The sequence below is a fragment of the Octopus sinensis genome, linkage group LG9, assembly GCF_006345805.1.
Source record: "Octopus sinensis linkage group LG9, ASM634580v1, whole genome shotgun sequence".
NCBI lineage: Eukaryota > Metazoa > Mollusca > Cephalopoda > Octopoda > Octopodidae > Octopus > Octopus sinensis.
Genome location: NC_043005.1, coordinates 62,008,013 through 62,080,101, shown reverse-complemented (window position 1 = coordinate 62,080,101; position 72,089 = coordinate 62,008,013). Strand labels below are relative to the sequence as shown.

Here is a 72,089-nt window from a genome sequence, read left to right as displayed (position 1 = left end):
TAAATGGGAGAGGCTGTGTGTGTCTCTGAACCAATGAATACTGAAGGTTGGATAATAAAATTTCACATACGCAGCCTAAAATGGGGAACAAAATAAACAGCCATATATCCAGTACCATTCATAGCAGGCACATAGAAGCATGCTCACAACAAGCAGATTGAAACTGCCTGGGTCTGCTAAATTCAAACAAGGCAGACGAATGTGTTAGCATTGAAGTTGAAGGTTTTGTAACTAACAGGGACAGCAACTGAATATCACCTGAAGATATACAACTGGATCCCATTATACAGGTAAACCATTGCATAATCAAATTCCTGTAAATATGAGGAACTATGTTGTATGGAAATATGTGTATTGTTTAAAAAATAACTGTTCAACAGTACTCCTTGTTGTTGATTCTATCTTATTTAATTATATATATATATATACACACACACATATATACACATATATATATATATATATACACATATTTATACATATATAGATACACACACACGCACATATATATATATATATATATATATATATATACCTGGCTTTCGTTGACATAGAGAAAGCCTTTGACAGGGTCCCCCCCAATCCCTTATCTGGTGGTCAATGAGGAAACTAGGGATAGATGAATGGTTAGTGAGAGCTGTGCAAGCCATGTACAGCAACGCTTGTCAGTAAGTTGAATGTTGGCAACGAATACAGTGAAGAATTCCAGGTAGAGGTAGGGGGGTCCACCAAGGCTCAGTCCTCAGCCCCCTCCTATTTATCATAGTCCTCCAGGCAATAACAGAGGAATTCAAGACAGGATGCCCCTGGGAGCTCCTCTATGCTGATGCCCTTGCTCTAATTGCTGAGTCACTATCAGAACTAGAAGAGAAGTTTCAGGTGTGGAAGCAAGGATTAGAATCGAAGGGCCTTAGAGTCAACCTAGCTAAAACTAAGATCCTAATAAGTAAGAAGGCAGACTAACTAAAAAATCCCTACAGGTAGATGGCCCTGCTTGATCTGTAGAAAAGGCATAGGTAGAAACTCTATAAGATGTACCCAGTGTAAGCTATGGACAGGCTAACTGGGAAGAGAGTTTTTGCATGTGGCAGATGCTCAGGAGCAATAACCACTGAAAATGTGAAGAGAACAACTTCTGCCACATTTCAGGGAGAAAAACTAAAAGTAGCTGATAGTTTCCATTACCTAAGTGACCAAGTCAGTAGTGCGGGTGGCTGCACTAAAAGTGTAGCTGCTAGAATAAGAATAGCCTGGGCAAAGTTCTGAGAGCTCTTACCTCTGCTGGTGACAAAGGGCTTCTCGCTCAGAGTAAAAGGTAGACTGTATGACGTATGTGTATGCACAGCCATGCTACATGGTAGTGAAACATGAGCCATGATTGCTGAGGACATGTCTAAGCTTGCAAGGAATGAAGCCAGTATGCTCCGATGGATGTGTAATGTCAGTGTGATACTCGACAGAGTATGCACACTGACGTTACACATTTGAGAGAAAAGTTGGACCTAAGAAGCATCAGATGTGTTGTGCAAGAGAAATGACTGTGCTGGTATGGTCATGTGGCAAGAATGGATGAGGATAGCTGTATGAAAAGTGCCACACCCTAGCAGTTGAGGGAACCTGTGGAAGAGGTAGACCCAAGAAGACCTGGGATGAGGTGGTGAAGTACAACCTTCGAACATTAGGCCTCACCAAGGCAATGACTAGTGACCGAGACCTTTGGAAATATGCTCTGCTTGAGAAGACCCGGCAAGCTAAGTGAGACCATAACCCGTGGCCTATGCCAGGGGTGTAACCAGCCCATTTATGCATACCTTTCCTTCATTAGACACTAAACTCTGCTTTCGAAGACCTGTTGAGGCAAGTGAAATCGAAATCGCAATCAAATTCAATGACTGGCATCCGTGCTAGTGGAGCACTAAGAACACCATCCGAGCATGATTGTTGCCAGAGCAGCTGACTGACTTCCATGCCAGTGGCACATAAAAAGCACCATTCAAGCATGATCGTTACCTGTGTCGCCTTACTGGCACTTGTGCCGGTGGCATGTGAAAAAATATTCGAGCGAGGTCTTTGCAAGTGCTGCTGGACTGGCTTGTATGCAGGTGGCACGTAAAAAACACCATTTGAGCATGGCCGTTGCCAGTACCACCTGACAAGCCCTCATGTCGGTGGCATGCAAAAATCACTCACTATACTCTCGGAGTGGTTAGTGTTAGGAAGGGCATCCAGCTGTAGAAAGTCTGCCAGATCAGATTGGAGCCTGGTACAGCCATCTGGTTCGCCAGTCCTCAATCAAATTGTCCAACCCATGCTAGCATGGAAAGCAGATGTTAAATGATGATCATGGTGATAAAATTCTTACAGATTGCAGTTTGCAATGTTTTACCAGGGTGCGGGGAATAAATTGTCATCTAAATTATGCAAAAATGAAAAGAACACTGACATCTCATTTTAACAGATATATTTACCTAAATTACATAAAAATATCTTGAAATACTAAAGAGTAAATTCATTCAATAAAATCACCATTGGCTTCAACAACAGCCTCCAGATGACTTCAGACTCTCCTGCAACTCTTCTGGATGGTCTCCTTGTTTAAGTTGGTGGATGCTGCCATAATCCTTGCCTTCAGTTCATCTTTGTTGTTACGAGTTTTGCTGGTCTCTCGCTCAACTGAGCCTCACACATAAATAACCAAGGGGCTTGCAGTCTAGAGAGTTAGGTGGCCAGATGTTAGGGGTGATGTGGTTCAGAAATTGTCTGACATCAATGATTGGGTTCCCCAGCTTGTGTGGCATGGTGCAGAGTCCTGTTGCCAGACGTACGGTCTTCCAGCAGTCACCCTGTTGACCTAGGACAGCACTACCTCCTCCAGGCACGTGATCTAGGCCTCTATGTTGAGACTGAGGCGATGTGGGAAGATAAGTGGAGGCATAACATCGTCATCACTAGTGATCACTCCAAACACCATGATGTTGACTGGATGTTTGATTTTCTATTACTCTTGGCACATGTTTTGGGTATACAGCAAGCCAAAGGTTGCTCTGTGTGTTCACCATCTGATCCTGGCAGAAACTTTTCTTGTCTGAGAAAAACTAAAGCATGTTCAGTTGGAGGGGATGCTTGAGTTTGTTTAAAAGCTTCGTTGCACGGTCTTCCCTCTTGTCCTTCATGGCTTGAGATAAAAATTGGTCCTTTCTCATCTTGTGTGAGGAATATCAAATGTCTTCATGCACTACCTGCTTGATAAGAAACTCAAACACTCCCGTGTCCCTGGCGATGGACTGGATTGACTTGAAGGGATTATTGTCAATTACGGTCTCAATCTCACCAACAAATTCAGGAGTTCTTTTCCTATCAGAACGATCAGAGTGAGTTTTCCAAGCTGCCATATCTTCATAATCACCATTAGATTCATCCAATTCTTTCCAAATCCTCTGCATTATCCTCGCATTGACACTCAAACACTCTAAAATGTTCATATTGGAGCTTCCGACATGAATGCCAAGGAATACAGCATATCATTTTCAAATTTCTGGCAGAGTGAATTGTCTTATGGTGCTGTTTTTCTCACTGATGGTACCCAACTGACGCTACTATACTGTGTGGTCAACAAAATCAAAAACAAGCAATGTACATGCACGAAATTAAAAATATAAGATGGTGACAATTTACCCATCACATCCTGTATATAGGTCATCATCATCATTTAACATATATTGTCCATGTTGGCATGGGTTGGATGGCTTGACCAGGGCTGGCAAGCTGAAAGGCTGTACCAGACTCTAGTCTGAGTTGGCATGGTTTCTACGGCTGGATGCAAGAAATCATTTTCATCAGATGAATTCATGATCTTCAAACATAAAGGACACTTCAACTAATTTAACATAGTTAACAAATTCACTGAGTAAAAATATTTACACTGATCCTGCTACTATTCAGTTGGCATAATGAACAATACTAGGTCGCTTGGGTCAGTTATCTCCTCACACTACTATAAACTCTAATAATCTCTAAATTCTTCTTTGTTCTGACCAAATATACATTCTTCTGATATGTTCATTCTGCCAACTGAATGGTAAGAGGATTAATGTAAATATCTTTACCTGACAAATTTGTTAACTACGTTAAATAAGTTGATCTGTGCTTTAAGTTTGAAGAACATTAATTTATCTGACAAAAATGATTCCTTTGCAATGATGTAATGTTCTCATTAATCAATTAAAGGAGTCATTAGAAACGGTCATAATGAATTGACACCTGCACCTCTTTGCTACTCACTTATATTTTATTCACCTACACTGGAATCTACGCTTTGTAAATATTACAGACAGTATTTTTGATATAAAGTACACATCTGAATAGCTAAGAGCAGACTTCTGCACTCTGCTGGGTCTTATTATCTGCATACATTGCAAGAATATTACATGGCAGCACTTATGCACCAAGTCTGATATCCATTTAATATTGTTGAGTATGCCTGTTACTCAGACCTAACAAGGTGCTTCTATATAAGTACTTAATTCAAATGAATCTTAGTTGTGTGTGTGTATATATATATATAAATTAACAGAATGAGATAAAAATCCAAGGCTGTGAAAGATTTCAGAACATTTATAAAGAGAAGGTCTTACCTTACCACAGTTTCCGGGATATTTTATATATCCCTTCATCGGAGACAGTGTGAGAAAATGGTTAAGCAATAGTTATTCTAGAGAAGATGTGAAATAGAGAGTGAAGTGGAAGAATGAAAACAGATGTGAGATGTGCAGGGATATTGTATCTGCAGTTCCATTATTTAGGCAGAATGGTATACATATGTTTCCTGTACCTTGTGTGTAAGTTCCAATAGTATTTAAAATTGGTCATTCCAAGCATAGAGTTTGTAAGCCATGTTAATGGATCAAGGAACTGCAGATACAATATCCCTGCATATCTCACATCTGTTTTCATTCCTCCACTTTACTCTCTATTTCATATCATTTTCTCACATAGTTTCCAATGAAGGGATATTTAAAATATCCCAGAAACAGCTGTAAGACCTTCTCTTTATAAATGTTCTGAAATTTTTCACAACTTTGGATTTTTATCTCATTCTGCTAATTTTTTATATATATGCATGCTAATATATGACCTATGTTGGACTCCTCTTTCGCATAACCACCAAACCTGTAGCTTAACTGTAGTCTGTCCATAGCACTTACTCAGCATTACCTGACACCTTTGGGTCTTCTTGACACCAGTACTTCTCATACCCTCTATATATATAAAACACTTACTTGGAAAAGTATGTGTGGCATTCGAACATATAATAATATAAATAATAATATATATATATATATGACTTTTAAAAAAAAACCCTCGATTCAATAACAGTGTTTACAAACTCTGTGCTTGGAATGACCAATTTTAAATACTATTGGAACTTACTCACAAGGAACAGGAATCTTATATATATATACCGTTCTGCCTAAATAATGGAACTACAGATACAATATCCCTCCATATCTCACATCTATTTTCATTCCTCCACTTCACTCTATATTTCCTATCTTATCTAGAATAACTATTTCTCGACCATTTTCGCACACCATCTTGGATGAAAGGATATATAAAATATCCTGGAAACAGCTGTAAGACCTTCTATTTATAAATGTTCTGAAATCTTTTACAGCCTTGGATTTTTATCTCATTCTGTTAATTTTTTTCATATATACATATACATACATATATGCAACATACATACATGTGTACATACATACATACATACACACACACACACACACACACAATTTGATATTTATATTATTTTCTGCTGCAATTTGTCTACGTAACCTACCTGTTTATATTTAGATAACTTAAAATCTTGATTTATTAAACACTACAAACTCTAGGCCATTACCTTTTACTTTACTTGATTGAATATACATTACAAATCTTCTTTTCACCTTTTTCCTTCACTTATTGTATAGGCGCTATGAATATAATATGTATGATACTAAATACATCCATCTTCTTTGTTCATCTTATGTTACATTTTTTTTTGTGTGTGTATGTGTGAATGTTTAATATAGCATTTTAATATCTTTTTAGCTGATTATATTTTTTCCATCATAACTGTTAATTTAAATACAGATTTTTTTGTTTTTTGTTATATTTTTTTTCCTCACCTGAATGATATCAAGATAAAATCACTGTTTCTTATTGATTAAATATGTACTAAGCTTAAACATATGTATTACAAAGTAAATGTTATTTATTTTGATATAACATACAAATTTAGAAAGAAGCATATATCATTATAAAAATGACATTTAATTTTTTTATATATTTACTTACTTTTGACCTCAGAAGAGTTAAGAACATTAGAATAATTCATGTTATATATACTGTAGAGTAATATATACACACACACGCAACTACATCACATTCTGTTTCATTCAATATATATTTCATATAGCAGAAAGCTGGAATTTCACCAAGATGACAGAATAAAGTGTATTTTACTGAAGGAATGGAAGCCTAATCAGTAGTATTTCAGACAGCAAACTACAATTTGATAAATCACACCCTAATGGTTATGTTATATGTCCATGACCAAAGCACATATCTTCATAAGGGCTGAGTCATACCAGCTCTTAGCTGTGGCAGTTGTTGCTGTTTAGTCCTGGGCTAACACTGATTGAGCAGACTTATAATCAAATTCTTGCAACCAATGACTATCCCATTATTTATTTTTGCAGACATAACCTGCAGACAAGTCTTAGTGTTTGAGAAATTCACTTTGCAACAATATAATTTTGGTTTCAGTCCCACTATGCAGCACCTTCGGAAAATGTCTTCTACTATAGCCCTGGGCAAACCAATGACTTGTGAGAGTAAATTTGGTAGACAGACACTGTGTGGAAGACCATCATGTGTGTGTGTGTGTGTATGTATATATGTGTGTGAGTGTATGTGTGAGGAAGTGTTTGTCTCCCACCTCTACTGCTTGACAACAAAAGAAAACCAAAACTATTTCCACACGCAGCACTCACAAAGGACTGAAATTACATTATTTCTTCTTTGTTTAGCTCTTTATATTAGGGACAGCCCACAGTTGAAATTGAAAATATTGATGTCTTACATTTGGACAGGCAGAAATTTATTAATTAAAGAATAAGTACAAATGACAAAATTCAGAACAGTACTTATCTGAGCTCTAAGCTTATGTAGAAAAAATTCTTTTAAGAATTAGTAAAAAAAATAAACCCACACTTTTTACATCAGATTGAAAGGTAGAGGTCAGGAATAGCTGTTTCTTAAAGTATCATCACCATCATCAATATTCAAAATTCATTTTTCATGCTGACATGGGTTGGACGGCTTGATAGGAACTGGCAAGGCCAAGGGCTGAACCAGGTTCCATAGTCTGTTTTGATTTGGTTCCTACAGCTGGATGTCCTACCTAACACCAACCACTTTACAGAGTTTACAGGGTGCTTTTTATGTGGCATCATCACCAATGCTTTTTGCATGGCACCAGTACCAGTGTTTTTTACATGACACCTTGGTTTTAGGGTCTCAATTCTGTTGTGGTGGACAGGTCTTCTTGAGTATAGCAATGTACCACATATCTCGGTTCTCAGTCATCTCCTTCATAAGGCTCAATGTTTTGAGATTGTCCTTCAATATTTTGTCCCATGTCTTCCTAGGTTTCCCTCTTCAACAACTTCACTTTAAGTATGGGAAATGAAAAAGGGAGCCTATTCAACACATTCATCTGGATTTTGCTGAATAGTGTCAATATTTTCCCTTTTATTTTCTGATCATAAAACAAAAGAATACATAATAACATAGTCCCTAGACAGCTGCACAAAGACAGAATGGTCACAGATGTAATGCTTTTGATGACAGGCCTGCAGGATCAGGAACAACATGAAGCTAAACAACAACTTTAAGCAAGCGTTTCTCAATGTTTCTTCAGGTCAGGCCAAGTTTCGTTTCAGATGGATTGTAGCTGTGATTCAAAGACTTCTTGCATATAGTACTACTGATTCTATCTGAATATCACTTTTAATGTACAGATGTGGTAGCATGGTAAGAAGTTTGCTTCTCAACCCCATGGTTCTAGGTTCATCCCCCTGCATGGCATCTTGAGCAAGTGACTTTTACTTATAGCCTTCAGCTGCCCAAAGCCTTGTAAGTAAATTTGGTAGACATGAACTGAAAGGAGTCCCTTTTTTTTCTTCATGATAAACAAATATCCATTTTATCTTTAGTTTATTTCATAAAATAATCAGACTTTCAATATTCCTATAGAATTGGAATTTATCTAGACGACCCAAATCTGTTATTTCATTTGGTGTTTATTTTAAACATCATAGATTAGATATTTCTCAAATTTTTTTGCAATTTTTCAATCTTTAAATTTTTTTCTTTTTATTATTGACTTTTATGCTTTTGAGTATCCCACACTATGATTCTTGGAAAAATTTCAAATTTTTTCATGTTTTTTATCCCTTCCCCACTTTACCATGACTTGTTAATTTTTGAATTTATAAAACAATTTTCTGATTTACATTTTTCTTTATATATAAATTGGTGATTACAATTTTGCTAAAAAATGTAATTTTCACAAATTCAATTATTTGGCAAACTTTCATTTCAAAATATTTTTATTTATAATTATAATTTTTAATTCAATCATATATATATATTGTTGACTTGGAGAAAGCCTTTGACAGGTCCCCTAATCCCTTATCTGGTGGTCAATGCAGAAACTAGGGACAGACAAGTGGTTGGAGCAAGCTGTACAAGCCATGTACAGAAACGCTACCAGTAAGGTGAGGGTTGGCAACAAGTACAGTGAAGAATTCAGGGTACAAGTAAGTGTTCACCAAGGATCAGTCCTCAGCCCTCTCTTGTTCATCACAGTTCTCCAGGCAATGACAGAGGAATTTAAGACAGGATGCCCCTGGGAGCTCCTCTATGCTGATGAACTTGTTCTAATTGCTGAGTCACTATCAGAACTAGAGAAGTTTCAGGTGTGGAAACAAGGATTAGAATTGAAGGGCCTTAGAGTCAACCTAGCTAAAACCAAAGTCCTAATAAGTAGGAAGGCAGACAAACCACAAACCCCTTCAGGTAGATGGCCCTGCTCCATCTGTAGAAAAGGCATAGGTAGAAACTCCATAAAATGTACCCAGTGTAAGCTATGGAGACATAAGAAGTGCAGCAATATCAGATGAAGGTTAACAGGAAAAATAGCTTTTAGGTAAAATAAACATAAAAAATGTACAGAAAATAGACTCCATCAACTGCCAATGGGGTAAGCTAGAGGTAGTAGATATCTTTCCTTATCTAGATGATCAAGTTTGTAGCAGAGGTGGATGCTGCAAGAGCATAGCTGTTAGAATAAGATTAGGGTGGGCAAAGTTGAGAGAGCTCCTACTTCTGCTGGAAACAAAGGCCTCTCCCTCAAAATGACAGGCAGATTGTATGATGCCTGCATGTGAACAGCTATGCAATCATAGCAGATACTGGTGTCATGCAAATGACACCCATTACACTCTCAGAGTCATTGGCATTAGGAAGGACATCAAGTGATAAAAATCATGCCAAATCAGACTGGAGTCTGGTGCAGCCTTCCCGTTTGCCAGCCCTGGTCCAACTGTTCAACCAATGCCAGCATGGACAATGGATGTTAAATGATAATGTATATATATATATATATATATATATATAGGTATATATACACAACAGGCTTCTTTCAGTTTCTGTCTACCACATCCAGTCCCAAGGCTTTGGTTGGCCCAGGGCTACAGTAGAAGACACTTGCCCTAGGTACCACACAGTAGAACTGAACATGAAAGTATGTTGTTGGGAAGCAAATATGTTTTCACGCAGTAAACTTATTTGTTGTTAATTTCAATGAAAAATTATTGTCATTTTGCAGTTTTGCAAAATGCCATTTAAAAATATGCATTTTATGAAGAAATAAAAATCAGGTTGGAGAAAAAAATGATCATAAAAATGATCATAAAATGATCATAAGAAGAATGATATTTATATGAATATAATCGTGATTTCCAGGAAGTTATGAGGAAACAAAAGGAAAGTAAAGGAGGGGCACCAAACTAGTTATGCCATGCAAACCTTACAACCAGTGTGTGTGTGTGTGTGTGTGTTTGAGAGAAGCCTTTCTTTTTCTCCATCTTTCTTTCTGTCTCTCACTCTCTTTCTCTCAGACATACATTCTGTAAATACATAGACGTACACAACAGTAACAACAAATGCCTTCCTTTCCCTTTCGGTTGGCATAAAGTTTCTTTTGTGAGCTTTATTATATGTACAAGGTTCAAAATATCACCAATGATACAAAATCTAGTATTTTAAATCATTCTAATAAAACAATTCTATTTAGTGATGATGATGATGATGAATTCTCTTCTATGTTTATTATGGATACATGTATTGACTTAAATTTGAATACAAAAATATACCCTTCAGGGACTAAATTACCCTTTTATTTTAAATCACTATGTTCAAAATTTTTGGTTCAGATGGTATCTTACAATTCACAAAGTTGCATAGCCTATATTCTTTTTCCTTTAGTATTTTGTAGATTTCCATCAGTGTGGAAGGTTGGCAAGATTAGTCTCAGTACATAAAAAGAGAAATTGAACTAAGTACAGATGTGGCTGTGTAGTAAGAAGTTTGCTTCCCAGCCACATGATTCGGGGTTCAGTCCCACTGTGTGGCACCTTGGGTATCTATCTTCTACTATAGCCTTGGGCCAACCAAAGCCTCGTGAGATGGAAACTGAAAGAAGCCCCTTGTATATATGTATATATATGTTTAGTTCTGTGTCCATGTTTGTCCCCCCACTACCAGTACGTGACAACCAGTGATGGTGTGTTTACATCACTGTAACTTAGCAGTTCAGCAACAGAGACCAATAGAATAAGTACCAGGCTAAAAATTCTTCAAGGTGGGTGCCCCAGCATGGCCACAGTCTAATGACTAAAACAAGTGAAATATAATAGACCAATCAGTTTATTAAATACATGTAACAAACCAATTTGAATCCATTTTAAGAAAGATAAAATATTCCTAATCATTTAATTCAAAACAAACATTTATCAGCTAAGTAACATGGCTTTCTGCTTAATCACTATACAATTACTCAAATACTCTTTTGTCTAGACACTTGAACAAAACAAACCAACAATAACAACATTGTAGATATTATCTACATTGCTATCATTAAAATTGTGATAGTATTTGATTCTTTTGATCACAAATACAAATAATGCAATGTTGTGATTTTAACACTCAAGTACAGGTACACTACCAATTTTCCAGTATGCTGATTCCAAAATTTTGATGAATTAACCATTTTGCCAGACCATCCATTATCACAGGATAATAACAATTCATTCACAAACCTCTCAACTTCAAATTATACACATTTAATGCATCTAAAGAACCATGAACTGCTAAAAACATGAATTGTACAAAAACAGGACATTAAATATGAATTTGATGAATGATATAAAGGTAGTTATGCATTAAATTAGTTCATTTAACTCCTATACTTACAAAGCTGCAACATTATTATTCCCAAGGTGATAAATTTTAGAATTTTTAATGATTAAATCACTAAGGCCTGGAAGTTGATGAAGCTGTCTGTTTTGTAGTTAATCCTTTCAGCTTGTATATCAGATATTGCAAGAGGGACTTCAGCAGTGATTGAAGCTGAAGCTATAGGGGTCACATTCTGCTTGGATATCTCTTTAAACGTTCTATCTTATTCTATCTTAACAAAATTTCTTCAAATTTAATAGAATAGTTCTAATTTATCTTGGTTGAATAAAGGGTAAAGACCCCCCACCCCCTTCAGTCATGCATGACCATGGAATTGCACCTAGAAAGTTCCCCTCCAAAGCACAAGTTCAGGCAAGGTGTTTTTAAAGAAAACCAGCAGTCATCCATGCAGCCTCCCATCTGCACGCCATCGATGTTGTCCAAGGGAAAGGCAAAGGCTGATACAGCTTCGCATCAGTGATGTTGCAACTCATTTCTACAGCTGAGTGAACTGGAGCAACATGAAATAAAGTGTCTTGTTCAAAAACACAACACACAGCCCAGTCTGAGAATCAAGCTCACTTCCTTATGACTGTGAACTCAATGTTCTAACCATAAGGATTGGTATTTGCATTTGACAGTACCCCTAATGCCCTCAGTTCTCATATATTAGTAGCTCTAGCTAACGGTAACTTTAAGCTTAAATAAGCAGCATTGCCACTTATATATGCAGTGTAAATAATGCATGTAAACACACAGAACACACAACACCAACCTGAAATCTATCCCCCTCAAAATTAATCCTGGTTAAAGGAGGTGCCAAACCATCAGTTGCCAGAAAATTGGTGGTGTACCTGTAATAGTAAGTGTCAAAGAAAATCTATCCAATTTGGTCATATCTAAGATAGTTCTCTCCAGTTCTTTCTGCTGAAAGAGCTGTTCTTCAAGGCTGTTAATTTGCACCCAGTGCTCATTAGATCAACCTCATTAAGATGAAACGAAGATAATGCTAAATTATATATTTTTAGTCCTACACATGCAATGAATAATTATTTTAAAAATGACTTTAAAAGTATGTGTAAATTCAATGTGACTTTAAACTGCTATACCGTGAATGTAATTACATTTGAAGTGTGACAATACCCCAAAACAATTTGAACTTGATTTTGAAGTAATTTCCCTAGTATCTACAATTAAGGATTTACGAATAATTGATTTTAATTATGTATTGCAGGTCTAAAAATTACAATCTCTTCCATTATCTGCTGGATTGATAGCAAAATTCCCTTGCCATCTCTTGTTTTCTTTCATTCATTGTGGAAATTTTCATTAGATTTTTATTATATTTCTATGTTACATAACATTTTTATTTTCTTTCATTAATATGTTTCAGAGGTTTTAGACTTTCCTATGCAGTATCCAATTTCCATCAAATATTCTCCAGTGACAATGTTGTGCATACTATTTACAAAAATCACATTCATGTTAGACGCAAGTTAACAGATTAAATGTCGCAAACTTCTGAATTTTGTGCTACACTTAGTGTAGCAACAAAACTTCCATATTTTCTCGATCATCTCTATCCTATAGAAAATATACTTATTTGTGCCGTTTGCTAGGATCATGTACCATCAAATTTGTTTTCTTTTTGCTGATCCCATGTTGATAGATATGAAAAGATGGTCTTGCAGCATGGTCATGTAAACACAAGCAATAGCCAGTGCATTCTGGGTAGCTGAGCAATGTGGGTGGTCACTGGGATGCATCTTTGCTGTACAATCATGCTGGTGCCACGTAAAATGCACCCAGTACACTCTGAAGTAGTTGGCATTAGGAAGGACAACTAGCCATAGAAACTCTGCCAGAGCAGACAATGAAGCCTGATGCATCCTCCTGGCCTTACCAGCCCCAGTCAAACCATCCAATCCATGCCAGCATGGAAAACAGATGCTAAATGATGATGATGATGATGATAATTATAATCAGAATCTTCAACGAATTGTCAATCCATGTTATCACAGATCAATCCGTGATAAGTGTAACATAGTCCACAATTAGCGTACTGTGTTATTCCAGATCAACGACAAATGAATCAGTGATAAATGAGGCTATGTGTATCATGGATTTCGTTTGGCAGATGGCAAAATTATTTGTTTTGGGAGAGGTTGGTTTTGAGGATATCCTTGAATTATACTTTTTTCTTTCAGTATTTTTTCCTGCTTTCAATTCTTTGACAATTTGACTTTTTGTAATCAATTAAATAGAAAGATATATACATAAATATATATATATCAAGTAACTTTACTTTAAGAAGTGGAAAGCACTATTTCCTGTAAGTTAGACTTCCACATGATCCCAGCAGACAAAATGGAGAAGGTGTTGCCCCAGAGGATGGCAAGGAAGATACATTGGAACAGCCATTCTGACTCACACTTGCAGACACTCATCTCCACCCCAATAGCGGTGATCAGGGATATAGTCAGGGAGCTGAGAAAACCAGCTGGGGAACTACCACCCACTCTGGGAACCATTGGTGTAGATTATGATTATATCAGAATCTGATATGAAAGGGGAAAAAATGGTTGGCTCACATACATACTAACATGCATCACAATTTTTTTTCAGAATCTCAAGTTTCATTTTATGATATGTGCCATTATGTGTGTGGAAGCCCACCAATTTTTTTTTTACCATATCAAATTCCAATATAATCATAATATACAACAACTGAAAGGTATTTATAGAAAATTTCGTTAAAAAATATCCACTTTTCTGATAGTTATTAGGAAACAAAGCCAGCTAGTGTGAATTTTCAGAAACTCCTCTCTCCACTCTTGGAAAACCCTTTTCTCAACATATTCCAATATAATTGGAATCTACACCATTTGAAACACAATCATAGAAAATTTCATTAAAAAATATCTATTTTTATGGAAGTTATGAGGAAACAAATCCGGGGAGGTACACATTTCATATGATTTTTTCATTTCTTTTTTTTTTTGCTTTTATTTTGTTTTAATGCATGTTCATCTCTGTACAATTTCCTTTTCTAAATATTACAAGAAATATCTATTTTAGTAATAGCAAAATGTGTCTTGAATTTTTAATCATTCAAATAAATTCTGGCTTTGACTGATGAAGATTAAAAGGATATGTAAAAGAGGAGAAAAAATACAGCACATTTTTTCCTTGACCTTCCTTTTATTTAAAACTGCTATAATTTATATAACAATATTTTGTTATGTATTTTCATCTTGGTTGAAAATAATTTTGTCACGTAATATAACTACAGAATGCAATAACAGCACTTGGGTAATTCTCCAAGAATATTTCTTCTCAGAGTAAATTAAATATTGATTGTGTAATGACTTGAAGAAATGACAAGTTTAGTAAGTCAGCACTGTAACAAGTAATATGACAAGAATGATACATTTGGGCTGACAACTTTGAAACGCAATTCGTTTTCAATAAAAACAGAAAGTAACTGAAACTTTTAAATTGTAAATTACGCACTGGCTGCTTGTGAATGTCGGATAGTTAACAAGCAACATTGATGAATTGAAGCTGTGAATCATGATCAATTTTTGAGTCTTTTTGACTCACTTCATGGATATGTTGGTGTTTAATTCAAGCTTTGCAAAATAAAAAAAAAATGGAAATAGAAAATAAGTTTGTTAATTGCTCTACACATGTAGTGGTTTTTGGCTTCAGGTAAGTATAACTGGGACTCATAATAAATATACAAAAAATAGACTCAGCATCTTGATTGGATCTTTTTTTTTTGGTGGTGGTAGGCAGGTGGGGGTGTTCTTTATCACTCCCATGAAAGGTCACCACTCCCCCCATCTTGTTTTTAATAATGTTTAGTTTTGTGAGATAGCACTAAACAAATATTTTTTTAATATTTTCCAAGATCGTCATGGTTGGAATGCTTAAAAAAAAAGACAAGTATTTAAAAAAGTGACAATGTTTAAAACATTCAATGTTATGAAAAGGCATCAAAAAGTTATCAATGTTATATTTTTAAAAAATAATTTAAAAACGAAAATTATTAAAGAATACCATTAAAATAAATAAAATTTAAGGTTATTATTATAATTCATCATCATCTTAACCCTACATGTTAGTATATTTCATGTACATATGGACAGACAGGCACTGTCACATGATTAAGATAATCATTTACAATCAAGATACTCTGGGTCAGATTCCATCGCATAGCAAATTAATGTGTGTAGCAGATCTCTGCCTCAATTTTAAGATTGACAGTTTTCCTTGGATATATAGCATGTGTAAACAATGAACAGGATCTTTCAAACTGTGTGATGACATCAGCAAAAATCCTGTCAGTCAAATTGTAAGAAACATAACCTGGATTTTTGAGTGATGATGTCACTACAGATATGGGATAAGAACAGAGACTAAATCCAAAGATAAAGTAGAGAATTTGACTGGCAGGTGGTGTGTCAGGAGCTTGACATCATGAGCAACAAAGCATGGCAGCAAGGAAATTCTCTATCTTGTCAGTAACCATAATTAAGACTGTCAAAATACTGGACTGTAAAAAGAACTCTCACTCTAACGCTTAAGTAATCACCACTTCCACAAATATGTTTTTAGCTTCTCTCAGAACACACAATTTTCTACAATGAACAGTACTCGTCAACATAACTTGATTTCTTTTCCTGGAACAGTAGTGTTCCTTGTAAATTCATAACAATGAAACAGCACTTAACATCATTCACTTCTTTATTTTTACATGTTTCTTTCAAACATAGACTTAGATTCACTGAAATCATGTGAGTGGAAATGGTAGACAGAAACTGTAGGAAGTTCGTGTGTGTGTGCATGCATTCATGTCTGTATGTGTATGTATATGAATGCATCATTCTCTTGCCTTGACATCTGCATGCTGACAGATAGAAATAAACATTCATAAAACAGTGCTTACAATAAGTCACAAAACCTTGATGATCATTCAGTTTTTCCTTGTTCAAATGACTATGAGAAATAAAACCTTACTTGGAAACAATTGATGGTTGGCAGCCAAGAAGCATACCTGACCACAGAAAATCTGCCTCGACAAATTCATCTGATTCATGCAAGCATTAAAATTATAACTTAAAATAGTTATGAGGATGGTGAAAATATATATATATATTTTATTCTTTTATTTATTTCAGTCATTTGACTGCAGCCATGCTGGAGCACCACCTTTAGTCAAGCATCTCAACACCAGGACTTATTCTTTCTAAGCCTAGTACTTATTCTATCGGTCTATTTTGCTGAACTGCTAAGTTACGAGGTTGTAAACACACCAGCATTGGTTGTCGAGTGATGTTGATAGGCATCTTTCAGTTTCCAACAACCAAATCCACTCACAAGGCTTTGGTTGGCCTGAAGCTATAGACACTTGCCCAAGGTGCCACGCAGTGGGACTGAACCTGGAACAATGTGGTTGTTAAGCAAGCTACTTACCACACAGCCACTCCTGTGCCTTATCTGAAATATATAGTATTATATATCCATCACAGCTGATCTTACCAATCAGTTTCATGCAAGGAATACAATGGAGTGTTTGATAACAATCTGACTATATAACCTTACACTCATCAGGGTAAGCTGATATGGAAGGGAATATGGTGACTCCTCTTTATTATCAGAGGTGGATTAACACAACCAGTCAGCTGTTGCAGTGAAAATGAGTGGTGATATGAAAATGTGCCAGGGGATTAAGTTAGGAGTTGTGCCCTTTGGTTGGGTATGCTGTGAGGCCATTAAGAGTTATCTTAAAGCATTTTGTCAGGGAGGTGTGTGTTATTAAGTGTGGTGCTCTTATGTGGATGTGGTGTCATGTGCATAATTTTTTCTGGGGTTGTGGGTATATATATAGGAGTGTTCGTTGGTCTGTTTTCTTTCTGTAAGGGATAAGGTCGTGTGATGGGGGGGGGTATCTCAGTGTGTGAGAGAACAATGTGTGTGAAAGGGGTATATGCTGGGGGTGATGGGAGACAGTCTATAGTGCGCAGTGTCTGCCTAATAGGGGTGTGCGTGTGTATGGGTGCATTGTGTGCTTTAGTCAAACTCTTTGCCGGATTTGAGGGCATTTGTGGAAGGTCAAAGGGATCTGTTGTTGCTGTCATGGTGGGGCATGCAGGTACAATAAGATGTACTTCCTTTCATATGGGCAGGGATTAAATGCCTCACTCCTGCTTTTCAGGTAAACATCCAGGCATTGGATACACTTTAATATTGCTCTCTTTTCAGCCATGCATAACCTGCACTTCCTGCTGCTATTGAAGTATGGCTTGCATTTTTTCCAGGATCTTCCACTTTATGCTGTACTTTGTGACACTTTCTTTCAAAGACCAAATGTGCTGGACTAGAGTTCTGGCATTACGTCTCTCTGGGATGTTGCAAGAGGACTTGTGGTTGTTAAAGCAGGTTCTGAAGAGGCTTTCCATTGCCCCCATATACTTCTGCAAGCCCAATTGTCCATTTGGTCCTGTGGCTGTTACCTCTGCCTCATATACTACTGTCTCCATGTTGCAGCAGCTGTTCAGCAGACAAGTTGTGCTACCCCTGCTTGAGCATCCTGCCTCTGCCTTGGGTGCAGGCCTACCTACTAAAATGTTTTTTACATTAGATGCACAGCCAAAGAAAAGTCTCAGGGCATACAGAGGAAGTGCCTATCAACTAAACTAAGGAAAATCTTACCTACAATGGTCTTAATGTTTAAAGAGAAGAGCAGCATGAACCACAGCACTTTCCAGCAGTGCTTTCTCTTGATGGGGCTAGGGTCTGGCATGTAACTAATGCTATCCTTGAAACCACTTGCAGCCAGAGCCCAGTTGTAGCACGGGGTGGCAGATTCCAGGTCAAGGGTCACATCAAGGAAATCTACCATTTTCAGGTTGGTTTCTATCATGACCTTCAGTCCAAAGGAGTTCACCATGCCTGTGAGGTCCTTTCTGAGCCTATCTAGCATGTGGCCATTGACCCCTCTTGATATTGCCAGCACGTCATGTCTGTAGAGGCCAAAGTTAGTTGAAGGGAATTTCTTTTTAAGTGTATCTAGGATGAAGAGACCGACTAGGTCACATATGTCAGCACTGTTGAATGCACCCATTACCACGTCAAAGACACCCTCTGGTTCAGTGTGTTGGGCCCAGTCTGACCCCTTACTGAAGAGTAGGGTTCTTCTGGCATGCATGATAATGCATATGTCTTCATCACTGACTTCAGTGTGGGCCTTGGTGAATTCCAGTGCCTTAACAAGAGCTCCTTTGATATAGATGAGTAAAAATCTACTATATCAAATTTGGGTAAGATAAGCTCTACCCTTACCCTATTTGCCTTAAACCATGTAATGACCTTGATGGTGTTGCACCATAGTGTGATCTCAGTTTGAATTTCTAACCATAAGTGCTCAATTATTCAATAAACTATACAATGATGTCAGTTCAAGTAGCATGTGTGTTGGTGAGTATTCCACAAACACATGTAATCTTAGTTTAATTTTCAGAAGGAATCAGCACGATACAGTGTGACTGGGTTGGATCTTTGAATTACAGATACAATCCATACAACAGACTTCTACACAATTTTCATCTTACCACAAGGTAAGAGAAAAACCTGTGGTTACAAGAAATAACACTTGCCCATGATGCTCTTTTACTTGTTTCAGTCATTTGATTGTGGCCATGCTGAAGCACCGCCTTTAGTCGAGTAAATCAACCCCATGACTTATTCTTTGTAAGCCGAGTACTTATTCTATCAGACTCTTTTGCCGAACCACTAAGTTATGGGGATGTAAACACACCAGCATCGGTTGTCAAGCGATGTTGGGGTGACAAACACAGACATACAAACATATACTCACACACACACACACACATATATATATATATATATATACAAACTGAGATAGGGGTTGTAAATGCAACCCTCCATGGGATAACATATATCCAATATACTGCTAGTGAAGTACCCAACAAAGTTAATACATAAATGTTAAGGATTGCGATGCAATCAATTCATTTACTGTATTATATGGGCAAAGGTAAAATGATTTACCACAAATTACTATACTTATATTTATAATTACTTATATTTATATTCTCTTTTTTATATATATTCTATTTATTATACAACATTATTCTTTTATGTACACTTTTTTATGTACATTCCTTTATGTACGCTGATTTGTTCTGCTTTTTTATGTTTAACCCTACAGTCTCTTATGTGGTGGTTTAATAAAGTATGTGATTGAGTATTATTTGGTAATTGATATTTGATTTAGATGTATTTCTCCATTTTCTTATCTTGTGTGTATATATATATATATACACACGATGGTCTTCTTTCAGTTTCCGTCTACCAAATCCACTCACAAGGCTTTGATTGGCCCGAGGCTATAGTAGAAGACACTTGCTCAAGGTACCACGCAGTGGGACTGAACCCAGAACCATGTGGTTTGTAAGCAAGCTACTTACCACACAGCCACTCCCACTATGCTAAGCTGCAGAATTGAAACTAGGACCTCATAGTAACAGTGCAAACTTAGTTATTGTATGTGTGGGTGGGTGGGTGTCTCAAATACATATTTGATGATATTTAACCTCTTTTGAATTCATAGCAGAATCAATATTTTGAGTATAAACATTACTGTTCACATTGCAGTGGCTCCTTGGATAAGAAGCCTCTATGTGGTCATTAGAACTATTAAAGGCAGCAGCCAAATCTTCCACAAATGACACCCTACTATCTTAAATTAAAAACAAAGTACCCACTATATAACATAATCACAGATATATTATGTCTGTAAATAAAGTGTTCATAGTTGGAACATCTTTGGTCAGAGTTCTAATCAATCAGAGTAAACCTGGAATTAAACAAAAGCAATTACAAACAAAATTTCCTATGTTGTAAATTCATAGAAAATGCTAAATGATTTTGACCCCAACTTCACAATCAAATTCTATGCTTGGACAATCCTTTTACATGCCCTTTCCGTTTGTTACTCAGAGTAATGTGTTAATCAGCAAAGAAGAGACAATACATCTTTAATTGCAGTTCACATAACTAATTTCTTAATGCTCTGAAGTTAATAAGACATGATGATGGAGATCATTCACATCCCTTCTTCTCCCCCACCCCCACCCACCCCCTAGCAATATTCTGTTATAGTACAGTTGTTAAATAAGTTACTTTTCTCATTCACATGGATTAGTTACAGTTAATGACCTGAAGGAATGCTTTAGCGACTATTATTCTTAATCACATTGATTTACAACGTTTTGTAAGTATGCTGGACATGTGATAGCAGGAATCTCACCATGAATAGTGTTCTCAAATAGATATCATCTTGGCTTGAGTCTAACATAACAATAATAATACATTGGGACTCCATTAGCTGCAGCACTTTGTAATATTGTTCTTCTAAGATGAATTTCTTTCAGCTTCATTCAATCTGGAATCAACATATTCTAATTTTCCTTGTCCATGCACAGAATTTGAAATAGGAAAATAAATAGATGGTGGTAGTAGTAGTAGTAGTAGTAGTAGTAGTAGTAGTAGTAGTAGTAGTAGTGGTGGTGGTGGTAGTAGTAATGATGTTTAACGAAACTCATCTTTCTTTTCTAGTCTCTCATTTAGTTTCCATGTAATAACATGGAGAAAGGACAGGAAGAAATTTAAATCACTTTCTGTGCAAAAATAGCCATCGTAATAAATAAATAAATAAATAAATAAATAAATAAACAAATAAATAAAAAATAAATAAATAAACAAATAAATAAAAAAATATACTGTGCCTTATGAAATGTTACCAGTTTTTTTCTTTGTTTGTTTGTTTGTTTGCTTTTATACAATATTTTATTTTCATAAAGGAAATAGTTTGTAATCAATAACATTCTTTTGTTTCGTTGCTTCATTTTCCTTGCGACCAAAACATGGTTATCACTGTCTAAAGGGAAAAATCCATATTCTTCAGTTGTCAAGCATTCGTTAAAAACAAAGTCACATCTACATTAGACATATGTTAAGACTCTTAGTAGTAATGGAATTGTATTAGTGTATTTCCCTTTTGTCTTTTTTTTTCTTTATTCTTTTACCAAATTCTTGTTAATGTATTTCAATTGGAAATGATTTGAATGTAATGAGGCATTCTTTTATTTTTCATTTTTTATCTTATTTTTTTTGTATGTATGTGCATTTGTGTGTATGTGTGTGTTTGTCAACAAGTGTCTTCCAGTTGCTAAGAGCTGCAGATACCTAACTTGACAGAGCACCAGCTGAACATTTGCAAGCAATTTAGTGATTCACATCTGGTTACTAATAACCAGGTACTATAGTTAATTACTGTTCAACACTATAAATATCAGGATTGTTGTAAAATTGAAAACAAAGTATCAGTAGCTTCTCTGTATTAAGTTCAAGTTCGTAACTCACTTGGTTCAGGCTGGGGACTGCTTGTAACTATTTACATCAAAGCAAATAAGTAAACTCCCCCATGATGTCTCAAATTTCTAAAAGTAGTGGTCAATTTCCCTTCATATCATTATTGTCTTGTATGATGTGGTCCAAGATAAATTGTGGCTGAAAAAAGAACTGTTTCATCTGGAAAGTCTCAAGGATGGTCTAGTTCAGCGGTGATCTTGCTCAGGGTTGATGTAGCTCATGATTGATCTAGCTTGAGGTTGATATAGCTCAAGGCTGATCTAACTCAGGGTTGAACTAGCTCAGGGCTGATCTAGCTCAGGGCTGATCTAGCTCAGGGTTGATATTGCTCAGGGTTGATATTGCTCAGGACTGATCTAGCTCAGGGTTGATATTGCTCAGGACTGATCTAGCTCAGGGCTGATCTAGCTCAGGGTTGATCTAGCTCAGGGCTGATATTGCTCAGGGCTGATCTAGCTCAGGTTTGATATTGCTCAGCACTAATATTGCCCAGGGTACATCTAGCTCAGAGCTGATGTAGCTAAGAGTTCATCTAGTTCAAAGTTCATTTAACTCAGACCAAGCTCAGAGCTGATCTAGCTGAGAGCTAATCTAGACTAGGGCTTATCAAGCTCAGGCCTGATTCTTTTTGAGTTTTAATAAATATAAATCATCATCATTGTAATCATCATGTTTACATTTGCTTTTCCATGATGTTATGAAGTAAACTGAACATTTTGAGGGTTCAATCCCACAGTGTGACACCTGGAACAAGCATGTTCTTCTATAGACCTAGGCTGACCAAACCTTGTGAGCAGATTTGTACACAGAAACTGAAAGAAACCTGATGTATGTATATATGTAGGCATGTATGCATGCATGCATTATGTATGTACATACGTACATATGTACATATGTATGTATGTATGCACGTATGTATGTACATATGTATATGTGCATATGTGACTGTTTCTTTGCCTTAACATCATGTGATAGTTGTAAGCAAGTAACACTGTCCTTACAAGTGGTGTTTCCAATCTTGCATGGAAATGTATCTGGTCATGTGAGAAACATCACCTTATTTGGATACAGGTATGGGTTAGTGACAAGAGGGGTATCTGATCATAGAAAGTCTGTCTTAATGAATACTGTTTGACCCAAGCCGGTATGGGAAAGTACGTATTAAAACAATGATGATGTGCATGCACAAGCATATTTCTTTCTTTCTTTCTTTTACTTGTTTCAGTCATTTGACTGCGGCCATGCTGGAGCACCACCTTTTAGTACTTATTCTATCGGTCTCTTTTTGCCGAACCGCTAAGTGACGGGGACCTAAACACACCAGCATCGGTTGTCAAGCAATGCTAGGGGGACAAACACAGACACACAAACACACACACATATACATATATATACATATATACGACAGGCTTCTTTCAGTTTCCGTCTACCAAATCCACTCACAAGGCATTGGTCGGCCTTATATATATATATTTAGGGACTAGCTGAGATTTGAAACTGAGTCTACATCTTTATTGATTGTCAAATAAATTTCTGGCCTTTTGTTTTCTCCTCTCTGCACTTCATGATTTTAGTTGCCAAACTTTATATACACTCAGAGGGGATTATGTTCAGACCACTTTGGTTACTGCCATCTGCCCAACAAACATCTCAGTTGAATGGAAAAGAGGGACAACTCAGTTTTTACTTTGTTTATTCTTTTATTTGCTTTATCATTTGACTGCAGCCATGCTGGAGCACTGCCTTTAGTCAAACAAATTGACCCCAGGACTTATTCTCTGTAAGCCTAGTACTTATTCTACCGGTCTCCTTTTGCCAAACTGCTAAGTTATGGGGATGTAAACACACCAACATCAGTTGTCAAGTGATGGTGGGGGGGACAAACAAAGACACACAAACATATACACACAGATTATTTATTTATATATATATATATATATACACACACACATACACACACACACACACACACGCACACAAACAATTGCAGCATGGAAGGTGTTAATAAGCCATTTAAAAACACACAAAAACTGTTAGATTCACTTCAACATTTAAATTTAATTTGCCAAAATATTTTTGTCGCTTTGAGACCGAGATCCTGATTAGACAAAATTCCATGCTGTACGGAATTTTGCCAGTGATCAGATTGCGGTCTCAAACTGATGAAAATATTTTGGCAAATTAAATTAAAAGGTTGAAGTGAATCTAACAGTTTTTGTGTGTTTTTAAATGGCTTATAAACACCTTCCACTCTGTAACTGCTTCAGCACACAATCTCAGATCAGCTCACTCGCTATGCAAGTACATCTCTGTAAGATATATATATATATATATATATATATATAATTTATAGACAAAACCTCTAAGTAATTCAATTGATAGTGAAAGATATTATCTATAATAAATCATATAGAAAGAATTTAAATATATAATAAACATTCTAAAAATCACTAAATTAAATAAACATTAAATTGACTACGGGCATTTCATGACTATATAAATCGATAATATTAAAAGTTAATATTAATTCAATTTAAAATTAAGATTTAAAAATATATAGCCACTCGTCAGGTCAAAAATAATATAAAATAAATGAAGATATAATAATTAAACAATATATTTCCTACTATTAATTATATATATATAAACATATATATATAAATTTATGAATAAGGATAATATCGATATTTAAATATCGATCTTATCAAGTGGCCAACATGGGAATAAATTCCATACAAAGGTAATATTTTTTTTAAAACTATAAATTAAGGTATCTGAGAGATACCACTATGCTGAAATAGCAGTCAAAACCTTGACCCTAAAGCCACTTTAAATGTTAGCACTTTGGAGCTGTTTGGCAGGCAACTTAAGCTGCCCTTGTACATACGTGCATATATATGTATGTATGAGCATTCGTATATGTAAGTATAACGTATGTTCTGTGTGTGTGTGTGTATATATATATATATATATATATATATATCATCATCATCATCATCATCGTTTAACGTCCGCTTTCCATGCTAGCATGGGTTGGACGGTTCAACTGGGGTCTGGGAAGCCCGAAGGCTGCACCAGGCCAGTCAGATGTGGCAGTGTTTCTACAGCTGGATGCCCTTCCTAACGCCAACCACTCCGAGAGTGTAGTGGGTGATTTTATGTGCCACCGACATAGGTGCCAGACGAGGCTGGCAGACGGCCACGCTCGGATGGTGTTTTTTATGTGCCACCGACACAGGTGCCAGACGAGGCTGGCAGACGGCCACGCTCGGATGGTGTTTTCTTATGTGTCACCGACACAGGTGCTAGACGAGGCTGGCGGACGGCCACGCTCGGATGGTATATATATATATATCTGTATTTATGTGCTTATCTGGTATATTCAACTGAAGAAGGCAGAGCTTCTCTGAGGCAAAGCCAGAAATACAGGATCTTGAATTATCCAGAAAAATCTTTTTTTGCTAGTTTATTTTGTCTCTGTTTTCTCTCCTAATGCTATATGAACATTCAAAGTGGCTTTAGGGTCAGGGTTTTGACTGCTATTTCAGCATGGTGGTATCTCTCAGATACCCTAGTTTATAGTTATATATATATATATATACGATGGGCTTCTTTTAGTTTCTGTCTACCAAATCCACTCACAAGGCTTTGGTTGGCCCAAAGCTATAGTGAAGACACTTGCCCAAAGTGCCACACAATGGGACTGAACCTGGAACCATGTGGTTGGTAAGCAAGCTACTGACCATGCAACCATGCCTGATAATACAAATCTCATTCTTTTTTTTTTTCCTCTCTAGCAACTGACAATTGAGCTAGCTCCCACACATAAAGAATCCATGGAATCTGAAAAAATTTTACTGCAACAACCCACCATCATGTATATACATGAACAAACAATGCAACAACATCGTTTTTATTTTATACTGTAACAAAATTATAACCAACTAAATAAATGGCCATCTTCATAACTAATTGCTCTTCACTCATTCATTTTTACGATGTATCATCTTCATTCAAACTTCACATTATATTTGATTTTTCCCTTTTGCAATAATATTTTGGTTACACATGTGTACTTAATAAGCTTGCAGCTTCAGTCTAACAAATACCCTCACAAGGAACAGGGCAGCATAGCACAGAGCTATAGTAAAACGACACTCAGCCAAAGTGCCATGCATTGAAGCTAAAACCAAATCATTGCTGTAAAGAAGCAAACTTTTAACTACACAACTACGTTTGCACCTATAACTGTATGCACACACATACATACACACACACATGTGTGCGTGCAAACACATACGTATTTGGATGTATGAACTTCACAAAGAGAATACAAGAGTAATGTTGTGAAAAATCAGCAAATTCTTTATTTGCTTGGTAGTATTCTTTTAATTTTTGATGAGAGTCTTATAGCAGAAGGTAAGATCCATTTCCATCTAAAGCGATTTATGCCATTAGTACCAGTGAAAATGTCATGGATTTCATAGCTTTCCAGTTCTCTCATCCTAAGAATAAAAGCAGTTGTGACTATTCTACAAGAAAACCAATATTCTCTCCATTTTACACTTGCATTGTGGAATGGCAGGATGGATGGATGGATGGATGGATAAATGGATGGATGGATGGATTATACATGAATGTATGCCTGTATGTTCTCATCTATTTTTAATTATTTGAAATCTTCCTGTGAGGAAGAAACTGGTTAACAAAGATGCAAAGCTCCATCATTGGAATATGGATAACAAAAGCAAATTCATATTTTAAATTTGAGGAAAGTCTTGCATATCTTTTACTGTATCACTTACAGATGGTGTGTGTGTGTGTTTGTTCCTTACCACCATACTTGCCAACTAGTGCTGGTTTATTTACATCCCTTTAAATTTAGCAGTTCTGAAAGATTGATAGAACAAGTACCAGGTTTTTAAAAAAATAAGTGCTGGCATTGATTTATTTGACAGAACCCTTGATGGTAGGGTCCAAAGCATGACTGCAATCCAATGACTGAAACAAGTAAAAGATAAAAGATAAGGGATTTTTTTGCTTTTATATGAGGGATGCTGGATTCAAAACCAAAGTCTCCGCAGCCAAGGTCGGCATCAGGGGATTTGTAGGCTCATCTGCTTACAGCCTCATGAAACAGCTGTCCATCTCTGGAAGAAGCAGGACTAGAATACTGAAGGCCATGGGAGAAGCGGTGGAGAAGGCCTCAAGTTGGATCTGGTCTAGGAAGAACAAAGGCCAAATTCATAAAGCTTTAATTTGCCCCAATTCAAGCGAGCACCAGATTGGCATAGTTGTGTAGGCCTGCGCCTCTGGAGCCAGTGATCCAGGTTTGAATGCGTGAGTTTCTTTCCACTTAGAGTGATAATAACTTAGAGTGGGCCATGACATATATTTGAACACATGGACAAATACAGGTATACCAAATACCTTACAACAGAAGTTCTTGATTTAAAAAAAAAAATAATCTCCACATCTAGAGGATGTATTATAATTACCAAATGCCAATTATGAACATCTCCACTATATGAAGTGGAGTTAATATCCATATTCAAGAATTCTCCCAAGTTTACATGGCATCAAGGAAAAGGATAGACTTATTGTCTGGAGGTAAGTCATCAGCACATATTTCTGGTTCAAAAGCCATCGTCAGCACAGCAGTTGTCCAACCTTATCTCCTGTAACCACACACACAAACACACACATGTTCACATATGTACATACAGTATATACATATGCTGTATACACATACATATACAATGTATCATAACATATTAACTCCTTTATTAAAGTTTCTTCATAATGAAGATGTGCTGCGTTTTCATATATATTTTAGAATTAATCATAAAAACAAAAAACAAACAGTAATGAAATATAAACAAAGAGCAGCTACTCTTATCCATTCCTGAAGTATTTTCAACTGATTTTCTATATACATTGCTTATTTTTCTATAGATTTGTTAAGCTTGAGTCATGCTGTTTGGAAATTATTACGTATTGATAAATCAGGTTCTGTTGAGGATTAATTAAGCATATGTTCCTAGTAATCTATTTATTTTTGTTTCATTTTTCTTTAGTGCTATTTTTAGATAGACTTTGTTTGCAGCAAATCTCTGGAAGAATTCTCATAACAAAACCAAAAACATGACCATTGTTTGGAAACAACAAGACAAAACAAAGCGAAAATACAGCCATTTTAAAATGTACCACGTATTTCATTTACTTTGTCAAAAGTTTGGAACATAAGAATATGTACAAATTCTGCTTCACTCATCTTTCATCTTTTACTTGTATTAGTTATTGAACTGTGGCCTTGCTGGAGCACTGTCTTCAATGGTTTTTAGCCAAACAAACCAACTCCAGTACTTCATCATCATCAACATTGAACATCCGTTTCCCATGCTGGCATTGTTTGGGCAGCTTGAAGGGAACTGGCAAGGTCAGGAACTACACCAGGTTCCATAGTCTGTTTTGACTTGGTTTCTCTGGCTGGATGCCCTTCCTAATGCAAAACACTTTACAGAATGCACTGGGTGCTTTTGATGTGGTACCAGTACCCACACCAATGCTTTTTATGTGGCACAGCCCACCACAACAGAATTGAGTACTTATTCTTTTAAAGTCTTGTACTTATTTTATTAGTCTCTATTGCCAAATCACTTAGTAAAGGAGTCATAAACAAACCAACACTGGTTGTTAAGTGGTGTGGAAAGGACAAACACAAAGACACACACACGAACATAGTTCTCAGAGAGATTCTTCGGTATGACACAGAATGTGACAAGCTGGCTTTTTAAAATACTGGTACAGCACATTTTTGCCAGCTGAGTGAACTGGAGAATTGTGAAGTAAAGTGTTTTTCTCAAGGATACAACGCATCACTGACCATCAAACTCACAATCTTACAGTCACAAGCTGAATAACCTAACCACTAGGCCACGTGCCTTCATCATATGAGGTCAAGACAAGCACACACACACACACACACACACACACAAATACACTACACTTACACTTGCACATATACAACAGGCTTCTTTCTGTTTCCATCTACCAAGTTTACTTGCAAGGTTTTGGTTAGCCTGGATGTATAGCAGAAGGCATTTGCCCAGAGTGCCACATAGTAGAACTGAACCTGTAACCACTTAGTTGAGAAGATAGTTTCTTAACCACACAGCTACACTTGCACATATGCATTTTGGTCATTTCAGAAGGATAAGACTGAGACAGAATATAATTGGAAAATAATAGTTATTAGGTTGTTCTGAAAATAATAGCTGCTCTAAGTGTTGTGTTTTGAAACACACTTTTATCATAGTATTTTAATTATATTTTTGGTGAATTTTGACATACTTAATAATTGATGTATGTTCTTTAATAATTTTCTACTTAATTCAGACAGAAAACATTCTTGAAGCATAGGCACCCTTAATTATAAACATGACAAAAAAAGACCGCTTACTTTTCTTTCAGGAGTTCAAGCTTGGGCACAATGCCTCCCAAACTGCTGCCAATATCAACAGAGCATGGGGAGAAGGGTCCACAAGTGATCACACAGTACGAAAGTGGTGTCAGAAATTCCATAGTGGTGATGAGAGCCTTGATGATGAAGAAGATAGAGGATGGTCATGCAGTCTTGACAATGAACAATTGAAAGCAATTGTTACACAAAACCCATGTCAAAGTATTAGAGAAATGTCTCAGGCACTTGGTGTCAGTATCGAAATGGTCTCATGCAATCTGCAGAAGATTAGTAAGGTGAAAAAGCTCAATAAATGGGTACTGCATGAGCTCAAAGAAAATCAAAAAGTTTGGCTTTCTGAAGTGTACTCAATGCTCTTTCTGTGAAACATCAACGATCCTTTTCTTGACAGAATAGTCACTTGTGGTGAAAAGTGGATCCTTTATGATAACTGTAAATGATCTGTTCAATGGCTTGATTGTGATGAGTCCCCCAAACATTTCTCAAAGCCAAAGTTGCATCAGCAAATGATTATGGTGACTGTCTGGTGGTCTGCAATTGGTGTTGTCCATTACAGCTTTCTGGAAGCCAATCAGAGCACTACAGAATTACTGCAATCAATTCACTGAAATGCATGCTCACTTTCAAAAAATGAAGCCTGCATTGGTGAATCAGTGTGGCCCAATTCTGCTTCACGATAATGTAAAGCCACATGTTGCAAGAATGATGCTGCAGAAACTCACAGACTTGGGATTCGAGACTTTACTACATCTTCCATATTCTCCTAATATTTCACCACTGATTACCATTTTTTAAAGCATTTAAACACGTTTTTAAGTGATAAAACTTTCAGGTCCAAACCAGAGGTGGAATCATCTTTCAAAGATTTCTTAGCATCAAAACCAATAAGTTTTCATCAATGAGGCATAAATAATCTCGTTGATTGATGGCAGAGATGTATAGATGTTCATGGCTCATACTTTGACTAATCAAAACATATCTATTGTTAATTTCTCCAGAATAAAATTGTTTCTGGAATCAGCTATTATTTTCGGAACAACCTAATAACACAGAACCAGAAGGTAACTGTAGTTCACCCTACAGAGTGACTGCTGTTTGTGTGATCTTTTATCTTTTATTTGTTTCTGTTATTTGACTACAGCCATGCAGGGGCACCACTTTTAAAAATTTTAGTCAAGCAAACTGACTCCAGGACTTATTTTATCTTTTTAAACCTGGTACTTATTCTATTAGTCACTTTCACCACACTGCTAAGTTACAGGGACATAAACACGCTAACATTGGTTGTCAAGCAGTGATGAGGGACAAACACAGACACAAAAAAACGCAAACATATATATATATATATATATATATATAGTTAATCCAAACACGAAAACACAACAACACGAGGACGTGGAACAAATATAGTGTTATTGGACGCTCAAGAAAGGAAGGAAAGAAAGAAGGAGGATTTAACGTTTCAAGCGGAGCTCTTCATCAGAAACATAGGAAAAGGAAAGATCAAAGGAAGGGAAGACAGAGGAAAACAAATCGCCAACGATACACACGTGGTCACATATACACATACACAATGAGCTTCTTTCAGTTTCCATCTACCAAATCCATTCACAAGGCTTTTGTCAGCCCAAGGCCATAGAAGATATTTACCCAAGGTGCCATGTAGTGAGACTGAACCTGGATTCATGTGCTTAAGAAGCAAGCTTTTTACCCCATAGCCATGCCTACATTTATTGTAATTGGGTTAGAGTCTGAAATGTTTAATGAGTGACCTCTGTGTCAATCATTTGGAACATCTTTTGTTTTGCATGCAGCCTAAGATATTTGTTTGTGTAACAGCAGCAAAGTCCCAGATGTCGGAGCCAAAACACAATTATTTTTATTGTTAATTTATTTTGTTTGCTTTTCAATGTTTTTACAAAAAAAAAATTGTTTTTTTTATTGATTGTTATTTCTCTCTACAGTTGCATGACCGAGATAATGATTTTATTGAAACAATTGATTTTACAGTTAAATGAGCAACCACACTACCACCACCATCCTAATGCCAACCACTCAAACTTTTTTGCGGGGTTTTTCTTTTTCTGTTTTCCCTTCTTTCATTCAAGAAAACTAGAGGTATATGCATGTCTTTTCTCAAGGGAAGGGATGAAGCTTTAACAAAATATCTTAAAATTAAGATTTAAACTTATAACACCAAGTCAGTAGTTCAACACCTTAACCTTACCACAACAATTGTGCCTTAATCTTTCTACTGAGAGATTAATTTCAAAAGATTAATCAAAAATTATCAAATTAATTTTTAAAAACACAAGAAAATATTATCAACTATAACAAGATTAGAAAGTTGATTTTATATTTTTTGTTTACTATCAGATCAGACCAGATCAAACAAATCTATAATGAAAGACATTTCAGCTGTGACCATCTCATCACATTTTTCTTTTTATTTATTTATTTATTTATTTATTTATTTATTTAATTCAGTGGTGTGAGTGTCTCTAGAACTACATGGTTCAATGTGTATTTTCATTTTTTTAAAGAAAGTATTTATTGATAAGGGTGTAATTTGAATGTTATTTGGCTGCTGATTCTAGTAGATCGATTGACTGTATAAGAATTCTCTCTCTCTCTCTCTGTTGCCTTTCCCTATTAGCTTGAGCAGTTTTATTGCTTCACTGTTTCACATGAATGGTTATTGGCCTTGTTTGTTTTAGTTCAGTCCAACCCACACCAACTATATTTATGAATCAGGACTGACTCATAGGTCAATCCTGAGTGAACACACCTATGATCAAAGACATTCCACTCTATGACCACCCCATCAAACCTGGGACCACATCATTCAACATGTTCTGTTCTGAGATAGCAGAGTGTTATTTGAAACAATTTTTGGTTGCTGTTTCTAGCAATATCCATTTGGCACTCAGGTGCTTTTAGCAGGGTCCATGCAGTTGCAAGTATCCAAGACCAGGTCTATCATCTGAACATACCTTCCCCTTCCCTTTCACAGTTTCAGAAGCCTTTAAAACAATCACAAGCACTTGCTCTGCATCCTTACTAAACGGTAAAAAAGAAAGACTTTGAAAAAGCCAAGCAACCACAAAGAGGCCCCATCTCTGTCTTCTGGTGGAGGGGTTAAGGGCTGATGTGAGGGTCAATTACCAGAAACTTGGTATTTTGATTTGCTTGTGTTATAATTTAAACAATAGTATTTGCTGTTTAATCATTTCAGAAATGCTTCAAATAATTTTTAAGGACCTTCTTACTGATTTAGGTGGGACAAAATATCATGCCCTTTACTTTTGTTGTTTGGGTTTAACCCTGAGTCAGTCTTGACTGAGTAGATCTTTGATCAAAACCATTCCAGCCGTGACTATCATATCATTATTCCTGACCATCATGGTGCTGGTGCTACATAAAAAAGAAAAAAATAACCCAGTGTAAGCTGTAAAGTGGTTGGCATTAGGAATAGCATTGAGCTGTAGAAATCATGCCAAAACAGACAGTAGAGCTTGGCTCAGTCCTCCAGCTCACTAGCTACTGTCAAACCATCTGACCCATGCCAGCATGGAAAGCAGAAGTTAAATAATGAAGATGATGATGATCATCATCATTATCATCAAATAACAATAATAATAATTCTTTCTACTGTAGGCACAAAGCTTGAAATTTGAGGGAGGGGACAGTTGATTACATCGACCCCAGTGCTCCACAGGTACTTATTCTATTGACCCCAAAAGGATGAAAGGCAAAGTCAACCTTAGCAGAATTCGAACTCAGAACATATGGATGGATGAAATGCTGCTCAGCATTTTTCCCAGTGTGCTAACAATTCTGCCAGCTTGCTGCCTTAATGATGATAATAATGATAGTAATGATGATTTCAAATTTTAGCACAATGTCAGTAATTTCAGGGGAGGGTGGAAGTAAGTCGGTTACATAAACCCCAGCATTCAACTGGTACTTATTTCATCAACCCCAAAAGGATGAAAGGAAAAGTCAACCTTGACAACTTTTGAACTCAGAATGTAAATATGGATGAAATACCACTAAGTATTTTGCCCAGCAATACGAGATCTTGTGGGACATGACCATCCAGTATGACCATTTTATTCATCATCATCATTGTTTAACGTCCGCTTTCCATGCTAGCATGGGTTGGATGATTTGACTGAGGACTGGCAAACCAAATGGCTGCACCAGGCTCCAGTCTTCATCTGGCAGAGTTTCTACAGCTGGATGCCCTTGTGGATAGAAAACCTGACATTGTTGTTGTAGAAAAGATGAAGAACAAAGCAATTATTGTGGATATTGCTTCACCGTGGGACCACAGGATGAATGAGAAGGAAAATGAAAAAGTGGAGATATATCAGTTGAAATAGGAAATCAGGAAACTATGGAGAATCAGGCATGTAGAAGTGGTACTGATTGTGGTTGGCACACTGGGGGAAGCTGGTTAAAGGTTGGATGCATGACTTGAGAAGCTAAGAATTACCATCAGAATGGGGATGTTGCAGAAAACAGCCTTGTTAGGAGCAGTAAAGATTCTACGGAGGGTGTTAGAAAGTTGAAGGAGAAGGAATGACCCAAAGGGCTTTTGGCCATTTGATATGGCTTTGGTGTATTGTTGGTATAACATCTACCAGAACAAAAGGGTTTATAAAAACAAAGCAATAAGTGTGTTAATTTGAGAGAAGAATATATTGGATTAAATCATAATTAATTGATCCTCTTGTATTTTTTTTACCCAAAGCCAGGAACTTTTCAGCACTGCCTTGTACATACACTAATCTCTTCACACACATGCATGCACGAATGCACACACACACACACCCTTACACATCTTCATGGTCATGCATGCTCACCTTCACATATCCACTCTCCACAAACACATACGTACTGCCATTCACCCACTAGCTCATCTCCCTAAAGATTTCTTTCCCTTTTAACTTTTTTTATCCACACCTACCCACATGCTCTTAATACACCTACACCATTTCTACATACACAAGCCCCTCCTTCCCAGAATTCTCAGGACTTTCGCTTTCACCTTTCTTCCATTATAAATGCTTAAAACTCCATCATATGCTTACGCATCTATTGGTTTTCTAAAGATTTTCAATTATCACCTCCTCATCATATTATGGACATTTCTATCTTCCAGGACTTTGCACCGGTAGCATATCCCCATGAACTTTCACCAGCATTATGTTTGATATATATTTAATTTATCGGTGATTTATTGAAATAATTTTTCTCCACTTTTCCTTCAATTTTTTTCATCATTTCTCTTCTCTCCCAGAACTCGCTTGTTAAATTTTATCATTTTTTTTTTAGATTTACTCTCTTTTTTTTCATTCTTCCTTCTCCCTTTCATTTATATGCTTCACATTCACCTCTGTAACATCAAGAAATATATTTACTGGGTATGGCATATAACTGGATACGCACACACACTCACATATAATCACAGTAGAAATAGAATGTCCTTGGTACAGTAGTAAATATTCGAAAAGAATAAATAAAATTTATATATATATATATACATATACATATTTATATATATACATATATATAAATATAGATATATATATACATGTATATATATATTGATATACACACATATTTATATATATATATATATATAAATTCATATATACATACATATACACACATATGTGTGTGTATATATATATATAATGTCTAAAGTAAAAACATGATGTTCATAGCTAGAACAACATTTATCATGGGTCCACTTGATTAGGGCTACCTTGGAGCTGCTCAACAACAAAATTCATAGAATGATATACATACATACATGCATACACACACGTTTTGTTTATATATATATATATATATATATATATATATATATATGATATGGATTGTTTGTTAAAGTGTTGCTTTGACCCATTATTATTATTATTATCATTATTATTATTTCCTTGTATCTGTGTTCCATGTCAGCTACTTCAAACAATCACTTAAGACATAAACAGCTGCAGATCCTAACTGCATTAATATGTCAATCTGTTCAAAAGAATCTGTAAGCTGATAATGTCACAAATGGTTAATAACCTCTCCTTCTTTACTCACCACATTACTCTCTCTCTCTCCTCCCGTCTTCTTACTCTTCCTCTATCACTATCTCTGTATTTCTATAGCTTCTGTCCTTTTCTTTCACTTGCTCGTGTTGTAATGTTAAGGAAATGCAAAACAAAGAACAGAATTTTCTTTTTTTTTGTCTTTGTAAATTAAGAAACCTACAGAAGAATAGCTAAACAGAAGAATAGCTAGATTGAAATGGTGTACTTTAATAACTTCCCACATGTTGATGTTGTTATCACACACAAACAAGCAAAAATTAAACCCAAGCATATTCTATATTAAAATCAATCAATAAATAAATATATCAAATGGCGTTTCACATGATGAAATACCCTATTGCCCAAGACTTACTCTGAAAATAGTAAATTAGTATAATTAATGCCAAATCTGGCAAGAATTCTCCCAATTCCTTCAAGCCTCATATTATTCTCATATCCTTATTTATGAGAGGATCAAAAAGCTGGTTGGATTATATGTCATCATGGTCATCACAGTATGGAAATCAGAGCTAGCTAAGGAAGTCTATTCCTTGATATACCGTTTGTAGCTCATTGCCAATGATGCTTTGATCCCCTGGTCCACAGTTCCTCTCATATATTGCCTGTTGGCTTTCAAATTATTCAGCTGATGGCAAGGCAACAGACTCTGTTGGATTCTCCTTTGATCTGTTGTTTGTTTTTGTAGTTTAATCATTGATCAATCATGACTTAGCTGATCTATAATCAAATGTATTTTTGCCATGATAATCTTTCTTCATACTGGCAATGCATATCTAAGACTATATTATCTAATATGTCCCTTGCTTTTTTTCAGATGGTGGGACAAAGTGAAATTTGATGGATATTTGGCTGTTATTTCAAGCAAGCTGAGCAACCAAATACAGGATTACTCATTTGCTTGTCTTCTAGTTTCATTAAGTTCAGCGGTGATAAAAATCTTCCCAATGTAAAGTAGAGCAATCACTTAATCTCCAAACGGCAATGTCTCACATACACAAACCAAGGAGCATGAGACAGAGATCTATACAAACCAAGGGAAAAGGAAATATATATATATATATATATATATATATATCAAAATCAAAATCAAATCAAATCAAATCAAAACAAATCAAAATAGATGAACATCAATGGAATTTGTATCCTTGTGGTACCAGTGCCGGTGGCACACAAGAAAACCATCCGAACGTGGCCGTAGCCAGTAACACATCGACTGGCCTCCGTGCTGTGGGCACGTAACAAACACCATCCGATCATGGCCGTTCGCCAGCCTCATCTGGCACATAAAAACACCATCCGAGCGTGGCCGTCTGCCAGCCTCGTCTGGCACCTGTGTCGGTGGCACATGAAAAAAAACACCATCCGAGCATGGCCGTTCACCAGCCTCGTCTGGCACCTGTGTCGGTGGCACATAAAATCACCCACTACACTCTCGGAGTGGTTGGCGTTAGGAAGGGCATCCAGCTGTAGAAACACTGCCAGATCTGACTGGCCTGGTGCAGCCTTCGGGCTCCCCAGACCCCAGTTGAACCGTCCAACCCATGCTAGCATGGAAAGCGAACGTTAAATGATGATGATGATGATATATATCATCATCATCATCATCATCATTTAGCGTCCGTTTTCCATGCTAGCATGGGTTGGACGGTTCTACTGGGGCCTGTGAAGCCAGAAGGCTTCATCAGGCCCAGTCAAATCTGGCAGTGTTTCTACGGCTGGATGCCCTTCCTAACACCAACCACTCCGTGAGTGTAGTGGGTGCTTTTTACGTGCCACCCGCACTGGTGCCAGACAGAGCTGGCAAACGGCCACGAACGGATGGTGCTTTTTATGTGCCACCGGCACGAGGGCCAGGCGAGGCTGGCAACGGACACGAAACGGGGCGGTGCTGGCAACGGTCGCGAAACGGAAAGTTCTCTTACATGCCACCGGCACTGGTAACACATCTGCAATTTCCATTGATCGATTTCCATTGATCGATTTCGATTCTGATCCTCACTTGCCTCAATGGGTCTTCACAAGCAGAGTTTCGACATGCCACCGGCACTGGTAGCACATCCGCAATTTCCATTGATCGATTTCGATTCTGATCCTCACTTGCCTCAACACGTCTTCACAAGTAGAGTTTTGTGTCCCAAGAAGGGAAGGTATGCATACGTAGGCTGGCTCCATCCCATGTAGAAGGCCACGGGTTGTGGACTCACTTGTCCTGCCGGGTCTTCTCGCGCACAGCACACTTCCAGAGGTCTCGGTCTCTAGTCATTTCCTCAGTGAGACCTAAAGTTCGAAGGTCGTGCTTCACCACCTCGTCCCAGGTTTTCCTGGGTCTGCCTCTTCCACAGGTTCCCTCAACCGCTAGGGTGTGGCACTTTTTCACACAACTATCTTCATCCATTCTCGCCACATGACCATACCAGCGCAAACGTCTCTCTTGCACACCACAACTGATGCTTCTTAGGTCCAGCTTTTCTCTCAAGGTACTTACACTCTGCCGAGTGTGAGTACCGGCATTACACATCCATCGGAGCATACTGGCTTCATTTCTAGCGAGCTTACGCATATCCTCAGCAGTCACGGCCCATGTTTCACTGCCATGTAGCATGGCTGTTCGTACACACGCATCATACAGTCTGCCTTTCACTCTGTGCGAGAGGCCTTTTGTCACCAGCATATATATATATATATATATATATATATATATATATGGTTAATTCAAACATGAAAACACAAAGAGAAAACACAACAATGCGAGGACGTGGAACAAGTATAGTGCTATAGGATGCTCAGGAAAGGAAAGAAAGAAGGAGGATTTAACGTTTTAAATGTCAGAAACATAGGAAAAGGAAAGATCCAAGGAAGGGAAGACGGAGGAAAAAAAAAAAATCGCTAACGATACACACGCGGTCACATTTTGAAAATATATATATACACACACACACACATACATACAAAGAGAGAGAGAGAAGTACATGCTCAGCTGTAGGCTTGAAAAGTTTGCTTCCCAACTGCAAGGTTTTGGGTTAGCACACTGTATGGCACCTTGAATACATGTTTCTTACCATAGTCCTAGGCTGGATAAAGCTTCATCAGTAGATTTCATGAACAGAAACTGGAAGAACCCCTTTATATATATATATATATATATATATATATATATATATACATGCGTATAATTGGACATCCAATATGCTAGAAGAAGATCATCTACGATTTAAATTCTGTATTTTGTATAACCAGATTTGAATGGAGAGCATGAAGGGAAATGACTAAATACTCCAAGGCTTTTTGTCAATCACTCTATTGATTCTGCTATCCATAGTTCTCTCTTTCACCTCTGTTTATCTGTCTGTCACACTCCCTTCTCTCTCTCTCTCGCTCTCTCTCTCCATAAGAGTGATTCAATTCTTTCAACAAGAAAGTTCATTGAGATGTTGAATAGCAATTTTTAAATATCCAGTAAATCCTTCATTTTATTACAGTTATGTCATCAATGATATTATGACACAGCATTTATGGTGAACAGGCTGCAGCTGCAGATGGCTGAGTCAGCATAGTGTCAAATCGCAGTGTTCAATGTAATATAAAGAAATTATTTTATTCTATGAAGTAACAACTTTCAAGTAATTCCAATTATGATTTTTCATCTGTCTTACCCGCTTTTGTTCTGGTGTTTGCTGAATTTCTCTAGAGAACATTCTTTTCTTTGTAGTTAGATCGTAGATGATCTTCTTCTAGCATATTGGATGTCCACTTAGTGGTCATCTCTTATTATACGCATTTTATTATATGCATGTATTACAATTTTTCTGAATTTTCAGATTTTTCTATATGCTAGGCTACTGGTTTTAAATTGAATGTTAATTAAATTAAGTTAATATTCAATATATCACCATCATTATTTATATTTATATTTATATATATATATATATATATATATGTATATATAAACACACACACACAATAAGTTTTTATTCTGAGATGAAACTAATCAGTCACTGAAAAGAATTCTATCTTCAATTCCCTAAATCATAAATATATGCTCTATACTTCTATACATGTATTGAGTCTCCTCCCCTTTGTTCTTCTTACAACGCCAATGTTGCTAACGATAACATACTTCTGCTAATTTTCTAACATTTGTTCAACCCTTTAGCATCCAAACCGTCTATTTCAGGTCCAGATATTCTACATGCTTTGTGTTCAAACTGACTAAATCAAGCTTTTCACAACTACTCTGCAATGTCATTCTAAAATTAAATAAATGCATCATCAAAATCTCAAAGCTACAAAATAGGAGCACTCTGTCGGTTACGACGACGAGAGTCCCAGCTGATACGATCAACGGAACAGCCTACTCATGAAATTAACGTACAAGGGACTGAGCAATCTACAGACACGTAGTTCTCAGGGAGATTCAGCGTGACACAAAGTGTGACATGGCCGGCCCTTTGAAATACAGGTACAAACTCATTTTTACCAGCTGAGTGAACTGGAGCAACATGAAATAAAGTGTCTTGCTCAAGGACACGTGTCGCCGGGATTCGAACTCACGACCTTACAATCGTGAGCCGAATGTCCTAACCACTAAGCCACGCACCTTCAAAGCTACGAGATAATGTATGATTAATTGAAAACAATATGAATAAATAAGCAGAATAATCTGAGTGTCAAGAAGCAGAATCAAACCTAGAACCGTACAGTTTCAAAGTGAATATTTCAACCTCCCAGCCAGTACTGTACTCAGCTATTTGAATCAATCCTCATTATATTACTGATATTTATAACATAAAGTCTAAAACAGTGAATAGTAAAATTAAACCTGGCAGAACATAGGTCAAGATTAACTGCTGGAAGGCATTTAGACTGAAGCGTTTACCATAACTACCAAACCACCCAACTCTCTAAAAGTAATAAATTTCTAGCATAGACACACAAAGCCACAATTTTGTGGGAGAGGGGAAGCATTCAATTAAATGGCACCTAATTAATTTTATCAACTCTGGAAGTAAGAAAGTCAAAGTTGAATTTAACCAGATTTGAACGGAGAGCATGAAGGGAAATGACTAAATACTCCAAGGCTTTTTGTCAATCACTCTATTGATTCTGCTATCCATAGTTCTCTCTTTCACCTCTGTTTATCTGTCTGTCACACTCCCTTCTCTCTCTCTCTCGCTCTCTCTCTCCATAAGAGTGATTCATTCATTCAGTATATGACCACTCAATTCTTTCAACAAGAAAGTTCATTGAGATGTTGAATAGCAATTTTTAAATATCCAGTAAATCCTTCATTTTATTACAGTTATATCATCAATGATATTATGACACAGCATTTATGGTGAACAGGCTGCAGCTGCAGATGGCTGAGTCAGCATAGTGTCAAATCGCAGTGTTCAATGTAATATAAAGCAATTATTTTATTCTATGAAGTTACAACTTTCAAGTAATTCCAATTATGATGTCATGCTTCAATAATGATGGTCGATTGGCAGAATTGTTAAAGACTCAAACAAAATGTCTTGTTGTATTTGTGCCAGCATTTTATGTTCTGAATTCAAATCTCAACAAGGTCACTTTAACCTTTCATCCTGCCAATATCAATGATGAGAGAAAGCAAACAGCGGTGAGCTGGCAGAATTGTTAGCAAACCAGGTAAAATACTTGGAGCAGCACTTCATCCATCTTCACATTCTGAGTTCAAATTCTGCCAAGGTCGACTTTGCCTTTCATCTTCTAGGAGTCAATAATATGAGTACCAATCAAGCACTGCTATTGATGTAATTGGCTTTCTTCCTACCCCAAACTTGTTGGCCTTGTGCCAAAAAATTTGAAACCAATATCAAAAAGATAAAGTATAAACCCTGGCAGAATTTCTAATGCACTGGACAAAATAATCTGATGCGCCAGCGCCGCGTCGACTGGCTTCCATATCGGTGGCACGTAAAATGCACCAATCCGACCGTGGCCAATGCCAGTGCCGCCTCGACTGGCTTCCGTGCAGGTGGCACGTAAAATGCACCAATCCGACCGTGGCCGATGCCAGCCTCGCCTGGCACCAGTGCAGGTGGCACGTAAAAAGCACCCACTACACTCACGGAGTGGTTGGCGTTAGGAAGGGCATCCAGCTGTAGAAACATTGCCAGATAAGACCGGAGCCTGGTGCAGCCTTCTGGCTTCCCAGATCCCCGGTCGAACCGTCCAACCCATGCTAGCATGGAGAACGGACGTTAAACGATGATGATGATGACGATGATGATTTATTCTAGCTCTTTACATTCTGAGTTCAAATCCTACCAAGGTCAACTTAGCATTTCATTCTTCTGGGATTAATAAAATAACACAAAAGTCACGGGTGGTGAAATTAATTGAATTTCTAGTTTTACATTCTGAATTTGCTTGTAACATTTGTACTAAGCTGTATAAGTCTTTACTTTTCCCTTAGACAATGCCAATAGCATTCAATATTGCTGAACAACCTGCTTTCTTGCTAAATGACCTGTGCAAAGGATTTTGTTATAGTGATCAAATGCTTGTGCTGTACATTAGCTCACTCTCTCCATCAAACTGACATTGTCAGAACAGGTGCACAATGTACCACACATCAGAAGTAGAAGTGATTGCAGGACAATGAGATGAAATGTTTTGCTCTAGCAAATGCACTACCTGGTCTGGTTCCTCCCTAAAGTCCAACCCCTCTTCAAAGCGGTAGGGTGGTGTAACCGGGCAGTATCAGAACTATGCCGTCGGGAACTTCGGTTCCTGGTAGGGCCACCCAAGGTGGATTGGTCTGGCACCGAGCAGTATTAGGGCCGCAGCCTGGCCAACGGGGCACTGGTGAAAAATCCCAAGAGGTGTCTGATCGGCAACCAGTGGCTTCGTTCTGTCCCTGCATCTGTGGACACTCCGCGGTAAACAGGGCGTCCCGTCACTCGGGATATGCATGCGGGATGTCGGGAACCGCTTGTGAATTCAATATTTCCACGAAACTTCTTCTATGAATCCTACTGCTACTGGTTCGTGATGCCATCAGGACCAGAGAAGAAGCCGGCTCAACCCGCCCTGGATGAATACCATCACAAGTACAAGTACGTACCTGGTCTGGGAATTGAAACCATGATCTCATGATCATGAGTACATTGCCATAACCACTAGGCCATGTGCCCTCACACTGTCAAATTAACAGTACTGAGTTAAAGACTACTGATAGAATAGGATAAGCCAGTGGGAAACCATTCCAGTGACTTCTCTACATTCTATAAATACTTTATCATTAGAGTTTATCTTCCACATGAAAGACATTCAATTTCTCCAACAATGGTTGTATTAAAATGTGTATATAGCCATTGTACAGATGTCATTATATCACCACATAAGGATTGAAGGAGTATATATCTTCAATAATATTTAAAATATAATAATCAATGATTATTATGATGATGAATATAACACGCACACACACAGTCAGTTGTCCATAAGTTCGAAAAATATTTTGAGCAGTTGTACTTTTATGCAGTTAAATAGTATATTTTTTGTGATGGTTGGTTATGTCATATAGTCATTCACAAAGTCACCATTGGTTTTGTGTCTACTATTGCTCTTGGCAATATAGACAACTCATCAGATATGTTGGCCAGAAGCATATATATATATAGCCCCTGAATATTTGATATTAAGGGACTATATTACAGTCCCTTAATATTTGATATTCAATATTTCATCTATTCAATAAAACAATACTTCATTCCATTTTACTATATATACTATTTATACTATATATTCTATACTCTACATTAATATGATAAAGAATATAAATAAAACATTAAAGAAAATAGACAGAGTTGGAATTCCTTTGAATAATATATATATATATATTACACATACACATATATATATATTTGTATTTTTGTTCATAAACGTAAGGCTTAGAGAAATTATATAATATAATAGAATATAAAAGTGAATACATCAGTTTCTATGAGAATCAAAATTGAAATAGAATCAATTTGATTTTTGTTATATACATATGCTACATAGAGGCTCAGCCTTGAGGGATTTGTAAACTTGATGTCAGCAATATTGATAGCATATCGTACACATTTTAAAATGTATTGCTTAGATTTGTGCTTACAAAAAAAGTGCTCAGCATATGAATTAAAGCTTGTTTAATTTATTTGAAGTTAAAGGGTCCTAAGTTGTAACAATTACATTCATGTTTCAGATTATTCCAACCATTATATTAGGGAAACAGTGTGACAATATATAAGTAATTCATAAACACATCAAAATATCATAAATCATTGAGATTTGAATGGTTGTCAACAAACATTTCGGAATGTAACACACATTCATCAATTCAATTATCATATGCAGAACCCATAATGTATACATCCACTCACATTCAAAGATATGTAAATATTGTCATGTCTTCTATATATAGGTATCATGCTCATCAGTCAGAGTGGTAAGGATCATTTAGTCATCCTTGACAATGACTCATAACTTATGTGGTGGCTTTTTTTTTTTTTTTTAACTGAGGAAGAGTTGTACACTGTCAGTTTCACTCCTTCATGTATGATCATATTCAATCCAGTGGCCAGACCTGATGAAAATAACAATGGATGGAGACAAATACAGTAGATGACCAAAATGGCTTACTTGCTTCATTTGGCTCCCTGCACTCCAGAATGAATTGCTGCAGCCTCCTCTCCCTCCATTGAATCATGAAAGTTTCTTTTGCAGAGACCACCATATCCAGCCTTTACATGCATAAGTAGGTAGGTAAGCCTGAAAAAGATACATCACCATCTAAATATATTGAGAGGTTAAAAGGTAGTGATATGAACAATTATAAAACTGATAAAACACATGTCCCTCTATATTAATGGCTGTAATATTTATCTCACAGAAAAGTACAACATCTGATGAGAATTTTCACAATTTGGATAAAATAGCATATTTATTCTATTCTGTGAATTTGGATATACTCTGAAAGACGGTCATATGGAAACATTATTCAATTACTTTTCATTAACAACAAGCACCTTGCTGCTTTTATGTGTTTTACACATATAATACTGAACACATGGAATACCAGTTTTTTGGCACGTAAACATGAGTGCATGAGTGTGTGTGTAAAGTGTTTTGGATATGATGCTTGAATAGATGAATGTGTGGTGTATTTTCAAATGTTTTTTTTTAGCAACCAATCAAATCTCAGAGTCATCAAGTTTTGATGTGTCTACAAATATTTTTGCTCATAAATCTTGCTGCTGCCTTACTTTAATCATCTGAATGTCCAGTAATGTAAAATTCAGTTATAATTCAATAAGCTTTACCTTCTAATTGTGTGTGTGTGTGTGTGTGTGCATGTATTAGTGAAAAGCTTCTGCATAGTTTCCACCTACCAAATTCCACTCGCTAGGCATTGTCCATGATAAAAGTCATTTGCCTAAAGTGCTCCACACATTGGGTTCAATGTATAGAGTTTTACTTACTCCTTTTCCCAACATCATGTATGGCCATTTTCCTGAAGGTACCAAGATCTTGTCTTCTTTCTTACCTACAGCCCTCACAAACTATTTGTTTACACCTAGCTTCCTCGGTGATTATCTAATTATTGAGTGTAGTACTGTGCCAAACAACTCCAAATCAATGAAAACCAGGAAGAGCAATTTATTCTTAGCCAAGCATTTCTCCCACAGTTGTCTCACTAGAAAGATTGCATCTGTAGTGCTTCTTCTGGGGATAAAGTCAAACTGCATTTCATCTATCTCTACTTTGTCACAGACTAGTTCTGCTAATACTTTCTCTGTGATCTTCATAACTTGAACAAACAGTTTGATTTCTCTATAGTTGCTTCTCTCATAGGCACTGCCTTTGATTTTGTAACAGTTTATGATAATTCTGCTATGTTTAGCCCCTTGTGGGTAGTAAAGAAATAGATAATTCTGCTGTACTAGTCATTGGATATGATACCTTCCTATATCATCATCATCATCATCATCGTTTAACGTCCGTTCTCCATGCTAGCATGGGTTGGACGGTTCGACTGGGGATCTGGGAAGCCAGAAGGCTGCACCAGGCTCCAGTCTTATCTGGCAATGTTTCTACAGCTGGATGCCCTTCCTAACGCCAACCACTCCGTGAGTGTAGTGGGTGCTTTTTACGTGCTACCTGCACAGGTGCCAGGTGAGGCTGACAACGGCCACGGTCGGATTGGTGTATTTTATGTGCCACCGGCATGGAAGCCAGTCGAGGCGGCGCTGGCATCGGCCACGAGTCGGATAGTGCTTTTTACGCACCACCAGACCAGTGATCCTGGCTGGTTCAATTCGATTTCGCTTTCGCTTGCCCCAACATATGACTTAATTAAATCAACTCTACAGATTGTAATCATGCATCCTACTTCAACAGATATTTTGAGTGTTTCTGCAACTATCTTTGATCGACTCACAACTTTCTTTCTTCATTCCTTTTATCACTTTAATTACCATGCTACTCCCTCTGTAAGGTCAGCATGCAGTAACCCCTGTTTATCCCATACATTCTTCCACATTTGGCAGCCTCTCACAATAGCACTTTCATGCTACTTTCTTTCCTTCCGTATCAGTGGTGAGTACCAACACATTTATAACTAACTTATACTTTTGACTGACTTTCAAATATATGTGTTGATTTGTTTGAGAGACAAAACAATATTTTAATAATTGCTTCCACATATTGGAAGCTATACATTACTGCTAATGTCTGTTAGTAACTGCATATAGAGAGTAATGCAATGTTGATTTGTTTGAGAGAGAGAAAAGATATTTCTATAATCTCTCTCTCTCACAGCTGAAGCTTTGCTTGACAAATGCACTTGCTAATATCTGTTAGTATCTGCATCTACTAAGGGAAGTACTACAAATATACTATATATGTAGCCTTATTTATGTTACAATATCTCTAATATCCTGGATATAGGAATCTCACTTCAGTTTTCTTTATTTTATTTTCTGTTTTTTCCCCCATATTTTTCTAGAAATCTAACACGTCTGTGCATAAATATTTTTCACAAAAGACATACATACACAGGTTTTAATTATGACTTTGGATATACTCTGAAAGACGGTCATATGGAAACATTATTCAATTACTTTTCATTAACAACAAGCACCTTGCTGCTTTTATGTGTTTTACACATATAATACTGAACACATGGAATATCAGTTTTTTGGCATGTAAACATGAGTGCATGAGTGTGTGTGTGTGTGTGTGTGTAAAGTGTTTTGGATATGATACTTGAATAGATGAATGTGTGGTGCATTTTCAAATGGTCTTTTTAGCAACCAATCAAATCTCAGAGTCATCAAGTTTTGATGTGTCTACAAATATTTTTGCTCATAAATCTTGCTGCTTCCTTACTTTAATCATCTGAATGTCCAGTAATGTGAAATTCAGTTATAATTCAATAAGCTTTACCTTCTAATTGTGTGTGTGTGTGTGTGTGTGCATGCATGTATTAGTGAAAAGCTTCTGCATAGTTTCCACCTACCAAATTCCACTCACTAGGCATTGTCCATGATAAAAGTCATTTGCCTAAAGTGCTCCACACATTGGGTTCAATGTATAGACTGAGTAGACTTATGATCAAAAAACATTCCAGCTATGACCATTCCATCTTGGCAGAATCATTAGCTCACCAAACAAAATGCTTCGTGAAATTTTCTTTACATTCTCAGTTCAGATCTTGTCAGGAACAGCTTTGCCTTTCATCTTTTCAGGCTTAATAAGATAAAGTACCAGCCCAATGTATTAGGGTTCATGTAATCAACTAAAGCCCTACCCTTGAAATTGCTGGCCTTGTGCAAAATTCGAAACCATTATTCAAAGTGACCATTTTTACCTTAAGATGACATGGTGTGAGTTGAAGATTTGGCTGCTAGTTCTAGCAGGTTGAGCAACCATATAATTACTCTCACATAGGTTTTGTTGTTGTTGTTTTTATTTAGCCCCTCTAGGTCACCAGTGACTAAATAGACCTATGATCAAAAGCATTCAAGCTGTAACCATTCTAACTTTTATTCAGACATGTATCACAGTCCAACTTATCCAACGAGTCTTTCCATTCTTGAAGACATAAAATGGGTGATTTGAAGAAGATTTGGCTGCTATTTCCGCCAGAATGAGTGACCATATAATGGCTATATCATTGGCACAAAAAATACATGACTGTCAAAACACAAAGGTCCTATTTCTCTATATTTTAGGGAAATATAAGCAAGATTCTGTGACATTTATGCTTTTCTGTAAGAGCAACACCAAACCTAGAATGCATGTTTAGCTTGAAAACTCAAATGAGTCATTGGAAATACTCCTTCAGTGTCATAACTATATAGTTTGATAATTGTATTGTGTCATTAGAGATCTTCCTTCAATTTGGTGATGATGATGAATGATTGTTAGTTACAGGTCTCCAATGGATGACTTACTGATTCACTGCATTTTTGATGATGTCAGTAACAGCAGAGTATCTTTAACTTGATGCAGAATAAATATCTCAAGGGATCTCATTTGTAAGGCTTTCCATCAAAGGACAAATACACAAACACACATATACAATTAACTGCAAGAGTGTGTGAGTGTGTGTGCATATGTGTGTGTGTGTGTGAGTGTGCACATATATATTTATGTGTTCACGTGTATGTGCGAATGTGTGATGTTTATAAAGAATATTTTTTCACTTACTTCAGAAAAGAAATATCCAAAATATAAAAGCCCAAACGAATATTTTTCACTCAAATTAATTGGTGCCAAAATAAAATAAAATAAACAAAAAAATACCAAACTATTTTTTTTTTTTTTTTTTTTTAATCAGTTCTATTCTAAGTTAACAACCTTGAAAATGTTAATCAAGAAAAAATAACAAAGGACATAATTAAAGCTGAATATTTTCAAACTTCATCATCCCTCCAAAGAAGTTTACATCTCACTGATCTTGTGCGGAAAATTAGCTAAATATAATATATACTTAGTCATGGCTAACTTAGCAGTAATGAATCTTTTTGAAAGGTAAAAACAGAAAAAAGAGAAAAGAGTTTGAGAAACTATGCTTAAAACATCTCTGTAAATCAACAGTGCTTAAACAGAGAAATAGTTTTAAAAAGCAAAACAGATCCCTTTCAGATCTTTAAGATATATAGACACATACACAAATCTTGTGTGTGTGTGTGTAAGTATGTATATATATATATATATATATATATATATATATATATATCAATATACATATGTATGTACATACATATATATATAGATAGATATACATATGTGTATATATATATATATATATATATATATATATATATATCAATATACATATGTATGTACATACATATATATATAGATAGATATACATATGTGTATATATATATATATATATATATATATATATATATATATATATATATATATATATGTATATATATATATGTATGTGTGTGCGTGTGTGTATATGTATATAAATATATATGTAATGGAATAATTACTATGAAATATTGTGTAGAATATATTGTATAAAGGATTGTAGGTAAGGCCAGAACAATGCGAAGTAAATGCAAATCACAAGAAACAAATGTATGAATTAATGTAGATTTACCTTGCATTCAATATTTCAGGGTTATGACCTCATTTTCAAGAAATTAACAAACGTTGCCGATGTGCGTGTGTGTGAGCATGTGTGGGGTGGACATGTGCAGAAAGGTGTTGCTATAGCAACCAGCTAGCTTCCTGTAACTCTCTTCTGTTGATTTTTGGTTTCCTTTGGTGTATGAAGATGGCCTTAGAGATTCTAAGGTTGCCCCTGTTCTGCTGTGTTGCCCTGATGTGCACTGCGAATTCCTGGATCTGGCATTTCTGTAGAGATTTCTTCATGTCTGTCTGTATGTGTTCCTTCATGAGTATATGCAGTTTTCTTTGCTTCCTACGTAGGATGCACATTTGCCACAGATGATCTCTTATACAGCATAGGTCCTCTGGTACAATTCAGGGTCTTCGATGGGGCAGTTCGAAATATGCACTCCTAGGAGTAGTGAGAGGTGTTGATCTTGGGCAGAGCTTTTCTCAAGGATGGGCTGGTGTGCACTATCTGTATGTCGAGTCTTTCCCTGCAGACTGCGTGTTGTATCACTGCAGTAGTTCTGTCATCAAAATGTGGTAGCTTTAGGAAGCACATGCCAGACTTAGTAGTATGATGGTTCTTCCGGGGTTTATTGACCCTGATGTTTTTTAGGCACAGTTGTTTGGCTGAAGATGGTGTGTAGCTATTCAGGGTTCGGTCTCTAAGGAACTGCTTGGTGTTGATGGCTTTGTCGGTCACTTAGCTGCAATTGTTGTTTATACGTGCAATCTCATTTCTCAGGTATGCGGCTTTGGCTCTGGTGGTGGATAAAGCTAATTCCTCCACTCCCAATCAGCCTTACCCACCAGAGCCAAAGACACCTGTTATATTCTTGTTGTTTGCATTTGTAATTATGTACCATGTTCTCCATTTTTTGTCTTTGTTGCAATACACATTTGATAGCTTTCTTACAAAAAATCTAATGCTCTCAGCTTAGACTTTGGGAGGGGGGCACTAGATCGAACTGTCTCAAATGTAACTGCCTGAAACAGTAAGGACATCTGGTAACTTGACTGAAGAAAGAAGGTCATGAATGACCTGTCTTTTTTTCCCACTCCGTCTTCGTATCGTCTGCCTAAATGTTTTATTGTCCTCTATTGTATTTTTGTTCCATTTTTAATATTTATATATACATATAGTGGAGTACATACACACTTGTGCTCACCTTATAGTATCTAAATTTTGCACAACACTTTTACTCTATCTTTTAGTCTCCCTCATACTTTCTTCCTCTTTTCTTTTCCTTGCAAAATTTCTTGGCCCTCTCTTTTTTTAACTCCCACTTTTCCTCATTTATCTCCCCTGTACCTTTCCTTTTGTCACTTTGATTTTTTTCTAATCCTTCAATTCCACTGCCCCCTAACCCTCTCTGCTCCTTCCATTTGACTGGTGTCCGGCTAGCCATGATCATTCTTTCTTGGTCTGACTGCCGACCACCAACACCTATGTCCACCTCCTGTGTTCCTTCCTGCCCTTAGGCTTTCACTTCATATACACCAGCTCAATTTGATTCATTCTCAGTCAAAAGACACCTGTTGTTATATTCTTGTTGCTTGTATTTTTAATTGTGTTTCAGGTTCTCCCTTTTTTCGTCTTTGTTGCCATACACATTTGCAAGATTTCTTACAAAAGACCTAATGCTCTTGGCTGAGACTCTTTTAGGGGGAACCAGATCAAACTGTTTCAAGTGTAACTGCTTGAAACAATAAGGATATCTGGTAACTTGACTGAAGAAAGAAGGCCACAAATGACCCGTCCTTCTTTTTTCCCTGTTCTTCTAATTGTTGTTTTCCCTGTCCCTCTTTGTATTGTCAATCTGTCTGAATGTTTTACTATCCTCTATTTTGTTTTTGTCCTATTTTTCATATTTATATGCAGGTGGCACGTAAAAAGCACTTACTACACTCACGGAGTGGTTGGCGTTAGGAAGGGCATCCAGCTGTAGAAACATTACCAGATCAGACCAGAGCCTGGTGCAGCCTTCTGGCTTCCCAGATCCCCGGTTGAACCGTCCAACCCATGCTAGCATGGAGAACGGATGTTAAACGATGATGATGATGATGATATATATGTATATATTCATATGTATACATCATATACGAGTGTGTGCGTATATATATATATATATATATGCATACACACATACATATATACATATACGCATACATACATATGTGTGCGAATGTACGTGCGTGTGTGTCAGTATCCTAACCTTGAAGAGTTTGTTGCCTCTTGCTCTCATTTCATCTGCAACGTCATCAAAATCCAAAATCTTATTTTTTTTGTTTCCTTTTATTTATCTTTTAATGACATAATTAAAATACATCAAGCCAGTTGTCTTACGCTTATGCAGTTTATCAAACCCATTATCAATTTAACGCACCACTACTCTCTTATTTACCTTCAGTCAACAACCTTGTATTGCTCTGTATGGTTTTTTTTTTCTTTTTCAGAGATGAAAATATCTGGCAGGCATATAAAGAAAATCACCTGATATATATATATACACACATACACATATTTTATATACACACACACACACATATACATACACACATACACATATACATACATACATACATACATACATACATACATATATACATACATACACACACTACAAGAATAGTTTTGTGTAGAGATACTATTTCTGGTTCCAGGTAATTTACTTAAGAAAGTAAAACTTATTGGTAGATTAAGTATGAGGCTACTAACTAAATCATCATCCTCATCACTATTGACACCTAACTCCACCACCACCACCAATATGATCAGTTTCTTCTTTTCCTCCCTTTCATTACCAGCTTCATCTTCCTCCTTTTCCTCATAGTTATAACCACTACCAGTCATCATCATCATCATCATCATTACTATTATATATGTACTTGTATGTATGTACGTTTGCAAGTGTCAGTCAAAGCCTTGTCAGTGGATTTGGTAGATGAAAACTGAAAGCCTGTCATGTATATACATATATGCATACATAGGTGCAGGAGTGGCTGTATGGTAAGAAGCTTGCTTACGAACCACATAGTTCTGGGTTCAGTTCCACTGCGTGGCACTTTGGACAAGTGGCTTCTACTATAGCCTCGGGCCGACCAAAGCCTCGTGAGTGGATTTGGCAGACGGAAACTGAAAGAAGCCTGTCGTATATATGTGTATATATGTGTGTGTGTGTGTGTTTGCATGTCTGTGTTTGTCCTCCCAACATCTCTTGACAAACGATGCTGGTGTGTTTGCCTCCCCGTAACTTAGCAGTTCGGCAAAAATGACCAATAGAATAAGTACTAGGCTTACAAAGAATAAGTCCTAGGGTCGATTTGCTCGATTAAAGGCGGTGCTCCAGAATGGCTGCAGTCAAATGGCTGAAAAGAGTTAAAGAGTATACATATATATATAACTGGCACTCTGGTGGTTAAAACAATGAAGGTTCCAATTGATTTAATCAATAGAACAGCCTGCTCGTGAAATTATCATAATTTTATTAAAAACCTGTTGTGAAATTTGGTTTCAAGCACCAAATTAATAATTATTTCCAAGTTAAGCATAAAACCATCAATTTTGAAGAGAGCTGATTAGTCAATTACATCGACTCCAGTAATAGATCAGTGCCTTACTTTATCAGCCTCAGAGGGGTGAGAAGCTAAACTAATCTTAGCAGAATTTGAACAGATTGTAAAGAGTAGGGAAAAATATCATATTTTACCAATCTTGTAATGCTTCTGCCAACTCACTATGTTTTGCACATCAACTTAACCCTTTAGCATTTAAACTGCTTATATATGATCCAAATATTCTACTTGGTTTATGTTTTAACCAACCAGATCTGGCCTCTTACACTTACCCTACACTGTCACTAAAAATAAGCAATTGTATCATTAAAATTTTGAAGTTACAAGACATTGCATGATTAATTCAAGAGAGTGAAAATCAGTGGTTTTCAACCATTTTTGTTATGGACCCCCTTGATTCCTATTTTATTCTAGTGGAGCCCTATAGCCATTCAATATTTTTAAAAAATCCCATTTTATTTTTATGATTAAATATCATTGGGAATTGTATTAAAAGATTGTTAAAATACTTTGTGTATTTGTTGAAGACTAACCAGTTCATTGCACATAAATTTTAACAACAAAATCTTATATGAACTCCGCAAGGGCTATGTGGACCCCAGTTGACAACCGCTAGCATAAATAAATACGCATTACATTGACAGAGTAATCTAAATAATAAATGGTTATTGAAAACATGTCATTTTACAAAATCCCTTCAAATTGTTGATTATTTTTATAATTCATAATCAATCACCAGATTCTATTAGAGATACGATTGCAAAAAGAATTAATCTAAATTTGAACAAATATAGTTTACACACAAACTACACATGAACACTTATTGTATATATTGATGTTTCAGTGATATTTTTAAAGTGATTTTCCTGTTTTTAGAATGTATGGGTATTTTGCAGAGTAAATCCATTTTCTATTCCCTGTTTCCCAGTGAAAGCTATTATTCCCTGAAAATTCATGAAATCTTAATTGAACAGACCAATTCAAAATAATGTGTTTCAATTCTACTTGGGAAATTGGTGTAAATTCTGTGAGAAATGTTTCAGAGAAGTAATTAGGTCTAAAATAAGGTTATTTGCCCAAAACAAATGTACTGGTTATTTCTGTTTTATCATTTTATGATGTATGTACAGTGAAAAGTCAGTGAAAAAAGAAAAATGGTAAAAATGGTGCCTTGCTGCACTCAATACATCCAGGGTATTAGAGATATTCTTTTCTACTCTAGGCACATGACTTAAAATTTTGGTGGAGGGGGCTAGTCGCTTAGATCGACCCAAATACGCAACTGGTACTGAATTTATCAACCTTGAAAGGATGAAAGGTAAAGTCAACCTTGGCAGAATTTGAACTCAGAATGTAAAGACAGATGAAATACCTGTTTTTTATTACCCACAAGGGGCTAAACATAGAGCGGACAAACAAGGACAGACAAACGGATTAAGTCAATTACATCAACCCCAGTGCATAACTGGTACTTAATTTATCAACCCCGAAAGGATGAAAGGCAAAGTTGACCCCAGCGGAATTTGAACTCAGAACGTAATGATAGACGAAATACGGCTACGCATTTCGCCTGGTGTGCTAACATTTCTGCCAGTTTGCCACCTTAGGGTATTAGAGATATTGTAACATAAATAAAGCTACATATATAGAATATTTGTAGTACTTCATTTACTTGGCACCTTGCTATACTCAAGAAAACCTTTTCTCCACAACAGAAGTGTTAAGGCTACATCCCCTGGTGAAGAGGATTGGCCTGCAAAAGCCCTGTGCCAGTGCCTCATTAAAAGCACCCAGCACACACTGTAAAGTGGATGGCATTAGGAAAGGCATCCAGCCATAGAAACCAAGCTAAATCAGACTGGAATTTGGTGCAGCTCTCTGGTTTGCCAGCTCTGGTGAAATCATCAATCTCATGCCAGCATGGAAAATAGACATTATAGGATGATGATGATGATGATGATTTAACTTAGTCCTCAGCAATTAAAACTTTTAACAAGAACCAATAAAATGTATTCAAGTAATATTCAAGATCTGGTATCAATATAATCAACCAGACCTCCCACTTTTCAGAGTATGAAACCTTGTAAGTGGGCTATGTTTACATTTAAACTGTTTTGTTAGAACATAGCTTAGCTTAGAAGTAGGGGTTTCTAGTTCAAATCCAGTCTACTACTTTGCATATCTTTTATCTTTTACTTCAATCATTAGACCACGACCATGCTGGGGCACCGCTTTGAAGGATTTTAGCCAAATGAATTGACCCCAGTACCTTTTTTCTTTTTAAAGCATAGTACTTCTATCAGTCTCATTTGCTGAACAACTAAGTTATGGGGATGTAAGCACACCTACAAGGTTGTCAAGTAATAATGGGAGACAAACACAGACACAAAGACACACACACACACACACATAGAGAGTGCAAAGGGTAAATTGTCACCATTTTACATTTTTTATTTTGTGCATGCATATTGTTTTTTTTTATTTTGTCGACTACACAATATAGTAGTATCAGGTGGGCACTATCTGTGAAAAAAACAGCACCATAGGACAATTCACTCTGCCAGAGATTTGGAAACGATATGCTGTACTGCTGGCCATTCATGCCAGAAGTTCCATTACGAATGTTTCAGTGTGTTTGGGTATCAATCTGAGGACAGTGCAGAGGATTCAGAAAGAGTTGGATAAGTCTAATGGTGATTACGATGGTATGGCAACTCAGGAAACTCACTCTGATCATTCTGATAAGAAAAGAACTCCTGAATTTGTTAGTGAAATCCAGGCTATGATTGACAACGATTCCTCCAAGTCAATCAGGTCCATTGCCAAGGTCATGAGAGTGTCTGAATTTCTTATCAGACAGGTAGTGCATGAAAACATTTGGTATTCCTCATACAAGATGAGGAAGGGCCAATTTTAATCCCGAGCCATCAAGGACAAGGGAAAAGACCATGCTATGAAGCTTTTGAACAAACTCAAGCATCCCCTCCAACTGAACATGCTTTGGTTTTTATCAAAAGAGAAAACTTTCTACCAGGATCAGATGGTGATCACACAGAACAACTGTTGGTTTGCCATGGCCCCTGAATATGTACTGAGTGATAAAAATCAAACATCCAGTCACATCATGGTGTTCGGAGTGATCACTAGTTATAGCAATGTTATGCCTCCATTCATCTTCCCACATGGCCTCACACTCAACACAAACCTACATCAAGTGCCTGGAGGAGGTAGTGCTGCCTGCAAAAATGTTTTCCTCACAAGAGTTCCAGACACCAATTATGAATTCATTTGCATACAACCAATCAGAGCTCAACTATCAAGCTAATTTATGAGTGCATAACAAGTGATGGGGGATAAGATAAGGTCACTTGGGTAAGGAATGACTATACTTCTTTTCTCTTTTAATAATGCTTGTTGTTCTTGTTTCAACCATGGCTACCTCTGCTCAGTTATTTGTGTTGTTGTTTACTTTGTAAAACAGTAAGGGAAAAGGGTTGCTAGCACATCACCCACTACCCACATTTTTCCCATCCACATCTTTACCATCTGGGGCTCTAACAAAATCCAATAATAGGTATAGATGCAAATCTATCTAATTACTTTTCTCCTAAAATCAGGTATAACTTGGCAATCAGTTGACTCACAACACTGTTCTTCATCTTAAGTTTACTTGGTAAAGTGTGTTTGTTAATGTGACAACAAGGTTAAGGTGAGCTTTGATTAGCTGTATGCAAATGAGTTTGTTACTGGAGTTCTGAACTATTGTGGGAAAAACAATTTCACATGCTGCCCTGGGTCAAGAGGGTGGCTACTTGAAGACCCTATGACTGGCAACAGGACTCTGCATCATACCACACAAGCAGAACTCAGTCATGGCTGTCAGACAATTTCTGCGACCACATCATCCCTAACATCTGGCCACCTTACTCCCTAGACTGCAACCCCATTGATTATTATGTGTGGGGCACAGTTGAGCAAGAGACCAATAAAATTCCTTAACACCAAAGGTGAACTGAAGGCAAGGATTATGGCAGCATTCACCAACTTAAACAAGGAAGCTGTCCCAAAGAGTTGCAGGATATTCCAAAGTCGTATGGATGCCATGGTTGAAGCCAGTCGCGATTTTATTGAATAAATTTATTCTTTAGTATTTCAAAATATTTTTATGTAATTTTGGTAAATATATCTGTTAAAATGAGATGTCAGTATTATTTTCATTTTTGCTTAATTTATATGACAACTTATTCACCGAATGGTATAAAGAGAGTCTGCCAAATGTCGACCCAACAGAGGGACCAGCAATCCGAGTTGACAGTTCCTTAGTAGTTAAGGCAATTACAAGCATGAAGACAAGGAAAGCCCCTGGCCCATCAGGAATTACTGCAGAGATGCTCAAAATATCTGGTAGTGTCGGCTATAGCCTAGTCACCCGTATAGTTAACCAGGTGATACACGAAGGAGTCATTCCCAATGACTGGTGTAGCAGCATAATAGTCAACTGCTACAAAGGTAAAGGTGACGCCCTAGATACAAATAACTACAGGGGTATCAAGCTGCTGGATCAGGTAATGAAGGTTACGGAGAGGGTTATAGCCCAATTACTTAGAGAGAGAGTTAGCTTAGATGAGATGCAGTTTGGGTTCGTGCCAGAGAAAAGTACTACTGATGCTATATTCCTGGTAAGACAGCTGCAGGAGAAATACCTAGCCAAAGATAAGCCCCTGTACCTGGCTTTTGTTGACATGGAGAAAGCCTTCGACAGGGTCCCCCAATCCCTTATCTGGTGGTCAATGAGGAAACTAAGGATAGATGAATGGTTAGTGAGAGCTGTGCGAGCCATGTACAGAGACGCTGCTAGTAAGGTGAGGGTTGGCAACAAGTACAGTGAAGAATTCTGGGTAGAGGTTGGCATCCACCAAGGTTCAGTCCTCAGTCCCCTCCTATTTATCATAGTCCTCCAGGCAATAACAGAGGAATTCAAGACAGGATGCCCCTGGGAGCTTCTCTATGCTGATGACCTTGCTCTAATTGCTGAGTCACCATCAGAACTGGAGGAGAAGTTTCAGGTGTGGAAGCAAGGATTAGAATCGATGGGCCTTAGAATCAACCTAGCCAAAACCAAAGTCCTAATAAGTAGGAAGGTAAACCAATCACAAACGCCTTCAGGTAGTTGGCCCTGCTCGATCTGTAGAAAAGGTGTAGGTAGAAACTCTATAAGATGCACCAAGTGTAAGCTATAGACACATAAGAGGTGCAGCAATGTCAAAGGAAGGCTAACTAGGAAAATAGTTTTTGTTTGTGGCAGATGCTCAGGAGCAATAAACACTGAAAATGTGCAGAGACCAACTTCTACCACATTCCAGGGAGAAAAACTAGAAGTAGTTGATAGCTTCCATTACCTAGGTGACCAAGTCAGTAGCGGGGGTGGGTGTGCTGAAAGTGTAACTGCTAGAGTAAGAATAGCCTGGGCAAAGTTTAGAGAGCTCCTACCCCTGCTGGTGACAAAAGGCCTCTTGCTCAGAGTAAAAGGCAGACTGTATGATGCATGTGTACGAACAGCCATGCTACATGGTAGTGAAACATGGGCTGTGACTGCTGAGGATATGCGTAAGCTTGCAAGAAATGAAGCCAATATGCTCCGATGGATGTGTAATGTCAGTGTTCATACTCGACAGAGTGTAAGTACCTTGAGAGAAAAGTTGGACCTAAGAAGCATCAGTTGTGGTGTGCAAGAGAGACGTTTGTGCTGGTATGGTCATGTGACAAGAATGGCTGAAGATAGTTTGCAAAAGTGCCACACCCTAGCGGTTGAGGAAACCTGTGGAAAAGGTAGACCCAGGAAAACCTGGGACGAGGTGGTGAAGCACAACCTTCGAACTTTAGGTCTCACCAAGGAAATGACTAGAGACCGAGACCTATGGAAGTATGCTGTGCGTGAGAAGACCAGGCAGAACTAGTGAGACCATAACCCGTGGCCTCTACATGGGATGTAACCAGTTGACTTATGCATACCTTTCCTTCTTGGGACACAAAACTCCAATTGTGAAGACCCGTTGAGGCAAGTGGAAATCAAATCAGATATCAGAAATCAGAACCAAAATCAAAGTCGATCAACATCAATGGAAATTGCAGCTGTGATACCAGTGCCGGCGACACGTAAGCAAACCATCCGATCGTGGCCGTTGCCAGCACCGCCCCAACTGGCCTCCATGCCGGTGGCACGTAAAAAGCACCATCCGATCGTGGCCATTGCCAGCCTCGCCTGGCCTCTGTGCTGGTGGCACATAAAAAGCACCACCCGACCGTGGCCATTGCCAGCGCCGCCCCGACTGGCCTCCGTGCCGGTGGCACGTAAAAAGCACCATCCAATCGTGACCATTGCCAGCCTCACCTGGCCCCTGTGCCGGTGGCACGTAAAAAGCACCATCCGTCCGTGGTCGTTTGCCAGCCCCGTCTGGCACCTGTGTAGGTGGCACGTAAAAAGCACCCACTACACTCACGGAGTGGTTGGCATTAGGAAGGGCATCCAGCCATAGAAACACTGCCAGATAAGACTGGGCCTGGTGCAGCCTTCTGGCTTCCCAGACCCCAGTTGAACCGTCCAACCCATGCTAGCATGGAAAGCAGACGCTAAATGATGATGATATATATACACATCAGGTCATCCCATATGTTCTGTCCAATTTGACCTTTTTTAAAATTCAATGAAATTTAGTAGTATTTTACAATGTCTGATGGAATTTAAGATTATTTTTATGCATTTGTGTACATTTAAACTAGTTAAATATTGTTTTACAGAATAATAGAATTAAAATTTCTTTCATTAAAACCCTTTCTAACATGGAAGTATCCAGAGAGCATTTGAGGCTCATAATGCTTTATGAGTACAAAAAAGGAAACCCTGCAACCAAAGTGACTCGAAACATACACTCAGCTCATGGGAAAGAATGCTTGAATGAAAGAACTTGCAGAAGATGGTTTGCAAAATTCAGAAGTGGAGATTTCAGCCTTGAAGATGAAGATTAAACAGGACGTCCAGTTGAGTTTGATGATAAGCTCCTTGAGGCATTATTTGATGAAAACCCTGCATTATCAGTTGAAGAATTGGCAATAAAGCTTAGTTCAAACCATACAACTGTTCATCATCATCTTCAACAACTTGGAAAGTTTCCTAAACTTAGAAAATGGGTGCCTCATGAATTGTCTGAAAGCAACCGTAAATCCCGAGTTGACATCTGCCCTTCTCTCCATTCTTGCAAACTCATTTCACCTTTTTGGATAGACTTGTGACTGATGATGAAAAATGGATCTTCTATCAAAATGTTAAATGTCATAAACAGTGGCTTAGTAAAAGGGAAAAATCTCAACCACAATCCAGAAGGGAACTCCCTGGGAAAAAGGTTCTCTCTATCTGGTGGGATTGCACTGTCAGCAATTAAAGTGTTTGAACCAAGCTTTAAAGAAAAAAAGACCCACTATAGTAAATTGAAAAGGAGTGATGTTTCATCAGGACAATGCATGGCCTCCCCACTGCAAAGATGACATCACAGAAGATCAAAAAGCTTGGTTGGGAAAAAATTTCTCATCCACCTTATTCTCCCAACCTTGCTCCTTCAGACTACCATTTGTTTCATAGTTTACAGAATCATTTGGTGGACATAATTTTCGCAAGCCAGGAGGAGGTTGAAACTGACATTTCAGAGTTCTTTGCTTTGAAGCCAAAAGAGTTTTACATTGGTGGAATTAAAAAGCTTGTAAATAGATGGAAGGAAAACATAGATAATCAGGGAAAGTACATTGATGATTAAATTTCAATTAAATATAACATTTGATCACTTGTTTTGTTTATTCAAAATTCGGACAGAACTTATGGGATGATTTGATATATATACATACACACATATACTTACGTACATAATACATATATATAAATATATACACACACATACATACATTATATACATATATATACACACACATACATAATACATACATACATGTATATATATATATATATATACACACATACATAATACATACATACATGTATATATATATATATACACACATACATAATACATACATACATGCATATATATATATATACACACATACATAATACATACATACATGTATATATATATATATATACACACATACATAATACATACATAGATATATATATATATACATACACACACATACATAATACATATATATATATATATATATATATATAGAGAGAGAGAGAGAGAGAGAGACATACATACATACATATGTAGTTATACATACATATATTTACATATACATACATACACACACACACACACATCATAATACATACATTATATATATATATATATATATATATATATATATATATATATATATACACACACATACATAATACATACATTATATATATATATATATACACACACACACACACATACATAATACATATATATATATAGAGAGAGAGAGAGACATACATACATATGTAGATATACACATACATATATTTACATACACACACACACACATACATACATATATGCAGTGGGCTTTTTTCAGTTTCCATCTACCAAATCCACTAGCCCGATGTGCCATGCACCCAGAACCATGTGGCTGGGAAGCTAACTTCTTACCATACAACCATGCCTATAGAAGAATAGAATACGTAATAAAAATTTTTTTTTTAAATGCCACTCCAGTTATGAGGATGAGAGTTTCAGTTGATCCAATCAATAGAACAGCCTGCTCATGAATCTAAGATTCAGGTGGCTGAGTATTCTACAGACATGTGTACCCTTAATGTAGTTCTTGGGGATATTCAGCATGCCACAGATTGTGACAAGGCAGACCCTTGAAATACAGGTACAACTCATTTTTGTTAAGTGAGTGGACTCAAGAATGTGAAATAAAGGGTCTTGCTCAAGAACACAATGTACTGCCAGGAATCAAACTCATGGCCTTATGATCACGAGCTGAATACCCAAACCACGAAGCCATGCGCCTTTGCATAATAATAAGAGATCAAACCTATCAAAATGTCATGTACATGTAAATGATAAAAATACAAATTTAATTAGTCTAAAAGATAACCACAAACTAAGAACTCATCTCAGATAGTTATAATGAAATGACAACACACAATCTTGTAAAGTAACAGAATTGCAGTTCTAACCTATTTGGCAATCTTGTTTCTCTCTTGCTCTTCTATGCAAATTTCAGTTGCTTATCTAGTTTGGCCAGAAAAGATGTTATATCGCCTGAAGTACCAACTACAGGAAACTGATTTTCTGAATTATGTAAATATCTACTGTTTTAACAAACTAATGAGGGGGAGTCTGTATGGTCACTAGACATGTTAGAATAATAGCCACATCTCCCTCAAAACAGTGTCTGCTGTCTTAAATAACAAAGTACATATTGAACAAGTAGGTCACACAAACACAAAGAAAAAAAGAAAGAAAACTGAATGGCCATGGCTGGAATGCCTTTGATTGTATGCCTGCTTGATCAGGACTGAACTGGGGAGTTAAAATGCTACACTAAAAACAATTCCACCTTAAGATTTCTAACTGACCTAAAAACATTTTGAAGTAAAATTTTGTATTAAAAAAAAAAATAAAACTCAATATAAAATTAGGCTTTAAATTTTCTTTTATACAAAAGAAAAAAGATTAACAAGTAAAAATACAAACAAAACAAATATGCAATGAATTCGAAATTCATTCATCAATGGTTGATGGACTGTTTAAACATCACACATATTGCATTACTTCAAATAGGCGATTAAATGTACTAATTATCTCCTTTTATCCATGTATTTAATTATCTCAGATGCATTACTATGAGCAGCATAGCAGTAATAAGAACATCACAACCACAGTCATCCCTTTTTCTCTTAGAAGAACCAATACTTGCCGACAGACAGTGAGACAGGCAGGCAAACAGAAAGAACCCTTTCTATCCAGCAACACTAAATTATAAATTATAAAAGGAAAATAAAGATTAATGATAGCATAATGTAGCTTTAATTTGCTGTTAAACAGGATTTGCTTTAGTGGGTGATAACAGAGTTTGCTTCAGTGGGTGGTAATGAATCTGACTTTGATTTTTAGACATATTTAATTTTGGGTCCTGTCAGAAAATCTTCATTACTCCCAGAGAAAGAATAGCTAAGCTGAAGAATAATAGTTAATCCTTGACTGGCATGGAATCCGTGCCTGTCAAGAATAACCAATCAATTTATTGCTGGAAATAAGGGATTATGGTAACAGATAGTTTTTAACCTATCAGCTATAGCTCTGAAGTGCTGATATAAAAATGGTTTAGAAGCCAAATAGCACAATCACATACTAGCAGGCAGTATTTTATTTTTCAATTTTCACATGTAGAATTCATAAATATGTTTTTAAATTAAATTTACTGGAAACCACACAGAACTACTTTTTCCTCCTAATAATCAAGTATTCTATCTCCATTTTGGACAAATCATTTTATATTTTATTTTAAATCATACTTTACAAGCTGAGTGAGGGGAAAGAAGAAAAAAAAGAAGAAAGATTAAACTGACAGCTGCAGATTTATTTCATTTTAACTTCTAATAACCAACCAATTTACAGTTGGAAGCAGAGGATTATGGAGACAGCTAATTTTTAACCTATCAACTATGAAATACTGATATAAAACCAGCCAGCAAGCTGAATAGTCCAATCTTATAATATCAGGTGGTATTCTTTTCAATTTTAGTTTGTGGAACTCATAAATATATTTTAAATTAAATATAAAGTCTGAAGTTGTAAAGTTTGCTTTGTAATCAAGTTGTTTCAAGTTCAATCTCACAATGTGGCACTTTGTGCAAGTGTTTTATACTATGGCCTTGGATAGACCACTGGCCAGTGCCTTGTGAATGAAATAGGAGGCAGGAAACTGTACAGAAGCCTATTGTGTAAATGTGCACATGTAATCATGCGTGAGTGCGTTTATTTCTGTGTTGTCTTTGCATCGACGCCATTTTGGCAATACTAGTTGTTATATTTATACATCCTGTGAACAGAATACCCTGTCGCTCAGCAGTTTTATCAGTTTCTGTGTATGAAGACCAACAGAATAAAAATGCCCTACAAGTAAAACATGTAAGTGTTGGTTGCAGGAAAAGCATCTTGTGATCGAATACGACCCCAACAAATCTCATCAAATTCATGCTAGCATTGAAAAGTGGGACATGAAAATTATGACAATGATGATGATGATGATGGCGGTGATGATGATGATGATAGTGGTAACTGTGATAATGATGATAACGATGGTGGTGGTGATGATAATAATGATGACAATGATGATGATGAGCAGGAGGCTGATGTTGATTTAGAAAACTACAAATGATTATTCATTAACACTAGAGGAACAACAATTTAAGGGTAGAAAAGGAATATAGGTGGGTGGTCTCATAACTGGTTGTATTAGAGCACTTATTTCTTTACTGCCCACAAGAGGCTACACACAGAGGGGTCAAACAAGGACAAACGGATTAAGTCGATTATATTGACACCAGTGCGTAACTGGTACTTATTTAATCGACCTCAAAAGGCAAAGTCGACCTCGGCGGAATTTGAACTCAGAACATAGCAGCAGACAAAATACTGCTAAGCATTTCGCCCGGAGTGCTAACATTTCTGCCAGCTCACCACCTTATTACAGAGTACTTGCAGTTCTATTTTCCCAAGTTAGACACTATCATTTGTTTCTGCTATTTTAACTATTTCAATTTTCCATCTCAATTCTGTGTTTAGAATGTTTCATATCATTTTATAGTTTTACTTCAATCACTGGACTGTGGCCATGCTAGGGCACCACACTGAAAGGTTTTAGTCAAACAAATCAACTCCAGTACTTATTATTTAATTTAAGCCTGTCACATTATATTGGTTACTTTTAGCAAACTGCTATGTTATGGGGATGTAAACAAACAAAAACTGGTTGTCAAACGGTGGTGGGGGACCAAACATAACACAAAGAGATATATACTTGTATTCATCACTGTTGGTCTTTTTGCAGTTTCTACTGATTTATTTCTGACTCTTTCATATATGTGAGTAGCCATGTAGCTTCCCTAAAACAAGAACCTATTCTGACTCACCAACTTTTTTCATCCCTTAACCCTCATCTACTAACATGAAACCTGCAAGCTGCATGTTAACCTTGCTAATGCCAGTGGGGCAAGAAAAGCACCCAGTGCACACTTGCTTGGAGAACAAATGAGGGTTGGCAACAGGAAATGCATCCAACTGTAGAAAATTTGTCTCAATAAATTCCATCTGACTCATGCAAGCATGGAAATGAGGATATCAAAACAATGAAGGCAGCAAGCTGGCAGAAACGTTAGCACGCCAGGCAAAATGCTTAGCAGTATTTCGTCTGCCGCTATGTTCTGAGTTCAAATTCCACCGAGGTCGACTTTGCCTTTCATCCTTTCGGGGTCGATTAAATAAGTACCAGTTACGCACTGGGGTCGATAGAATCGACTTAATCCATTTGTCTATCCTCGTTTGTCCTCTCTGTGTTTAGCACCTTGAGGGTGGTAAAGAAATAGATATTAAAACAATGATGATGATGATTTATATCAAAATCTTTCATCTCACAATGCAATCTGTCTATTAGTATCTATGAATAGAGTCTTTAACTGTTGTTGTTTAGACCCAAGTATGCAGTGACGAAGTAGATCTGTGATCAAAGTCATTCCTGCTGTGACCATACCATCTTTTGTGGATATGTATCTTTCTAGGGTATTTGTGTCTTTTTCTTTTTTAACTCAGTAAAGAGATTGGAAGATTTGACTCCTATTTCTGGATACTCAAATGACCATGTAGAGGCCTCCATGTTGGCTCGTAAATGTTTTAATTTTTTTCTTCTACACCAATGTAGTCTTTCAACAAGTTCAGTTTTTGCTTTTCATACTTTTATTCTCTTTGATGTATCTATCTATGAGCAAGTCACAGAGGTGTGATAAAATACTTTGATGCATATAATAAAACCAATTAATTAATTAATTAATTAATTAATTAATTAATTAATTAATAAAGAATTGAAAGAAAAATTATAATCTGTGTGTGTGTGTATGTGTGTGTGTTTACTATTGGCTATAGTATAGCTGAATGGTTAAGAAGTTTGCTTCACAATCATGAGGTACCAGGCATGATCCCTCAGCATTTTATTTTGGGTGAATGTCTTTTGTCTTTTATAGTACCATATATACTTGCAGATTGGTCACAAACTTAGTTAGGGGTTGTCAAAGTAAGTATTTGCAGTTGACTTGCAGATAGGTCACTCTATAATCTAGGGAGTTACATGGCCCTTTTTTTTACCATAAATATAACTAATATTTGAATCGATGTTGTCAAAAAGACCAGTATGCAAATTTCTGGTTTCCGCTCTCTAATAAATAAATGTCACAGAAATGTTCCCATAACAACTTAAAAACTGAAAAGCCCAGGTCCAGGGTGTGCACCTGGACTATTGATATGCTGCTTTCTAATTCCGATCCCTGTAATGTTGAGTGGATAGGTCGCACCCCTGATTTTTATCAAAACTTTTGGTGAAAAATGTGTGACCTATTTGCAAGCATATATGGTAGTTGTGGATTAACACAAACCTTGTGAGTAAAATTGGGTAGATGGAATTATGTGGAAGCTGGTCAGATGAACTTGTTATTCAAAGGGATTGGTTTTGTCATGCACTGTATAACACTGATTCTACCTGAAGATTATGTAAAGTATACACATGACTGTAGAATACCCACTCTCTGACTCCCATGCTAATTCAATATGCAGGTATCTCAGTTGACTGAACAACCGAATACTCATCGCTAAAACTGACTGACAGCCATTTATTATTGGCAAATATGACAACAGTAAACACAATTAAGGAATGATCTCCCTAACAGACTTCCGCATAGTTCTTGTATGATATTGGTCAACCTAAGACTATGGTTGAAGACATTCATCTGAAGAGTTGCACAGTAAGATTGAACTTAAAATCATGTAGTTGCAAAGCTGACTTCATGACCATGTTTTCATTCCACCATGACTGTCAGTTTGAAGCTTACAGGTTCATTAGTCCAGAGTTTATCCCAGCTTTCATAGCATTTGAGTAAATGAAAGTAGAAGATACTCTTCTGAATGGGGCACCAGTCTGTTGCAGGGATAACCTGTACAAGCTGTTGCTTTTATTCATTTTCAGCTTAGTTGACTGAAGCAACACGAATTGAAGTATCTTGCTAAAGAAGACATGTTATGTGGCATAGTGCAAGAATTGAAACCCTAGCCAAACAAAGTTTCAATTCCTGCACCCAGCAGGAATTGAAACGTGAGATAGATAGAGCCATGGCATGTGGTCAAAAAGCTAGCCTTGAACCTAGGTAATTTTAAATTCAGTCTCACTGTGCAGCACTTCAAGCAAATATCTTCAACCATAGCTTCGGGTTGAGTAAAGTCTTATGGTAACTATGCGGAAATCTGTTAGAGAGACCATTCCTTGGTAAGCACCTGGTTTAAGCTATCACATTTCTTTGGTGCCTTAAGTGGTGTCAACAATGATGCTAGATCTATAATTTGATAGTAGTTTCCTGCATGGCTCAAAGGTTAGAGCACCAGGCTCACAATTACAAGGTAGTGAGTTCAATTCTCAGACAGGGCTGTTTGTTGTGTTCTTGAGCAAGACTTTTTATTTCACATTGCTCCAGTTCACTCAGCTGTGGAAAAGAATCATGACATCACTGGTGCCAAGCTGTATTGGCCTTTGCCTTATCCCTTGGATATCATCAGTGGCATGGAGAGGGGAGGCTGGTACGTATGGGCAACTGTTGGTCTTTCATAAACAACTTTGCCAAGATTTGTGCTTTGGAGGGAAACTTCCTAGGTGCAATCCCATGGCAATTCATGACTGAAGGGAGTTTTTACTCTTTTACCTTTACCTTTTGTCCCGCTAATTGCGGAGTCCAATATAAAGGTTGTTGGTGCTGCCTCTCTTCCTGACAATATGATAAGATAAAAACAATGAATATAAATCTGTTTCCATTGTTGAATGTTGTTGATTAGCCCCATGTCATTCTGATGTACAAGAGAGGGCATTCTAGTGATAACCACTGCAGTTTATATTTGGTCATGATGTATCTAGGACAACAGGACCACCTTAGACAATATCTTTCTCTTCTCTTTATGAAATAGGTGTGACTTGAGGCAGTTTGGCTGCTATTTCTTGCAGATTGAGTGACCACACACAGAGAGTCCTTCATAGGTATTAAATATGTTCTCAGTAACATTAACCTGTCTTTATTTATTCTTTTACTTGTTTCAGTCACTTGACTGCACCCATGCTGGAGTACTATCTTTAGTCGAACAAATCAACCCCAGGACTTATTCTTTGTAAGCCTAGTACTTATTCTATCGGTCTCTTTTGCTGAATCGCTAAGTTACAGGGACATAAACACACTAACATCAGTTGTCAAGAGCAAAGGTGGGGGACAAAAACAGACACACAAATACACACACACACACACACACACACATATATATATATACATACACACACACACGATGGGCTTCTTTCAGTTTCTGTCAACCAAATCCACCCACAAGGCTTTAGTTGGCCCAAGGGTATAGTAGAAGACACTTGCCCAAGGTGCCACACAGTGTGACTGAACCTGGAACCATGTGGTCGAGAAACAAGCTTCTTACCATACAACCACTCCTGTGCCTATATGTTTGAATTTATTTAAAAGATACTAAAAAATTGTTGATGAAAGGAAGATAGTGATAAATGGAAGATAGTTGATAAATAGAAGATAGTGAAGGATTTTCCATAAAATCATGTCAGGAGTGTTTTGAACTAAGTATGAACACTTTAAAATGATAGATTTTTCTGTCATAAAGCCAGAAGCAATCTGAGATGAGTTGGTGACAAAAAGGTTAACCATTTTTTTTATGGATTGTATTTGTGGGGAAATTATTCCCTACAGGATGTTCTTTATAATGATATCCACACAAATACAAATTATGAGTGGGATCTTGGTTGTGAGCTGACACACTGAACAAAATGCTTAGCAGCATTTCATCTGTCTTTATGTTCTGAGTTCAAATTCTGCTGAAGTCAACTTTGCCCTTAATCCTTTAGGGGTCAATAAAATAAGTACCAGTTGAGTAATGGGGTCAAATGTAATCAACTAGCCCCCTCCTGCAAAATTTCAACCCATGTGCCTATAGTAGAAAAGATTATTATTGTGATCCAACACTAACCATAAGACCACATGCCTCCTCCCAAACATTGATGCACAAAAAAAAATGAAAAGCAAAAAATAAATAATAATATCTAGTTCAAGCTTGCATGGAAAAATGGTTATAAAATAGGAAAACTCAAAAGTAGTAAAAACTAAAAAAAAAACCCAAAATACTTTAGGAACTGATGATAGAGAAAAGATTAATCAGACAGTATAGGATTATTGAAATGATGAGATTTTAAACCTATCAACAAAGAAATAGTTGTGTAAACCATCCTGAAAACTGAATAATGCAATCTTATAGTTGCAGACAGTATTCTTTACCCGCTTATTATTTTTTTTAAATCATGTGTGGAATTCATAAAAATATTTTGAATTAAATTTACTGAAAAATCACACATCAGTTAACCAACCTTTATTTATTTTTTTTTTTCATTTGGACGAAATCAATAAATTCCTTTATGTCAAACTTAATGAGTTGAGAAGATGAGATAAGATTGAGCTGTCAGATGAAGACTTTTAAAGACTTTCTGATAAAATTTTGTCTCAAATTAACAAGTTTTTCTATCAGCACAGGATTTTCTACTAGATATAGAAATCTAATCTCTCTTAAGTAACACTCTTCTTGCACTTCTGTCTCAAAAAAAAAAAAAAAAAAAAAAAGAAAAGAAAAAGGTGATAAAAATATATATTGGATAATTTTGTCCCTAATGTACAAATAATAAAAGGAATGTTCACTGCTGGAATGCCTTGGAATATTGGTCTGTTTCATTGTGGTGTTATTAATTTAATAAAACTTTTGTGGAAGGAGCTGTATCTATAGCCTTTGTCCAAATCCTCTTCAAGACCCTAGGTTAAACAGCTGCAATAAGATTACAAAATTTCATTGAAAATTATAGTTGGCAATGTTTTCAAAAATTAATCTGCTATTTAAATAATGTTTCTCATAGTTCTTGTTTCATATCCCATCACTTGTTATTGTTTTGGTTATCTTTTTTTTAATGCCAAGTCAAACCTGATCCCAACCACTGGGTAAATATATCTTTCTTATTTAAGACAGTACATAGTGTAATTCTAGTAGATCGAATGTCTTTAGCTCTGGCATTATCATTTCTGTAACAAAAGGAATCAAATGCTAAATACTTGAAATCCTGGATTTAATAAGATTAAACTTTTATCTGTCTAGGGTTAGTAAAACAAATTGAGTAATACAGTAATACATTAGGGGATGTGAGAATGACCATTCTCAGGAATTTTAGCCTTCTTTATCAGCATGGCATTTGCGTCTGTCTGTTACTAAAACATTAAATTTTTAAATGGCACAAACAAGCTAGATGTGAACAGATATTATGGAGTAAGAAATTTCACTCATGTAAATAATAACATTATCAAGACTAAAAAGCATAAGTGGTTAGTTGACCTGCTAGTAATAGCTGTCAAAATTTCCTCAAATCACACTCATGAATAATATAAGGTCACTTTAGGTGATGTAGTAATTCTAGACACTTCTTAGTAAAACTGGGTAAACATAAATTGTACAGAGGTTCAGGCATATCTCTGTGATAAGAAGTTTGCTTCCCAGCCACACAGTTCCATATTCATTTCCCCTGCAAGTTTCTTCTATTATAGTCCTGGTCTGACCAAAGTCATGTGAGTGGATTTGGTAGATGGAAACTGAAAGAAAACCATTGTGTTTGTGTGTGTATGTATGTATATATATATATATATATATGTGGATGCGCAATGGCCCAGTTGTTAGGGCAGCGGACTCGCGGTCATAGGATCGCGGTTTCGATTCCCAGACCGGGCGTTGTGAGTGTTTATTGAGCGAAAAACACCTAAAGCTCCACGAGACTCCGGCAGGGGATGGTGGTGATCCCTGCTGTACTCTTTCACCACAACTTTCTCTCACTCTTACTTCCTGTTTCTGTTGTACCTGTATTTCAAAGGGCCGGCCTTGTCACTCTCTGTGTCATGCTGAATATCCCCGAGAACTACGTTAAGGGTACACATGTCTGTGGAGTGCTCAGCCACTTACACGTTAATTTCACGAGCAGGCTGTTCCGTTGATTCGGATCAACCGGAACCCTCGTCGTCGTAACCGACGGAGTGCTTCCATATATATATATATATATATATATATATATATATATATATATATACTGGCTTAAAAGCTGCACTCCATGTGCACTTTTAAGATAGCACCTGCAGAGGGCTAATTAGGTCTGCAGCCCAAAACTAAAGAGTGCAATAATAATAAAGCATTTATTGGTACCCTACCAATATAATATTACGTTAAATTGAGTTTAATTGAAAAACTTGTAATTTCACAAATTTGGGGAGTTCAGGTTTTAAAAAATATTAATTTTCCACTTTTAGCATAACAAATCTTCGTCCAGACCTGATCCCAATGCTGGGTGTTTGAAAACCAAATGAAGGGCAGATTTTCAATCCTGGGATCATCCTGATTCCAAAAGCTATAATATGTCTATGTAGAGCAAATGTAGCGTGAGATACAGGGAGTCCCAGATGGTTGAACAGACACAATTTGGCATTTATTATTATAGATGTGTGTGTGTCTATGTTTGTCACCATTTCTCGACAACTGTTAGTTTGCTTATGCTCCCATAACTTAACAGTTCAGCATAAGAAACTGATAGAATAAATAATAGGCTTAAAAGAAAAATAAGTACTGGGGTGGTGACCAATCATGACCCACAGTCCAATGTCTGAAACAAGTAAAAGATAGATGCTGCCTGTTTATTAGATTAATCCACTCTGATGCAATCACTAGACATCAGATTGCAGCGCAATCTCTCTCTTTTTTTTCTTTTAAAATGCTTTAGTCAGATGTTCTGGAGAAGATATTAAACTGCACCCAGTGGTTAAGACCTAGCTCAGGAGTTCAGGAGTGTAGAGGTGTATACAGTCATCCTTTAGCCATCCCCTATTTCCAGGT

At 36.8% G+C, this 72,089-nt stretch overlaps 1 long non-coding RNA gene across 1 annotated transcript; it reads left to right on the top strand.

Moving 5' to 3' along the window:
- Positions 1-29,788: 29,788 nt before the first annotated feature.
- LOC118764704 lies at positions 29,789-47,249 on the top strand. Its single transcript, XR_005000510.1, has 3 exons — positions 29,789-29,873; positions 42,252-42,258; positions 47,240-47,249. It is a non-coding gene; the product is annotated as an uncharacterized LOC118764704 (long non-coding RNA).
- Positions 47,250-72,089: the final 24,840 nt, after the last annotated feature.